Raw genomic sequence first — 70,523 nt, forward strand, 5'->3', positions numbered from 1 at the left:
CCTAATCACATAAATAAAAGCTTCAAATCCACCTATGTTAACTCCTACAGCATTAACGCCAGCAACACTATCCTACACGGATGTTAATCACTGCCAGTGGCGCAGACTCCGCGAGGTGCCCTGGTTCTGAGTCGGGCGGGCTCCGGAGGCGGCCGGTCAGTGTCCACGGCGCCTGTGATGGCGAGTTCCTGCCTTCGGATGGTGCGCTCGGAGTGAACCCCAGGGAGCAGCGAGCCTCTTTGCTGCCCACAGTCTCGGGGAACCACTGGAGTCGTGGTGTTTAAAACGTTTTTACTCCACAGACGTCTGAAAGCTGCTGGAGTTGATCTCAAAGGACCAGAGACATGGACGCTATACCAATTTTGGGAGTTTCTTGGGAAATGGGTTTCTTAGCAGTCTCTGCCGAGGGACCCTACTGTTGGAGACTTTCCCTGAGTATTTGTGTATCAGTTGCTTCATGTGATAGAAACTCTTCAAAATTAAGATTAATTGTGTTGTTTTGGATCAACTATGAGTGAACACAGACTGACCAATCTGGTACCTCTGCCTAGTGAACATAAAGATGTGAAGATGACCAATTTTGATAAAGTCATTGACAAATCCGCAGAAGCTAAGGCCTGACAGCAGAGTCTGATGCTGGCATACATCACCACGAGAAAACAACATGGAGGCATCAGTTTTTTTCTACCAAAAATGACATTAATGCTATTTTCTTTTTTCTTTTTTTTTTTTGGCCGCACCTCACAACATGCGGAACTTCCCTGAATAGGGATCAAACCCACGTCCCCTGAAGTGGAAGGTGGAGTCTTAACCACTGGACCACCAGGGAAGCCCACATTAATGCTGTTTAAAAGTGTTAATGGATGACTGTTTCCTTTATTTGTACTATAACATTCATTTTTAATTTTTTATTGGCATGATAATATATATGGAATTCAATAAAAGGGAATTCACTATCGGGGAATTCACTACTGGTGTTTGCTTTTTTTAAACATTTATTATTTGTTTCATTTCCCGATTAGTCCTGAAAATAATTTTGTTGTTTAGAAGAGGAGGGATGTTAAAAAAAAAGATCATCCACTCTAGGTACCAAATACAGAAGTGCAAAAAGCAGCAGCACAAGCCCTCCCTAAATAGCAGCTGACCCTGGGGTGTGATGTCAGAGGAGCGGCAGGGGGTGGTGGGGCCGGCGGCCAACCAGAGGAAAGAGGCGCATCCACAGGGGCAGCTGCCGCTTAGCTCCAGCAGGATGCCCCCAGGTGCGAACGCAGGACCAGCGCTGCCAGGTCCTCTGAGTTTGCAAAAGGTAAGAGACCCAGTCCCGTGAGAATTCTTCCTGTTTTTAAATGCTGGTACCTAGTTCGGATTTTAAAACACCATCTGGGCCAAAAGGACGCGTCTGAGAGCCACGAGGGCTGCCAGTCGTCAATGTCTTCCCTGCGTGACCTTAGCTTGCGCTCAGCCGTCTAAAGCTCCCTCTCTGGGATGGCTGACTCTGCTCTTCCAGGTCTCCTTCCCAGCCTGCTCCTTCCCAGTTTCCCCCTAGAGCCCAGCCCAGGCCTGGAGCACCTGCATGTGGGGTGAGCAGATGAAGACACCTCTCCTCCTCCTCCTGGTGCAGGGCAGGCCCCCGGGCGTGAGGAGGGGCCGCCCTTAAGAGAGACTCTGGGACTTGCAGCCTCCCAGCAACGCTCCCAGGCGCCTGGCTTCCGGGCCCAAACTCCCCTCCCTTGAACCAGGGCGTCTGCTTTCCGAAGGTCTTGTGAGGACCACCACTAAGCATCCTCCTGGGGGACCTCAGACGGTCGTGGAGACGGTGGGCGTCTCCCCAGGCCCCTTCCTTCTTCTCCTCCAGATTTTCTGTTTCCTGCCTCCTGTCTGAAGTGCCGGCGTGAAATCATCTGCCTCTCGGGGGACTGGGCCCCACGGCCTCTCCCCTGGACGCCCCGACTCCAAGGCCCAGGAGCCTTGCTCCTTCCTCCGACGCCTGAGAAGGGGCCCTCCCGCCCAGCCCCGCCCGAGCCCCAGCCCCGCACCTCACCTTCCCCTTCATGCTGAGACCCCCGGTGTCGTAGACGATGCCCTTGCCCACCCACGCGATGGTCTGGGTGGCTCCGTCTGGGGTGTGGCTGAGGACGGCTAGGGCTGGGGGGTGGAGGGCAGCCTTGCCCACACCGTAGATCCCTAGGGGAAAGCACAGGACACGTCAGTGAGGCGCGGGCTGGACCCAGCGGAGGACTCCCGGAAGCCCCCCAGCAACACTGCTCTCCCCCCGAAGTAGCCACTGGCCTGTGGACGTTCCTCCCGGAGAGCTCCCTGCCCCGTCCCACCCCCTCCCGCCCCCTCCCGCCCCCTGGCCGGTGTGGGATCAGGGAAGGCAAATGAGTTCACTGCCCTGGGACTGCAAATGAATTCTACACAAAGTATTGTGAGGCAAGAAAACCCACTGAGAAAACAAATGCTGTATCATTCCCAGAAAGACGTGAACAGGATTGCAGAATGAAACGATTTCTGGATAATTCTTCAAGGCCGCTCCAGCCCCTGCTCGCCCTCCCTTCCCTGACCTCTCTGTGCACTCAGGATGGACCTCCCTTTCCGACCTCGCTCCCACCACTGCCTCACTGTTGGTTTCTATGCCCCACCTTCTCAAGAAAACTGTGGCTTGCTGTGGGCACAGCCCATGCCTCAAGGTCCCCCAGTAATCGAACTGAACAATCGTAGCAACCAGGACAAGAGGCAGTAATAGCTGCCTGACAAACTCCTACTCATCCTGCAAGACCCGCTGCAGACGTCACCTCCTCTGTGAAGCTTTCTGACTGAACTGCCTCTCCCTCCACTAACACGTGCCCACAGATTCCGCCCCTGGGCATTCACGATCGTGTGGATCCCCTCCCCGAAGTGTGGGCAGGACTGCATGTCTCAGTTCCTCTGGGTGTGGCAGAGATGACAAGACCACTTCCAAGATTAGGTGACAAAAGAAGACCTTGCCTCTCTCTTGCTTGCTCTTTCTCGTCTCTTGCTCGGAGACCTTGCTCTGAAGAGAAGTAGTTGCCACGTTGTGAGCTGCTCAAGGACAGGCCCACAGGACAAGGAACAGCCAGTGGGGCCCAGAGGCCTGCTGGCAGGGCCGTGAGTGAGCCCTGCTGGGAGCACGTGGCCAGCCCCAGTGGGGCCTTCAGATGACCGCAGCCTCAAGAGACGCTGGGCCGGACCCAGCTAAGCCACGCCCGATTCCCCACCCACAGGACTGCAAGACAATGGACAAGTGTTGCTTTCAGCTGCTACCTTCTGGGGTAATTGGCTTTGCAGCCTCAGGTAACGACAGTGACCTTCCTAGCCAGACAGAAAGCTCCTGTCCTAGTCGTCACCTCATCTCAGTGCCTGGGAGTTGGGGAGGACGGGCCTGGCAATCAGGAAAGGCTCTCTGAGGAGGTGGCCAAGACGTGCAGGGTAAGACGGCCCTATCGTGAGACTACCTCAGGGGGGAAAGCATCCCAGACAGAAAGGGCCGCAAGTGCAGGCCTTGATGTGGACGTGAACTTGTGTATTCGAGGAACAGAAAGGCCCTGCTGGGTTAGCCAGGGAGCCAGGACGGCAGCATGTGGGAGGCTGCAGAGGGAGTGGGCGGGGGAGGCCTTGGATCCTGAGGCTTCCAGGATCTGAATCAGAATCTGAATCGCTGCCTCCTCTCTCCCCCACAGATGGTCTGCTTCCCAGGGTCTGGCCTCGGGGCTGGACGCGGGCTGGGTTCCTTCAGGGCGAAGCTTAGGGCGAAGCTTGGGACGACACACCGTGCAGCCTGGTGCCCCCCTGCCGCCCAGGTACCCCGGGCCGCTCCTGAGGCCAGGATCTGCGAGGACCAGCCCCGACCCACCTCCAAACCCTCTCGTCTTCAGCTCCTCGTCCCGGATAACAGTTGGGACGATCCCCAGTTCTTTTCCAACTTTCTTAATCTCCTGGATGTGTTCATGGAAAAAACAACAACACACAAACACGTGAAGACGGCTTAAATCAGGGCGAGGCCAGGGCCTGGGCCAGGGGTGAGCAGATGCCTTACGGTGGGAGAGGGAAGGGCCGGGATGCTGTGCCTTTGACTCTTGGCTCTGAGCATGATTAAACCCAGGAGAGGCGGCTCACCCTCCAAACTCTGCGATTTCCTGCAGCTCATGGCTGGAGTCCTGCTGAGGGGCCTTGGGGAGGAAGCTCTGTCCTCCCTCCACCCTCAGCTGAGGCCTGGGGGCCCCTCAGCTCTGGATGGACGGCAGGATTCTGTCCGCAGCAGCCCGCGGCTTCCCCAGACGAGGTGCAGAGACTGTGGACCATCCCCCTGCAGCCCTGCGTTTCCTGACTCTCTTTGGGGTCTACCGACACCGTCCCAGTCCCGGCAGGACCCCAGGGCTACGAACCTCGAGGAAGGTGTCTGTGTCCATCTCGTTGCAGGGCGTGTCCACGATGCGGGCTGCCAGCCGCACGCCTTCTGTGGCGCTTGTTAAACACTAGGAGAAACAAAAGGCCGTCACTTGGGCCCTGGGACCAGGTGGAAGGCATCCCTCCTCATCCAATGACCAGGGGCCCAGAGGTGTCAGAGGCACACGTCACCCGGGGGAGGTTGCAGGGCTGCTGCCAGGGGAGCGAGGGCAGGTGGAAGGGAAGCAGAAGTTTGACCGTGACCCCCCAGCCGTCTACAGAAAGTCCAACGCGGCTCCAGAATCACAGAGGAACCCTTCAAGTCTGGCATCCTGCCCGGCCTACATGGGGCCCACCTTGCTTTCTAAACCTCATCTCCTGCTATGTACGCCCCTCATCCAGGTGGCAGGTGGCCCTCCTGCCTGGCTCTGAACACACACTATGTCTGACCTCTGCCAACCCCCTACCCCCTCCTCAGGAGGAGGTATTGCCCTCTGTTATGGACTGAATGTCCTGAAGCCCTGACCCTCAATGGGATGGTATTAGGAGGTGATCAGGTTTCAATGAAGTCAGGAGGGTGGGGCCCCATGATGGGATGACTGCCCCTAAGAAGAGGACACAGCGGGCTTCCCTGGTGGCGCAGTGGTTACGAATCCGCCTGCCAATGCAGTGGACATGGGTTCAAGCCCTGGTTCGGGAAGATCCCACATGCCGCGGAGCAACTAAGCCCATGAGCCACAACTACTCAGCCTGTGCTCTAGAGCCCGCGCGCCACAACTACTGAAGCCTGCGCGCCACAACTACTGAAGCCCGTGCGCCTAGAGCCTGTGCTCCACAACAAGAGAAGCCACCGCAACGAGAAGCCTGCGCACCGCAACGAAGAGCGGCCCCCACTCGCCGCAACTAGAGAAAGCCCGCGCACAGCAATGAAGACCCAATGCAGCCAAAAATAAATAAATAAAATAAATAAATTTATAAGAAAAAAAAGAAGAGGACACAGCAAGAAGGTGGTGGTCTGAAAGCCGGGAAGAGAGCCCTCACAGGACCCACCGTGATCCTGGACGTCCTAAACATGTGCTGTTCAAGCCCCCTGTCTGTGGGCTGTTGTCATGGTGGCCTGAGCAGACCAAACGACTCCCCTTCTCTTGCCAAGATCCCAGCTACGCTTTGAGGTACTTCTCAAAGGCCATACCCTCCAGGAGCTTCTCTGGATCCTCCCAATGGAGAAAAGGTCCCTAGGCCCGCTGGGGAGGCGTTTTTCCACGTGGGCCCCCTGTGAGTGTCACAGACCCCCACCCTTTTTCCTGGTCGTCTGATGTGACACTGCTCTGGCCACAGGGCCAGGAGGGAAGGACACAGACAGACCGGCCTGTGCACCGACCCAGCGCCCAAAGGGGAGCAGGAGCCTGACACCGTCCACCACGGGAGGCACTGCAGACGGGGCACATACACACGCAGAGGTCACGCTCATCCCCAAACAGGCTGTCCCCTCTCCCCTCGCAGCTTCCGCCAAGCACTTCTGTCCACCCGCATCAGCCCTGACGCTCGGCTTTGCCTCCTGCCCCACCTGGCCCTCCAGCACCCACCTCCAGGGCCTGGCTGCCTTTCCCAGTGCAGGGAAGAGGCAACATCAAGAGAGAGGCGCAGCGTGGGTTTGGCGGGGGTGAGGATGGCATCCCATTTCTCGCCGCCTCTTCCAGCCCCGCGGGGGCGGGGAGGGCAGGCTCTGGGTCCACAATGCCAGCCCAGCCACCCTCCAGGCTGTCCCGAGGTAATTAAACCCCGGTGCGCCTCAGAGGCAGAGACTTGACAGCTCAGATGCGAGATGTGCCGTGTAGCCCCCGCTGCCTGTCAGCGGGCTCTCCCCCAGGAGGGTGAGGGTCTCTGTCTGTTGGGGGTTGCACAGACCTGTGGCCGCTGTCTGGGAGGCGCGTCAGTGCCGGCCTCACGGACCTTGTGAGCGCAGCGGAGGCTCAGGTGAGAGGGGGCACCTTTGGGGTAGGAGCCTGCACCTCACTGTGCCTCAGTTTCCTCATCACGAAAGCAGGATCATCCATTCACTCATTCATTCATTCCATCCATGTTCACGTGAGCACCTACTGCGCGCCAGGCTCCACACTAGACTCTGAATTCAGAGATGCCCAAGGGACTCAAGTCCAGCAGAGAATCACAACACATTGTTCCACCAGATGCCACAGAGGAGGGTAGGAGAGGCCACAGAGATGGGGTCTAGGCGGTCCCCGTGGTGAGGGAAAGGCCAGCCGGGGTGTCAGAGCCTCAAGTGCTCACGATCCAAGACAGAAGAGAAAGAGGGCTGACGGACGGCGGCCGCGGTTTAAGCCTGGCTCTGCCCCAGGCTGGCGTGGCCCCCGTAAGTCACTTAATATCCCTGAGGCTCAGTTTGCTCCACTCTCAAGTGGGGAGAGTAACAGAACCCATTTCACTGGGCAGTTGTGAGAATTAAGTGTGTGCGCACACGTGTGCTTGGAGCAGTGCCTGACACCTGACAAGCACTCGCAAAGCGCTGGCCCCTGCCTGGTTGTGAGGCAGTGGCAAGCGGAACCGGAGGGGGGCGTCTGGAGGCAGCGAGGCCAGTTAGGAGGCTGCCGCCATGGTCCCAGAGAACAGTGGGGTGCAGGTGGGCAAAGTAGGATGGGTGGGATGTAGGGGCCAGGGAGACCCTTCATCACATACAAGGCCGGTGCGGGGATTATTATGCACAGGACCAGGACCCTGCCCTCCGGGGGCTGGGAGATTCCGATTCCAGCGCAGGGCACAGAGGCTAAACTCAGATGCGTCATGTCCGGTGCGGATGGCTCTCGGCTGGCAGAGGGCCTGGCAGTGTGGGAGAGGCCGGGCTAGCCAGGATGGCCAGGCCTCCCCGAGGAAAGGATGTGGGCAGAAGCCGGACTGAGACCAGGCAGAACCAGAGCCGGAAGGGCCCTGGAGAGGGACCCTGAGCAGGATTGGGCTTGGTGAGGCCAAGGGACAGCAGGAAGCCAGTCCCTGTGGCTGAGGGCAGGAGGAGAGGGGCTTGGAGGGGGTAGAGGATGCTCAGGCCTCCAGCCCCAGCCCAGAACTCAGAAGGAACTCCCTGGAGCTGGAGGGAAGGAGTGATCATTGGCGTCCAACTGCAGGCTGGAGCCCAGGGACACTGAAACCACCCAGAGAGGAGGGAGTGAGGCTGGAATGCCCCCATGGTGGGGGGGGGGGGGCGGCGCACAAAGGGAATGTGGAGAGGGCGGTGCAGGCAGGAGGGGTACGGGGAGGAGAGAAGGCTCAGGCTCCTGGCTGGGCGGGTGCCCTTCAAGGAGGGATGACCAGTGCTCAGGTCAGGCAGATGTGGTCCTTGGAAAACAATGTCAGGAAGGGGGTGGGCGAACTCCATGCTGGTGGGCTGACGGGGGAAAGGGAGTTAAGACAGGCAAAGCAAGCGGACCACGGGAGGTGAAGGGAAGAAAAAAGAGGCGCCGTCTCAGGAGGGCAGAGATGAGGCACATTGTCTCCTCCTAGGGGACAGAATCCAGGTGGAGGGGGGGCAGTTACAGACCTGGGGGCACATAGCGGATGAGGGGGTGCTCAAGGGGCCTCAGACAGAGTGACGGATGAGGGAGGGGAGGGGAGGGGAAAGGACCACCTGAGTCTGGCGGTTGGAGCGGGGGCTGCAGGTGGGGAAGATGAGACCACAGCACGACTGGGCTGGGAGGGTCACCACGGGAGGGAAACCTGGCATTCGGCCCACACAAGGACTTCTAGGTTGGAAATCACTTCCAGCCTTGCCGTGCCTCAAAAGGATCAAACGAAGGAAGATCAAATGAAATAACACATGTAAAAGCGCACCATAAAGGGTAACATGATATATACACGGGCAGGATTATTAGTATCAAAACATGAGAGCGCCTGGCACGGGGCAGGTGCTCGGTAAACACTGGCTGAACAGAACCGAACCCTGAGAACAAGACCACCCTGGGGGGAGGGAGCCCGCTGCCCGGCTTTGGACAGGCCCCGGGGGCCCTTCTTGGGAATTCCAGCAGTCCTGTCCTGTTCTCCCAGGGAGTGGGAAAGAGAGCTCTGCCCAAGCTGGGGGGTGGCGGGGAGTGCGGCGCGGGGACCCGGTCTGAACTTCCAGACACCCACTTGCAAAGTGGACACTTCCACTGGCCCGTTGTCTTGTCCCACCAGGAAAAACTCCACTGTGACGGTCTTCTTCTCCGGGCGCCGTGATGCCCCCGAGCGTTGGGTGAAGAGTGGGAAAGCGCGGGCCAGGGCACAGGCCGAGGCGAAGGCGTCCGACCGCTCACAGACCATCTGCAGCACAGAGGGTGGAGCTGTGGTGAGGGGGAGCGAAGCGGGGTTGGGGTGGGGGGGGGATGGGACCCAGGGCCCAACCCATGGGAGCCGCCATCAGGAAGTGCTAGGGCCCCAGAGCTGGGTCAGAGGCCACTGTGGAAACAATCTGGACGGAGATGCCCCAGCAAAGCCATCATCCCAGGGGGCTTCCCCGGAATCACTGTCGCACGATGTGAGAAAAAAAATGTCAGCCACCAGATGGGGTCAACTGCCTCCCGAGACAGGAAGGCAGGACGTGCAGCGATGCACAGCGGACACAGGCTCAGGAAGCCTGGGTCTGAGTCTCAGATCTGCCACCCAAACTGATCTGGGGTAGACCGGTCCGTCTCGGGGCCCTCGGTATCCCCGGCGGCGGTAAGGCCGGGGTTGCACTGCGCGGTCGCGGCAGCATCGTCCGCCTCGGGGATACCGTGGGCCGGAGTGCTCTGCGGTCCGGAGGGCTGAGCCACAGGCCCCGGCCAGCAGCCAGCACGCAGCGACCCGAAGCTCAGGGGCCCGTGCGGGGCCAGCCCCTCAGAAGCACTCACCAGAATGCACCGATGGGTTCCCGGCGGCAGGCAGGTCCGCACGAGCCGGGTGACGAAATGCGCGGCCGAGGGGCTATTGTGCCGGCTCACCCTGGAGGGCAGGGCGGCCACGGTGGCATAGTTCAGGTAGAGGGGACAGCTGTCCGTGGGGCTGGGGTTGAGCGTGCTTAGGGCAGCCTGCCAGAGCTGCATCACAAGGGGAGACACAAGACAGACACCAGCCTTTACAGGGCCGCCGGCCAGGAGCCCTGCGCGCACACGCCTGCCTCACTTGCTAAAAGGGCACTTTTGCAGCCTCCCCGCGGCACCCAGGGTCCCTAATTAAGAAGTGTCACATCTCACTAGATAAGCGCTGTGTGCGTCGGCTGGCACGCGTCCACCCTCGTGGGATTAAACAGTGGGGACTTAAACGGCCAGGCTGGAGGCTGCTCTGCTACAAACGCTGGAAACCTGCACTGGGGTGGGACGCAGCCAGGTGCCCCTGGAGGGGGGCGGGCGACACCGCCACCAGGGTTCCGGAAGGCGGTGTCAGGGCCGCGCAGGCTGCCGGGGCCCGGCCCCTCAAGGGCAGTTCCTTCGCGCCTGGTCGAAGGGCAGGCCAGCTCTGCCCACGAGCCTGCGGCCCGGGTGGGTGCGGGGCGCGCGCGGCCTCCGGGCGGGGCTGCTGGACGGGAGCCCGCTCCTCTGGTTCCTGGGAGGCGGGCGGCCCCGGGCCTCGCCGGCCGGCCTGGCCTACTGGGCGCGCCCGGGCCGTTGGGCCGTTGGGCCGGCGGGCGGGCGGGCGGGCGGGCGGGCGGGCGGGCTGGGGGGCGCCGGGCGGTCGAGGCGGGGCCTCCGCGGCCTCCCCGCCGGCCCGGCCCCGCCCGGCCTCCGCTCGCCGGCAGGGCGGCGCATGGCGGCCGGCGCGGCCCGCTCACCTCCTCGGTGACCCGGGGCAGCAGCTTCCCGCGGACGTGGCTCCAGGGCACGCGGTGCAGGTGGTGCAGCTGCCCGAGCAGGAGCAGCGGCCGGCTCTGCGGGTCCGCGTCCCCGGCGCTCGCCTGGAACTGCAGCCCCACGTTCGCCATCTTCGCCGGCCCGCGCCCCTGGCCCCGGCCACCGCGCCCGCCGCGCCTGGGCTCCCGCTCCGGCCGGGCCTCGGCGCCGCCCCGGCCCTGCCCGGCCGCCGGCCCCGCCTCCCCCGCCGCTCCGGGCCGCTCGCGAGACGTGCAGGGCCCGCCCGGGGCGCGAGGGGGCGCCGGGCCCGGGTCGGGCGGCCCGGGGCGGCCCGGACCTGCAGGCCCCGGCCCAGGGCGGGCCCCGAACTCCGCCAGGCCCCGCACCGCAGGCAGTAGGCCCAGGCCCGGCCCCACCAGGCCCCATTCCCGGCAGGCCTCAAACCGCGGCAGGCCTCTAACCGCGGCAGGCCCTGACCCTGGGGCACGTCCCGAGGTGGGTCCTTGCGCGCAACTGAGGAAACACAGCTCTCCGGACGGCCGTTCCGGGAAGGGCCCCCCGCCCCCCCCCCCCCCAGCCCCAGCGGGCTGCCAGCGGACCCTAGTGGACCTGAGCTCCAGCAGGTCCTGAGCAGATGCAGGCCCGACCTCAAGGCCACCCCAGCCCGTCCACCAGACCACAGTCTAGGTGGGCCCTGAGCCAGCCCAGCCCCGAGGAGAGGCAGGCCACCCAGGGGTCTCTGAGCAGCAGTGGCGGTCCAGCTGGACCCCTCCCGGAGCCCTCGCCACACCCTGTCGCGTTTGGGCTGGCTGGGTGATTCTTGGATTCGGGCCAGCTCCCCGTGGCACAAGGCCCCTCTGGCATGCTGGGCAGTGTGCATAGTCCCCTCATCCTCACTTAGTGGGTTCCTGAACCTTTGTCAGACCCCCAGGATTTGCCAGGCCTGTCCTGGATGTGACGCGGGCACCGGGGACGGGGTGTCCATTCAGGCTGCTGCTTCTGGGATGGCCAGTTAGGAAGCCAGGCGTCACCTCGCCAGCCCAGCCCTTTGCGAGAAGCTGTCCCTGCAGCCTCCCACTCCGCTTAGGGAGAGAGGAGGGGCAGCCAGTGGCTTACAAGACCCCTGAGCCCACCCCTCTCTGAGGAGGGAAGGCTAGTGGAGGGGCCCCTAGAGGGTGGGGGGGCGCCCGGTGGATGGTGAAGGTGCCTGGCTCCCGCTGCGGCTCAGGTACGAGGGTCCGGGAGTGGGGACCCAGTTGAGGAAGCTCTACCAGGAGTCATTTAAAAATAAACACCTGTCACTCCATCCCGTGCACATCCTGATTGCTCAAGGGCCTTTGGTTGGCACCCCTCTCTGCTACCTCAGCTAGTTCCATGCACCAGTCCTCTTATATTTAGAGTTTTCTCTTCACCACCAACCTTAAAAAGCAGCAGAGCCAACTCTCTAGTGTGGCAGCCAAGCGCCACGGCTGCTGACCTCCCAGCGTGTCCCTGACTCCCTGACTTGTGACTTGCGCCACCCACGCACGAGCCACACTCCCGTCTTCCCTGTCTGCTCCCTCCACGTCTGGCCCTCGGCTGGCCGTGGTCCCTGGCACAGGGCAGACGGCCCCACGCATCCCACGGACTAGAGCCTTTTTCTTCAGGGCCTGGCACAGAGCAGCCCTCAGTTTCTGACTGAGTGAAAGGAATTCCTTCGAAACCCTCAGCTTTCCCGACACAAAAGTCGGCGCTAATTGGATCTTATTTTCCTCAAAAGATTTTACAGCAGCTGAATGTTTTCACACATTTGTAAAGGGTACGAAGAGCATGTATGAAGCTCTATCACTCTTTCTTCTGTTTGCAAATATGCTGCAGACAGGCGTGTGGGGCACTTGGGGGCGGCGGGGGGGGAGGGCTTCCTGGAAGGTGAGGGACGTTAAGCCCTGCCCCGATGGATGAAATAGGACTTGCGCAGGCTAACGGGACGGGACGGGATGGGGGAGGCACGGACCCCGTGTCCCCCGTGTCCATGGGGCTCTGAAACCAGAGTGTAAGAGCAGCGGGTTGCCAGAGACGAGGGAAGGAGCGGGGTCAGGGGGACCAGGGAGTCTTTGATTCAATCCACAGACTTTTGCAAACTGAGGGAGGATCCAAGCCGCATTTCAGAAAGCCAGATCTGGCAGTGTTTGTGTACAGGGAGTTGGGGGGCGGGAGGGGGGCAGAGAAACTGCTGGTAGACCATCTTTCCCTTTAGAATTCTTCCATATTTAAGAATAGACTGAATAACCCCGATGGCCCCAAGAAAGGGTGAACAAGATGATTCAATGCAACCAACATTTATTGAACACTTATGTACACAAAGCAAGAGAAAATGTTAGATGCTTGTTAGAAGCAGATATTTCTGATTCTGGTTTTAAGCCACCCCTGAATCGAAGAAATCCAAACTAAACAGAACACTAAGGAATTATTCCACTTCAAACGCCTGCCAATTTCCTCAAGATGCCGCTTGTGACAGATATAACTATATTCCAGGAAAGTACTTTGCCCTTTTCACTGCAGACTTTGCAGACTTCAACATAAATAAGACAGGCCCCACTTTGTTTAGATAAATTTTTATGAAGGTATTAATCCAGAGCTTAGTATATATTTCACTGTCAATGAAAAATTCACCTCAATTTAATTTCCCTAAAAAATGAAAATTTAAAACAACTCACCAGGCTCTTTAATGCAACCCAAGAAGTAACTCATGTTTTTGATGACTTCAAACTCGTTCCAAACTCAACTGGGTCTTCAGACTTTTAATTTAGGAGTTGAGGAAAAGACTAAAAACTTCTGGAAGAAATCAGAATAAAGTTCCCAGGACATATTAGGAAGTTCTTTGGTACAGGTCACATACTAGAACATATTTCTTAAGTCATATCATATAAGATGGCTCTCGGTGTATGAAATGTGCATTTATGTGTTAATTTCATGCCAGAGTTTACCTATATAAAATCAAAATATATGCGTACCAGTTCTGAAGAGCTTCAGGCCAGGTCAGGCTTTGGGGATGTGCAGCGGTGTGTGTGCACGTGTGTGTGTGTGCGTGTGTGTGCGTGCGCGTGCGGGGGTGAAGGAACAAACACAGCAGTAAAACCAAGAAATTCAGTCACTGGGAGAAGACTGAGTTTGGATGAGATATTTGAGCTGGGTCTTGAGGGCAGGTGTGCCAGGCAGTCTGATCCCTGACAAGGGAATCGTTCACACGAAGACCCAAAGTACTACTAACCAACGGGCACGGGCCATTCTGGAACCACCGTGGCTCCCGTGGCTGCACACATAAAGTGTGCGTGAGATGTATGCTGAGCCCTGGCCTTTGGACTTGACCTTGCGGGCCACTGAAAGCCAGTGGACGGGCCTCAGTCAGGACCAACGTGAAATCAAGGGAGGGCTTGTTCCTGGTTGAGAATGACCTGCTGCTTCTTGTGCCCAGAGGATGCAGAGGAAGGCTTGGCTCCAGCCACCTCCCTCCATGGGGCAGCTGGCCTGGAAGTGAGCCCCCATCCAAGAAAGGGGGCGGGTGACCCGTGCATGACCTCCCTGGAGGCTGCCTGTGTCCAGTGTGTGCCCTCCATCACCACGCCTGGACCTCAGGGAGCCTCCCAGTTACATTTTGTAAATAACTGCGTCAGACGTGCCAACTAGAAGATTTGTACGTTCCCTCAAGGATTGAAAATTAACTAATTGCCATAAAAATCACATTTCCCTAAACACTTTTTTGAAAAAAATGCATGAACTTATGGAAAAGTTGAAAAACCAGTACAACGAATGCTTGTATGCCCTTCACCTAGGTTCATATATATGTGTACGGATGTGTATGGGTGTGTATATATAGGTATTTTTCTCTGCATCATGTAAAGTTAGCTGCACACACTTAACCCTAAATGCCTCTGTGCATCTCTCTTAGGAACAGGGACACCAGCCCCCATGATGACAACAGCCATGGAAATTTAACATAGAAGCCATTCTATCATCTAATATGCAGTTCCCATTGAAACTTCTTTAACTGTCCCCAAAATGTCCTTCATGACCTTTTCTTTTTAAATCCAGAATCCAAGTAAGGATCAGGCGTTCTGCTTGGTTGTCAAGGCTCTTTTGTCTCCTTTAATCCAGAACAATCCCTGCCTTTGTCTTTTCTGACATTGACGTGTCTCACAGAAGGTGCCCACAGTCTGGATGCCTCTGATTGTTTCCTTATGATTAGATTCGGGTTAGACCTTTTTGGCAACAATGCACATTGTGTTTCCCACTGCGCCCCATCAGGAACCACATAACCTAGGTTGTCTCGCCTTACTGGCCAAGGTTGGTAACTTGGTTTAAGCGGGGTCGGCCAGATCTCTTCATGGTAAGGGTACACTTCCCCCTTTATACCGAATAGAATGGAAATCAGCTTCCTCTTTATAATGCTGGAGTGACACTCTGAGACTATGAGAACGTTCTGTTTCCTGACAACCTTTCCCCCATGGCTTTCAAACCCAATAATGATCTCTGCCTGCATCAAGGACTGGTTGCAGCATGGTTATTTTCCAGCTATCTCATCCCTTCTACACTTGCTGCCTGGTATTCTTGAGTAAAGAAGACCATCATCTGTGGAGGTCTAGGGCAAAAATGAAAATGCAGAGCCTCTTTTTCAAGATGGCGACAGAAGAGCATTGAACCCAAGACAGGGCCTGGGCGACTGCAGTGGCTGCAAGCCCAGGACGCCGGCCTTTCCCCCACTGAGGACGTACGTAAGTGGGTATCTTTCAGCATCTCTGCTCCAAGCGTCTCCACTTAGGCCGATGAGAGCCCAGCAGGCAGGCTCCTGTGTCTCTTTCCCATGTCCCTATCGGTTTTTGTGTACTTCTGTCCTTTCTGGAACAATAAGATGACCCCCGGGCTCACAGTGTCCCTTCCTTGCCCCACATCTACAGCCAGCCACTTCTCCAAGGAACCCTGTTTCCTTTTGGTTGGGGGAATGGCTGGTAAGAAAGTAAGAGCTTCCTATTGAGAAACCCAGAACTGCATTCCAGGCGTGCTCACAGCTCCTTGGGTGTCATTGCTCCCAATCCTTTTAGAGGACAGCAGTAGAATTTGTTTTATAGGGATACTCAGTTGTTCTTTCCTACAACTCTCACCAAATAGCCTCCACTCCTGACAACAAACCTACCGCATCAAGATTCCTTCCTTCCTTCCTTCCTCCCTTTCTCCTTCCTTTCTTCCTTCATGTTCTTAGAATGTATCCCACTGATATATTCAAATTTTACTTCGTGTTTGTGTGGTCTGTCTATCTGATGTCCATCTAGATTCCTATGTTTCTGTTTGTATTCAACATAAGGGTTTGCTGGGTCAACTGAAGTAAAAATGCACAATGTGAGAGCCGTGATTTCAGTTCTATTTGGGGACTCACTGAGGACTCTAGCCCAGGAGCTCTGAGGAACTGCTCCAAAGAGGTGGGGCGGGGGGAGGTGTCAGTATATACGTGATATTGGAGAAGGGGTAGGTGCAATCAAGCACACGTCTTGGTAGAAGGTTACTATTAGTCACAAGGAACAGATTATCTCAGTTCAAGATTTCAGCACTTTTCTAAGTATGGGAAGATACAAGAATCTAGGTTCATGAAATTTTCTCCTGAAAATATCTAACTATCTGAGGGCCTGTTCTCCTTGTTTTCCCAGAGCACAGAGGGCCTCATTCCTGCTCTCCACCCTGAATTCCTTTCAGGGTGTACGGTAGGTAGAACTGGATGATGGGCAACATTCTTTGTTTTACAGCTGTTTTGTAGTTTTTGTTTTTTTTTTTACATTTTCAGTTTTTGAACACATAAAACATTTGTATGGTTCAAGAGATGAAGCTGTAAAAAGGAATGCTCAAAGAAATCTCCTGTTCCTTCCACCCCTTTCCACATTCTCCCACAGTAACCATTTTTATTACATTTTAGTTTATCTTTCTTGTTCCCTTTTGAAAAAAAAAAAAAGCTTATATATATTCATGGATCTTACACAAAAGACAGCATATTGCACGTCATCTTTTGCGCTTTGCTTTAAAAGCACATTTTGTAGTCTCATCTCAAGTCCTGTGTTTGTTTTTGCCTTCCAGGATCAGTGGGGATGACAGAATGTGTTAATAAAAATGTTACTAGTGGAATCATTTATTAACAACAAAAAGCATTCCTTCTTAACATCAGTTTTCAGGGCTTCTCGATAAAATGAGGGCTGAATGAGTTGCTCTCGGAGCTCCCTGGCCGTGCTAGCAGCCTAAATTATTCTCCCAGGAAGGGGAGAGTGTCAGATAGTAATGACCCTCATGTCTCGGGAACTAAATTTCTATCTACTTCTCAACACCAACGAAATTATTTTTGTGGTTGTAAAAGTTTTCAAGGGCATATTGAAGACCTGGAGCCTGGGGATGGGGTGGCTGAAGGAAGTAAGAGAGAAATCATTAACAGACCAATCATGGTTCTACATTCCTTGAAGCAAACTCAGCATATAAAATGGAGATGTATAGGAAAGCGAAATGAGGGGTCCGTGTTTATTTTGATCAAGAAATTGTTTCTTTAGGAAAAGCTTCCCTTATAGGATCCTCTGAAGTAGTAGACTTCTCGAGTGCCTTGAAAATGACTCAGTCTTTAAAAACCTGAGTCACATTTTTTTCCCAGAAACACTCTTGTGTAAAGCAACACGTCTATCTTCGTATCTAAATGTGGATCTCTTAAAAAGCAAAAAAGAATCCCGAATCTGTTGCTGATGATTTTGGTATAGCTGAGCAGTGTGGAGGTAAGGCTGGGGGAGGGAAAAATTAACCAGAAATTGTTGGGGTTTTTTTTTAAGGCCCATGAGAAGGAAATTCAGTATTTTTTTCTCACTGATTCTGGCAGGCTCCATATTTTGGGCCGGTTCCTAGTCATGGATGGGAAGCACAAAGATGGAGCAACCTTGCGTGTATTACAATGCAGGTTAAAATGCTAGGTTTGAAATCAGATCACCTATCCCTTCTCGGTGATTTACGAAACTTGAGTGACATTATAACCCAAACAGAGTAAAAAGCATTCCAATCAGGTCTGTGGTTCTCCTAACATCTTCATAAGTTCAGTAACACTTAAACATCACCTATGAGAACCATAAAAAGACATTCTGAAGTCTTTTTCTTAAAACGTTGGGAACATGTAGTAAATACGCACTATAAAGTACTATTTTTAAAACATGATTGATTTGTTACATTATAAATTCAGCAGCACATGAAACCAAGTAGTGTATATACCAAGAGTTCCCCTCTTTCTTTTTCCTTTCCTTTAAATGAGAGGCTACTCTCCATCCTCCAGTACTCATGCGGCCATAGAACAGGGAGAGGAGAGGTGGGAGGGGTACAGTGTCAGGTGTGGGGGGCTGCGGCAGTCCGAGGGGAAGGAGTGACAGGGCTGGATGGCAGCCAGCTCTGGGACTTAGCAAGTCAGGGTGCACGATCTGCTGTGTGTCTGCACCTTCGCCGGGGACTTTCGCCTGCCGCTGTTGTGCAAAAACACACGACGGGTGCCTCCACGAGGCACGACGTAAGTGTTGAAGTCCTGTGTAAATTTAATTATTAGCATGAACTGAAGGTACTGTCATCGTTTAACTCAGCCGACCTTTTAAATGGATAACCAACCTTGAGGCTTAATTGGATTTAAAAAAATCAATTTCTAGCCACTGCCTAGCGTGGAAATGAAGCGCTACATTCTCGGGCAGTTGTAAAATCAGTTCTGCTCGAGACTATTTTTTATTATTTACAACGTCAACATGACACGATCCATCTTGGTCAGCGTTTTATGCAGACGTACACCTTTTATACAGACAACTGCAGATGGACACGTATGCACACCGAGGCATGTCACAAAAGCAGCATTATTGTCTGCTGGGCGGCAGCCTTAGTCATCGGCAGCCAGCTCTTCACACCAATTACACGAAAAACTGAGCTCGGGGTAATGACATACCGCTGTTTGCAAGTCTCTCTTAGCCTCAGTCTGCTCTAATCTTTGTAATAAGAAAAAAAAAAAAAAATCCTTGAGGAAGCTTTTACCAAATCACATCTTGACCATTAAATCTTTCTGGAAGAAGGTCATTTAATTTTATGGAAAGAAATGAACAATGAAAAGGGCATAAACAGAAACAGTACTGGTCTGGAAATTGGGAAGTCGAAGATTCTAGTTCCCGCCGTGGGTTCCACTAGTCTTGTGACCTTGGCAAGCCCTGTGTCGGCTCTCAGTTTCCCCATCTGGAAAAGGGGGAGGTTTGGCGGGGAGAAGGGGGGCTGCTCTACTTCCCCGACAGCTGATGAAAATGGAGGTCTATTATGGTGCCGAGTCAGAACACCAAGTTTAAGAACAAAACAAAAACAACCATTTGATTCCCTCAGCACTTCCTCTGAGAAAAAGAGACCAAATGATGCAAACCAGAGCCCTTCTGCTTCCATTACAACAACTACAAAATGAGAGAAATAGTGATTCCTAATGGCGGAATTTGGACAATTAGCTAAAAAGCAATTTTAGCATAACAGTTGACAAACAGAAATCGCTAAACCCAGTGGTCTATCTTAACTAAGCCCGATTTAAATGTGCATTGCGTTGAGTGGAGTCTCACTTAAATGATCCATTTTAGCCAGATTACAGAGCTGAAACGGGGGCCCACACAATTATCTTGAACATTCAGGACAGACCAGAGAGCTCATTTGGACAATTGGACAAATGGTTATTTTCTTTTGCCTCAACTGACCAGATAATCGTACACAAGTCCCTGCCATTTGATGCTGTGGAATGTCCCTTTGTGTTGGAAGAAGACCCAGCCACGGACCGGTAGACCGCCGTCGGGGTGGTGTGGAGTCGGGGACGGGATGCACACGGCACACGGCTGACGCCCACCGTCCAACTCCAAGTCCCGAATCGGAGGCACCTTCAGACGAGCAGAGGCTCTACACGCCCGCACCAGCACCCTCATTAGTTCTGACACCCATCATTTCGAAGGGGGTTGTTTGTCTCCCAATTTAAAAACAAAACAAAACAAAAGCATCAGGCAGCAAGGTTAGAGGTGGTGTCTGGGTGGGTCAAGGGAACTTGGAGAGAGGAAACTAGGAGTTTTTAAAGGGCTCACACACACAGGGATCTACACCTCGGGTCCCACCATGTCCACGTGTGCACAGCGCTGAGTTTCAAAGTGTAGCTAACATCATACAAACCGAGTCTGCCCCTCTAAGTCTTAGGAGGAGGGGACACTTAGGATAACTAGTCAATGAATTAGCGCCATCCCATTCTCCCTACACCCAACTAATGAATGTCCGATCTGCGGAGACAGCGAGCCAGTTTCTCCACACGGTTCCCACATTTTGACTAGAACCGGGGATCCTGATGATAGGAGTTAAGCCAGCAGCTAGAGAAACATGCTATCCAATAAATGCAGAAACAAATGGTGGCAGGCTAGCGGAGTCGTTCTGCTGCGGCTACACAAGTACGACAGACAAACCAGGAAGAATTCTAGGCTGCTCCAACTCCTGGTATGAACACAGTTCTGAGAAGACGTTCAGGACACTGACAGGGGCAACTACACGCAGCCTGTCCTCCTGCCGTCAACGTGTGTCCCCGAGAGGACCCACCCAACGGTCCACACGCGACACGGTCACGCCTGAGGGCCAGCACCCGAGGAGCTCTCTGCCCAGCAAGCAATGTTTCCAATCACTGTACCTGCACGTACCTGGAGCACCGCCTCAAGAGAAGGCCACCAAAACCTCAGTGGGAACACGAGCCACGAGGCTACCGCTCAAGGAGCACACGCGTCCGGCAGAGCCCACGCGTGCGGCCGCTCCTCCCGCGGCCCCGTCAGGATGGAGCGTTTCTTCGGTGTGTATCCTCGGAGAGTGGACTTGATCGTGGACACAGCCAATGGCCGATAAGCAAGCTGGGGGGCTGTGGTTCCAGTCCAAAGACAAGGTGAGCGCACGGGAAGAGGAGAGGCTGCTTCTTCCGTGCGGATCGGCGGGCTCCGGAGACACCGCGCTGCCTGGAGCAACAGCGACCTCCAAGGACTGAATGCCTGGCGCCCAAGGAGACCGCCCGCAGAGCCGGCGCCCGCTTCCACGTGTGTGCACTCCGGGGTGTAGCTAAGGAGACACACGCCCGGCGCGCCCCGATGGCATCTCTCACCAGGCAGACGCGGGTGAGAGTCAGCGAAGAGTTAACAGAGAACCCTCCCGGCCTTTGAGGAGCCCAGGACGTTCCAGAGGAAATAACAGTCCTGGCTTTGAGTTCGACTGGCAAACACCACCCCTGAAATTTTCGGATTAATAGGATGGGAAATATTCAAAGTCATTGAGAAGTTCAAGTCTCCCGGAGCCCGTGTGTAAGAATTACTTCTCAACGAGGCACACATAACTACGGTTTTATCTGAAGATCTCCAGTGTTTCTTGGTATGTATATAAAGCATACATTTTCATAAGGAAAGTGATGATCTGCCTTTTTGTATAGTGGATAGCAAATCGATGTGGTCCCCTTGAAAGCATCCATTAGACAGATAGATGGACTCTCAGACACTGAGACAAAGGCCTCGGCACAAAACAAATGGTCATCAGCCCAAACGATCACAGAACAGGCCAGGCTCTCCCGAAACACAGACGCACTTGAAGAAAACACGCACCCCGTCGTTAAAATTAATACTAGGATAGCAGGATGTTCTTTAATCTGCACGACTGCTTTATTGTACAAAAAGTTTCCAGTAACAGTAAATTAGTTTTAAAAAAAGGACAAAAAATGTCATTTTAGATAGAAGCGCTTCACTAATTGCTTTATTTAAGCACACAAGAAAAAAAGTCTTATCTGACCAATTAGGTTGGAAGGGTTTTATTACCTTTAAGAAGCCATTAGCCAGGATAAAACACTGAAAGCGCTTGTGTCAAAACAAATAAATAATGCTCTCTCAATTAGCAGAGAACGCAGTAAATTCGTTAAATTAAGAGACGTACGCGGCTTCGCACCCATGGCGGGCGAGCCAGCACCTCCCCCCAACCCCAAATTAATAAAACAAGAGACAGTAGCTTTCAGTTACGATCTCTCGGGAAAGATCAGGAGCTCTGGGGACCTGACAGTCAATGTCTACGTTTCCCCTCTCCAGCCCTGGTCAACAGAGCCACCCAGGGCACGTTACAGGGGGCAGGGGTCCAGGCTGAGCCCAGAGGCGCCCTCCCTGTGGGTCCTGTTCTCGGGGCGCACTCCAGGCGAGGGGAGAAACGGGACAGGCCATCACTGCCCCCAGAGCTGTGGGCAGGAAGAGGAGGGCGAGAGGGGCCCTCAGGTGCCAGGACGCTGGTTACTAACTTGCCCTGCTCCCGCAATGCTGCGGATCTTTCCGCAAGTGAAGCCTCAGCAGAACAGTACGGTGTTTTGCGGTGCATGGGCTCGGGGCCACTTCCCCGCCTTGGGACACAGTGGTGGCAGCGGACGGCCGGGCTTTAGCTGGCACTGCCCTGGATCCAGTCAGCGGGGGGCAGCTGCCCGGATCCCACACAGGATCCTTCAAGCCATTCCTAGTCAGATTCATTGTTTTACCCAATGAGTTGGGTAAAAAAACCCAACTCTAGTCACCCTATTCACTGAAAATAAATACAAATGAACAGTGATCCTTTCTCAAGGGGTCACTTTCCTTCAAAGGTCAGTGAGACGCAGCACTTGAGAAGCTTCAGCAGTAACCCATATCACCACCGCAGACTGTCTGGGAGGGAGGCCCCTCATCTCGACAGCCCCGCTGCTAGGAGCAGCTGGTGCACGGGAGCAGCTTGACTCCACGAGGTCAGAACCGTTGAGACGAAAGACGCCTACAGCTGCTCTCGAGGACCGCAGAAGCCCCCCATTTCAGGGGCGACCGAGGAGGGGCTGGACTCTTATCCCCTGACCTTCTTTCCCAATAAATAACTGTCAGGGAACGCCGTGCTATTTCCTGAAATGCCAGGGGCACCTTTAGATCCTCCTACGGCCACATCAGTAATAAGAAAACCAGTGACTGCCCGGCGTCGTAAACCACTTGGGAAGGGAAGGCTGGGGCAGGGGTCTGGGTTTTAAGCCCATGATCTGTTTGGACAACTTGAATCTCGGGACTTGAGTTTAAATTTCTGGAAATAACTTCAAAGTCAATTCTAGAGAAACATTCTATGTGACTGGTCCAAATAAACGGCAGCACATTTAATGAGATCATGCTCTTTTAAAACATTTTAAGAAAGGTAAAAATAATGGAAAGCCATTGAAAATGATGCAAAGACCATTAAAACAATACTGGTGTCTCAAGACCAATTAAAACATGAACAACTTCAGTTTTCAAAGTTATCATCACTTTCCACACTATTCCACAGGTCCAGGAATATATTCAAGCACCATATTGATAACAGGTAAGTAAACAACAAAGTCCTACTTTGGCGATCTGATTCACGCTCACACAAACGAGGGGCTTTTCTAGCCAAGATTTTCACAAATTGCAAGAATATGCCTACTTTCTGGGCATGGTAAGTGGCAAACGAAGGGCCAATAAATCAAACCACTGGTGGAATATTTTACTTTGAAATGGAGTGACGTTTGGTTAATAATTTGAGACCCACGAATCCTATATGGGGTGACCCATTTAGAATGGCCTCTGTGTAAATTCACAGTTCATTAAATGGTGTCTGGTTTGAACAGGTCATTAAGTAGTGAGTACATAAGCCATGGATTGAGCAAGGATGGCTGGGGACGAGCACAGGGGCACACCGGCTGCTTCTGGTGACTTTCACAACGCTACGAAGCTTCCTCTCAATGTGAGGTCATTTCAAATCAGCAACTTTTAAATTTAGGTGGTTTTGCTTAGTAACCCCTTTTGGTTACAGGAGAACGTGCAGTGCACAAATTTTAGATGAGGAATACTCCATTTACAATTAATTTAAACTTATAAAGCTGTTTTTAACTGGCCCATCTAAATGTGTTAATTAACATCAATGATGGTTTCTTATTTTTCACACTTTGTTACTCTGATCATTAACAGTGATGGAAAAGCTAAATTAAGTTAATGGGGAATGGATTACAAATTCTTAAAGGACTTCTCAGTTTGTTTTCAACTGGAAAATATATAGAGAAAAATGAAGAGGCATTTTTGCCTTTACTCATAAATTTTTGGTACCAAATTTCTTAAAAACCAGATGGTTTAAAAAAAATTTTTCCAAAAATTATTTTAACATGCTGCTCAGACATGACTGCTAAAAAAAATAGCATATACAGACATAATATATCGAACAGCTTGAGGAGGCCTGTAAACCTTCAACTCGTTTTCTCTTTCTAAAAAAAAATATATTATAACTGAAGAGAGACCTCATCTCTAATCTGCAGCAGTACCCAAGGTCCTTCAAGTCTTGACAGTGAAGGAAAAGCAGAAGCCCCTTCCCCTTGCGTGAGCACGACTGCGCGGAGGCGTCCACGGAAACGCTCGCTGCCCCGACTGGCCCGGGGCCGCACCTCCGCAGGAACCCACGGGCGCCGGGCCCGCGCACCCGGGTCCACGCGGGCCTCACGCACCGGCCCAGCGCTGCTCAGTGCGACTTCACGCCGACGAGGACAACAATGAGGACAATGATGATGACAAATAATATTAGAATCACAAGCATCTTCCGATTCTTCTTCTGATACTGCTCTGCCTACAGAAAGAGGAGGGAAAAAAGGCCGTCATTTTCGCCAAAATCCCAAATCACGTCTCGCTCATTTCCAGTCCTAGGCCTCTGGCTGCACCCACACACCCGACACCTCTGCCACCGGCTCCAGCATCACGATCCCTGCCAATAGCTCCCGCGAGTTCAATCCACACGAGTCCCATGACCCCGGAGCTCCCTATTTACCCGGCTTCGCTAACGCCCGCGCTGGGGACCCGCCATCACACGGAGGCCGCCGGAGAGGCCGAAGGCTCTGCTTTCAGATCCCTGTGGGCCGCTTCTCCTTACTTCTCCTTCCACTGACCGCAAGGACCCACTCTTTCAACAGAAGCCTCTCGCTTCCGGACACAGTTCTCTGGATGAACGCACAGCTCCTTCACTAAGACATCGAACACCTGGCTAAAGTTACCACAGCCAGCAGGGACGGAACCGAGGGTCCCAAAGAAGCTTGTTTTCTACCTCCTCTGAATTTGGGAACAAGAAGAAATTCAACCTTTGAAGTAGAAACAGGGAAGTTGGCCCTGCGGTGCCAAGCGCACAAAGAACCCACCGAGTCCAGTTCTGTGCGTCTGCTGACACACACGCCCGTGGTGCAGAACGTGACCCACAGAAAGAAGAGGGGAGAAGAGGGCCGTGAGGGTGTCCCTGCCCACGTCGGGAAGAGCACGTCCTGCCCTTCCGAGGACAGCGCTGCTTCACGGTGAAGGTGAAAGCAAGGAGACAGCCTGAGGGCCGTACCTGCTCAGAACGTCCAACCTCCGCTGCCCTACTTCCCCGTCCCCACCAACCTGCTGACCAGGACGTCTGTTTCCTAAGCGAGCCTGCCCGCCCACCGGGAGCCACTCAGCCACAGGAGGAAAGCTCAGGGCAGACAGGTTCACCCGTCTGGAGAGCCCGGCCCGTGTGAAGCAGCTCCCAAGGCTCCATCAGCCTCAGATGAGCTGACCGCCAAGGCAACGGCCAGCCGTGCCTGGAGAAAGAGGACGGCGTGTGCTTAGTTTTCTAATAAGTAACCTGCAACACCACGGAAGCTGACACCAAATGATATACTTTGAAACCTCTCAAAATGGTTTATAAAGTAGAACCTTAAACAAAATTTTTAGTTCCCATTAGATTTGTACACTCCCGCGGAGAAAGCTTTTTCCCTTTATCTGTGTTATATCAAAAAACGTGTTTCACTAGTTTTTATTTAAGAAACTTCAAAACCGATGCATAATTCAACAGCATATGAAAGCCCGGGCATTACAGAGTGACAAACTAAAGTTAGTTTTCACTCTTTTAATACACAAAGCTTGGCAACCGAATGAACCTAATGCTTAAAAAGCCCTCTGCATGCACAAGGCAAGCCTCTTCTTTCTCAGTATATGCTGGAGCGCCATCCCCACCCGGCATGTGGTGACAAAAGCACGTGGAAGAGGCAGTGAAGGGCATCTGGTCAGACCTATGCGAGGTCTTTCTGTAAACCTGACACTACTGTCAGATACGGCCATCTCTGCCACAGGAAGTGGCTGGTTTCAGAAAGGTGATAGAGAAGTACATTCGTGAATCGGAAAAATGACCATTATATACGGGTAGGAATACTGCTAGGTCTCAAAGACATGAGGAAACGGACACAATTTATTTTATTTGTGAAGTATTACATTCCTTTTAAAGAAAACATGCACCCAATTATATATGAGAGACACACAGCAGCGTTATGTGTATGTTTCTCATAACTCATTACAAGTTTTTAAAGATGTTTTCCATTTATTTTTAACAAATATCGTGAAAAACATTCCTGAAACAGCCACTTTATTATTAGCAAAGAATAAGAGAGCTAATACTCTCACTTCGACAAACTACTCTTTCCTCAAGGTAGTACACAGATATACTGCGGTAATTAAAAGGAAAAATTAGATTTTTATCTCCTCCAGAATGAATCCCCACCAGCAATTTATCAGAAAAGTATCACAACAAAGAGAGGCCTGAGTCAGCAGCAACAAGCAGACAGAATGCTCAACACGTATTTTAACAAATACCCACTCAACTCGATTTCCTAAAACAAGACGACCTAAACAAGGAATAAAATATTTTCTAAAAGGGAGAAAACCCCAACTCCTTCAGAATCCACTGTCACAGAAGGGGATTCTCGGCAATTTCAGACCTGCGTGTGAGGTGCACCCGGAATCGTGAACTGCAGTGAAACGGCAACAGCGCACGTGGTCGGCTCTGAATACAACGACACGGTGCATTTTTACAGTCCTATCTCGAGCCGACGGCAGACGAGAACGCCGAAGACAGTTAATGATGGAAGAGAAGCCTCTCATGAATTCTTGATATCTGATAATAGTTCTTCAAATTCTCAACCACTGAAAGATAGGGCATTACCTTGTGAAGCTGTTTCAAGCCATCTTCAGTTTTGATACAGGACTGTTCAACATTATAGTCGATTCTATCAAGGACGGTACCCTGAGTAATAAATGACAGTTACAGACGATCAACAACCACAACTGGGAAAACTGAACTTCAACAATAAGAGATGCAAATTGCAGACATCATTATCCACAGAGTTATCTGTTTCACTTAACTGTGATGTAAAGGTACACACTGCCAGGTCTGGAATCCATCACCGTGCAGTATTAGGCACTTAGTGGCAGACTGCTGCACTAGTCACAGTAAAGTCTAGCTCAGGAGAAAGAGATACTGACAAATTGAGGTTTCTTTTTTGGATTTAGCCACTGCAGGATATGCCATATTCAGACTTACTGGGGCTTTAAAAAATATACGGTTCAGTGGAAATAGGCTCTGAGTGGTGAAGGGCTTGCGTCTGTGCCCGTTTGTTGCTTAAATACTTGGATTCAAGTAAGCAGAGAGGGCCAGTTAAGCCAGGCCTGGTTTCGATGAGGTCTGGAAATTGACTATCATGTCTATAAACGTCAGTCACCACGTGGCTCCATGGGTCAGAGCAAACACGGTAAGCTCCAATCCACATGTAAAATTACACATTCGCCTCAGGGAGAATTTTGTTTTTAATTGTTTAATCTCTTGGTTCAAACAGGAAGAAGGGACACTGGGCTACACAGAAGGACAGGGCTGTGAAAGGAAACGTGCTGTGTTAGGAGAGACAACAGCAAGAGCAGTTCCGTGGGAGCCTCGGGAGCAATTAACGTAACTAAATCTTCCACAGCCTGGCCACTCCATTCTGAGGCTGGTTTCAGGGGGATCAGGACCCAAATCCCTGCTGGCAAGATAATAAAATACCCTAATCAGATTGCAACAGCGAACAAACAATTTAATTCTACTTGAGAGCTAGTGGTTCCAGTGGCCATTACACAATAACCTGCCAAAATTAGAAGGGAAACCTTATCTATTGGCAGAATCACTGCTGAGCAGTGGGCAGACCAACCAGGCCCCCGGCGCGGGGTGCTGCCATGAGCACCCCTGGGGTAGAGGCAGAGAAGAGGAGAACTGTCACGGACATTTGTTTTTCATCTAAAAAAAAGTTTATTAGTCTTTTTATGGGGAATGATAGCAGTATATGCATATAATTTGTACACACACATACATGCGTTCGGGGAGTAGGTTCAAATTGTGTTCCTGACGGAAGTGCAGAACCAAAAACGTCTGGAGAAGGACTAGACGCTATGGCAGGAAAACCCACTGAGGAGGCAGGTGAATTCACGTACCTGCTCTACAATCATCGCCCCGAGGTCCCTAAATATCTCGTTTAGGTCAGAAATAGACTGCACGATCCGGCCGATCTCCCGCTCCCGCTCTTCCACCATCAGTGTGCTCCGCCCCACCAGCACCACCTGGTCATCTGTAAAACCCTAGCAAAACAAAAAGGACGAAACGTGTGCGTTAGGTTTTATTCCCCTCAAGAAAGCTGCAGTGTACCATTTTAGATGTAACTTAAAGGAAATAAATTCTGAAACTATTTCTCTAAAGCACATAAACCACAGATAAGCACTTATTCTTCCCTAACAGGAAAGATCCAAATTCCCCAAACAAGCGGGCTCTAAAGCACTATCGGCCAAAGCAGGGGACACAGAGAACCCCGCGTCTGCAGCTACCCAAGGGCTAAGTAGCAAAACCACCGGGGAGAAGCCTGCGCACCTCTGGGTTCTTCCCAGGAGTGGGGTGGGCAGACTGCTTTCCGGAAGGTTCTGGAAGGCAGATGACAAGGTCTCCCTGCAGCCTTTGGAAAGGAAGAAACAGTATGGCCCCCATGACCGTTCTTCCGCCGGCTGCAAAAGCCACTCGATGGATGTGCACGTCACGCAGGGCTGATCCATTTGCATCGCATGGAAGTTAAAGGTCCACGAAGAGAAGGAAACAGACCGGAGCGCAAATGCACAGCAGTCAATTCTGCAGCCCCTCACGTACCCGATCATAAAGAGTATTATCGTCTCCATCGTCCATCAGTGGTACTGATGTATCAAAAAAATGCTGGGATCTTTCCTCTCGATTCTTCAGGCCTATCACGGATAGGAATTCACTTTACTTGAATACGTAAACCATCCTGGTACTGTCCCACCATTAAAAAGGGGAAATCTAGAGTAAAACTCAACAGTCAAAATGGAGACATTCTTAGCAGCTTTAAAAGGACCCTATCTCACCTCCAGCAGAGGTGGGGGGACAGTAGAGAACTACAAACATGCAACAGTATGCGAGCACCTGGGGTTATCTAAGACAAAAATCACACCGTAAATGTGTATAATTCACTGGATGCCAAGTGAATGACAAAATGACACAACCATGTGAGAATCTCTAAGAGAAGCAGAAATATTTAATCTAACTGCTGTTACAAAACATTAAAAAAAAAAAAATCACTATCTCTCCCTAAAGCCATCTCTAGTAGAATTCCAAATGGCCCCAGTCAAATTTTAGAAATAGTAAAATTAAAACACAAATATGCCAGTTGTCAGGAGGAGGGAGAACTCGTTTTTGGGGGAGCATGTGGGGATATTATTGATTACAATGGCAATAAAGAAAAAACCAGTTTATAGGGTAATTAGAACGAGGATGTAGCTGAAGCCTGACTTGGCACTATTTAGGAAGGAAGGGAGGCCGAGTAAATCACTGGGCCAAGGGAGAAAGCGTTTGTTTAAGCTACTCCCAGGAAAGGCGATGGGACCCTCTCTCAAATACCTGCTGTTGCGCAAATACGAAGCTTTAACAGGGTCACAACTGCTTTCTACCTACTTAGCAGCAGCTCCTCCACCCCTAACGTCTAGGAAGCTACACGTTTTTAGAATGTGCGAGACTCATTTTCAAATACTTTAAACTTGACACGGCCTATGTTTCTGTTTTGTTCTTTTTCAGACGTGAACGATTTGACACCCTGTCGCCGTGGCTTCAACCTGGGCATGGTTTCCCACTGCAGGCGGAAGGGAGCTCCTTTCTGTTCCGCAAGGTGGGAGTGTGCTCAAAAGCTAACAACGAAAGGCACAGGACAAAATGGAGACTAGTAGCGAAAGAGAAGGGTAAAACCACAAAGTCGCTCCAGGCTCTGACGCCGGAACTCCTGTGACTCCCAAGGGCCCGCACGGGCCGGACACTCACGCTTGAGGTAGCCCGACTGCGCGCGCCGGAAGCCGGTGGACAGCTCCTGCAGAGCCTGCGCCAGGGAGGCCACCACGTTGCGAAGGAGCCGCTCCTCCTGCTCCGAGCAGGCCCTGCGGGCCCGGCTGGGCAGCGCCTGCACCGCACGCTGGCACCTGTGGAAGAGCTGGGAGAACAGGTGGCGCTCACAGCAGGGCGGCGGGTCGGGGGGGTGGCCCAAGGTGCCCCTCGGCCTCTTCGCTCACCGGCCAGAGTGAGACACACAGCGCTCTGTCCAGACCGGCTGGCGCCGAGAACGGCCAAGAGATCAAAGCTGAACCGGACCTGAACAAATGGGGTGTGTGTGTGTGTGTGTGTGTGTGTGTGTGTGTGTGCGCGCACGCTGTGTGCATCACTCCTTACGGCCTTCTTCTCATTTAATCCCGACAACCACCCTAAGAGGCAGGTATTACTATTATCACTCCCATTTTACAGACGAGAACACTGGAGTCCAAGGGATTAAATGAGAATCATGCCACTGTTACGTCGCTAAAAGCCAGGATCCAAACACCCCAACACCCCAGGGCTTTTCCCACCCACCACACTGCTTCTCTGTGCATCAGCAACCCAGGAGATTTAAATAAATGAAAAATGTAAGTGCTCGTTTACACACTAGTCACATTATTTTAAAATTATTCAAATTTAACATTTTACAAGAAACATTTCTAGGATGCTGAGTTTCTCTAGGATACTAATATACTCAGTCTGGGGCAATAGCTCTCCATCCTTTCGGTTACAACCACCATTTTTTTTTTAACATGAAAACATTCTGCACACCAGTACACAACAGAACTCACACATCTTAAAACCAAATGACTGAATTCAATAATGTTCTGAATTTAATTTTCAAATCAATCCACAGTAGTATCTACGAACAAATGAAAAACAGTCCCCACTCCTCCAAGGCATGGAGCAGATGCTGACACCTGGAGCAGCTCAGGGCCTCCTAGAGTCCCTCTGTGAACCTCCGCTTGGGAAGTGAAGCTCTGGGACTAACATGCGATCTGATTTAGAGCCGGAGCGCGTTCCGGCTTTTGCGAGGGGGAGAAGGCTGGGAAGCGCAGGTCCCCACCTGCGGTCCCTTCCACCCTCACCTGCGTGACCTCTTGGGTGGTGATCTCGATGGCATGTTCCTGCTCGCTGCTGTCATCCAGGGTGGGTCTGTTTAAGTGCTGGTCATGAAGGCTGGCTAACTCCTTCATCTTCTGTTTAATCCGGCCAACATCGTACTGTATCTAAACAAATGAAATCACAGAACATCACTGTTGCCTGCCAGCTATCTGTCTGCCTCTGAGACAACTGGCTACACTCACAGTATGGAGCTCAGTCTTCAGCCAACTTGTAGCTGCCCGAGCAACTTTTAATTCAAACGACCAGACATTCAAATAGCACTCCTCCTGGTGACACAGTTCTTCAGTTTATTTCTGTAATTCCGGTAGTTAGTACTAAAACCAAAATCACAAGCGTGCACACACACACACACACACACACACCCCTTTCTTGTGGTATGTGAACAGAATAATCCTAAATCTAACGTACTTCCAGGGACACTCATTCGAGTCTTTATGGCAGGTATCTTAAAATACGTTAATGTCATAATTACCTCAATAAATAAGAGAGTGTGAAACTAACATTCAACTTACTTCATCCACTCCATCCACCCATTTAGGAGGTAACCGCTTTGTCACGCCAATTGCTGCTTCTGGGTCTAAGCTAATGCCTGACACCAGAGCCATGCGATCATCAGCAAGCTACAGGGAGATAAAGGGACATTAAAAAAATTACTCAAATTCAATTCAGATAAGCACAGTCTTACTACCTTTTACTGCCGCTCCCTAAGAAGATTCAGAAATGGAGGAGTAAGTGCACTTCCCTGTGTTACACACTTGCTTCTGATACTGCTAGGGTATGCAATGGTTTTCCTGTCTCTTCATGCACCACTTCTTAATTTCCTTGGACATACTTGTGAACATGCATTTGACTTGCTCTGGCTATGGAAATGTAATGAAAAAGTCAACAGAAGATCCTTACAAGAAAAACCTTAGTACTATACTATGATGGGATGGCATGAACCTCAGCAATTAATTTGATCAGACAGATGCAAGTTAAAAAAAAATTCTAGGCTGTAAATGGAACTAACACAAAAATGTCACGGTTTACTTACATACATTTAGCTTATTTTGTAAATAGGGCTGATCTAGTTACCTTAGTCACAAGATCATTAACCATGTGTTAAAATGTGTGAAAGAAGTGCCTAAAACAGTCAGCAAATTATCCACCATTTGGCAAAAGCAATCCTTAAAATTTCAAGGCACTTACACTGTCCTTTCCTTTCTTTGGTTAAATGTCCACAGGCAACATTTTCACTTATTTTGAAACGATCTCAACAGCTCTTGTTTACTTTACCTATATAATACACTGCCGTAGGAAGCTTTTAAGAATGGGAGGGAAATCATGGGCTCGGCACGCTGAAGCTGCCCTCTGGCCTGGAGGCAGTGAATGCTGAAAGGGTCCCGAGGTACCCTCCGGAGCCCAGCACTTACAAATGCCAGTTTCAAAAGATGCAAATGATGATCAAAAAAGAATGGAAAACAGCACATGAAAGTCCTTTACAGGTAATACTTTGTAAATTTTCTAAATCACACTGCAGAATTGGGTGAAGAATTTATATTGCTTTTCTCCCCACCCCTGCATTTATCTACATTTATTGTTTTTCATTCATTCGGCAAATACTTGTTTGCTTTTCTAACAATAAAGGAACAAGGCAAAATGTTTAACATCCTCAGACGAAGGGGGAAGATAAATCACATAAGGAAAAGCCTAAATTAAAAGAATTCTTCAAGTAAGAAGCCCTAAATCCCGAGCAGAGAGACTGTAGCAAAATCCCTAAAAGCAAATGAGAGTCTTGCGTCTGCCACCCGTCATGCCTGGTGTGGCGCTGCCCCCACTGGCTCAGGGGACCAGCAGCCCCAGAAGTGCTCCCAGAGCGTCTGAGTCGTGATCAGGGCCAGCGCATTCCGCCGCCACGTGGACCCTGCAGGGCCGGTGTCATTTCAGGTCTTAAACAAATGGTGCGTCATCCCGCCTGCACTATCCGGGGCTCTGCGTCTGTGACGTGGTAATTCTCAACCAGAGCCACCTTGTTTGTTTTTAAGAGTTCACTAACAGGAATTTTACATTCTCTTTATTATTTTAATCCTCACAAAAGCTAGGTGAGCTAGGAACTATTATTCCAATCTATAAATGAGGAAATTGAAACTCAGGAAAGTTAACTAGCTTGCCCAAGGTCACAGCGTATTATGTGACAGATTAAAACCTGGATCGGCTACTCCAGAAGCACCGTCCACCCGCACGCTGCCAATCACTTTGGCAGGCGCGTGAAATATAACTGTAACTTGCTAAATGCACCAGGACAAGCAGCCCTCAGACTTAAACAAGAACACCAGACACACGGTCCTCGGATCCATTCCCTACCAACTACACCAGGGACTACAGGACAGGCTCTGGCTGAGCACAGAGGCATCCACAAAGCAGCCTCTCTCGAGGACCATCTGCAGATGCAGCCCCGAGGTGCAGACCTCACTCCACACAGACCTGTGTATTCCTCAAAAGTCCTGCCCCAAAGTCACCAAGAGCTATGCAACTTTGTGGAGGGCACGGTGACCAAAACAGAAGGGACAAATCACACAATCAGCACCCAGCATCTGCCAGCTATACAGCAGGCACTGCAGAGTTGCCTAACTGAGAGCTAAATCTCCAGCTGTTCATACAAAGCAACACCTATGGGTCACAGGGTTCCTACTACGCCAGTTTATCATCTAACCCACTACAGTTTACTATTACACCGTATCTCAATAAAGTAATAATAGTAATTTGTTTTATTTAGAGTTTTTAAACTCACGATTTTGAACCGTTGTTACGGTTTACTAATATACATTAAACTAAAAAGGATACAGAGGTGGTATTTACCTAAATTTATCTGCACAATAATTAGTATCAACTTCTCTGAAACAAATCAGAAATTATAAATCACATATGAAAAGTCAGTTGAAGTGGATTCAACTCTTTTTTAAGCAGTACTTGATTTTACACCATAGACGTGTTCCCCCAAAAAACGCACGTAAAAGAGTGTGCGGACACACCCTCTTCAAGTGTCCTAAGGAAGCTTGCTAATCGAGAGATCCCCACGTGAGGGGGACAGATGCTAGCCCATCTAGCTGGCCCTAGCTTTCCCACATGCTGTATCAGGATGTTGCCAATAAGACAGAATAGCTGATTCTTTGAGACTGAAAGCTTTAAACAGGGAAGAATTTGTCCCCTTTATGGTATAATCTGTAGCAATAGCTCATCATGATAAAGAAATGCAGCCTTACTCAGAAGAAATGTGGCATTTATTTTATCAGTATGGATTTGTAATATATTTCACAGTATGTACTATTTTTTTTTTTAAGACTGTTTTGGGAAGGGAAAACCTAATTGAATATAAATGTCACTTAAAAATGGGAACAAATATGAACATTAAAAAAATACATCTTAAATGCAAAACAATCACCCTTTCAACTTCAGAAACCTCACTGCCCATCTCAACACGTTTTCTCATTTTTAAGATCCAGAATACATAGTTTTCAAGTTGCCATCCAGGTCAGTTCAGACCTTAAAAAGCTGCCAGGTTTCTCATTCTCTTTACTTGTGCCTACTCCATTCGGTGTCCCCCTACCAAACAGATGATGTTGGTCATTAAAGCTTTTCTTAGTGAACTTGTGCTTCTGAAGTAAAAAAAAAAAATCTTTCTCACTTTTTAAATAAGAAAACAATTTTTTAATAAAATTGTATTTATGAGGATTAAGAATTTAAGAATTCTTGTCTCTTTGATTCGTAACTCTTGTCCTCCAAGAACTATAGGGCGCACGACCACAACCCAGAGTCATCCAGCTCAACTGCATCAACGCAGGAAAATGCCAGCGGGTGCTCACAATGGCACACCCACAGGCTTCTGGTTCAGCTCATCAAAATTATCTTCTGCTCTTGGTCCAATGTAGACATTGACAACTGCCCCTTTAAAGAGTACCAGACAGTATGGACGAGTGCTTGATCTATGGACGGAACACACACACACACACACACACACGCACACACACACACGAGCACAGTCTTATAAATCTTGCTGTCCCAAATACACAGCCTTCCTCCTCTTAGCGAACCCTGCCTTTACGAGAAGGCTGATTTGGTGTACCGTAAGATTAAGGAAATGGCAGGGCCCCTGCAGGGACTAGAGAAGTCAAATACAGCCCCTCCCACCCCCCCTCCCCCCCCGCCACACACCCATGTAAAAAAACACACCAAGTTCAGCCATAATGCCCTGGTAATAAGAACCAGTACTGACAATTCTGGACTTTTTAAATGTTCTGTGGCAACGAACATTTAAAAAGTCCAGAAGGGACGTTGACAATTACAGCCTGGCAGCTCTGGTTTCCACCTGAGACAGTGTGGGAGTGTGTATGATGCAGTCAGACCACAAGCGTAACTCACTGGGCTCGGAAGGCTAATAGACAATTAGGCTGAAGAAATCTCAGTTCTTTGAGGGAGTGAATAAGCATGTTGTAGAAAAGAGAATCAGGGGCTGTCAGCGCTACAGTTTTGTTTTTTTTTAATCTGTGATAGTTTTAAAAGTGTTTACTTTCTCTGATTATGAAACAATAAATGTTCAAAATTGACACTTCTTTAAATGTGCAAAAAATATAGAAATTAAAAAAATCTGACAATCACACCACCCAGATACAATGTTACTAGTTTTGTTGATTTTCCTTTTTTTCTCAACTCTTATATACATCCTAAAAAAAAAAAAAAAAAAAAGTAGGGAGCAACAATTACCTGCGCTCTGTTGGTACTGGACCCCCATTGACTTGGTCATTTTAGTCCCAACAACAAAAGTGCAGAGGGAACTTCTCCCTGTTCTACAAATACAGACACCGAGGGGCTCACAGACTTTCCTTCTCAATGCTGCCCTCAGCAGGGGGACCAGTGAGCCAGCCTGTGGCCCCCCACGCCCCTGCTACTTCACCCTGCCCTTCCCAGGCTGTATGGTTTGGGAGCCTGATTTTACATCTTGTAATTTTTTAATAGTTCCTCCTATGAACTTTAAAACCCAACAACTTGGGAGATGACTTTGTCCTAGGCAGGGAGTAGATGAGAGCAGAGAGCAGAGAACAGGGCCGTACACTGGGCAAAAGGGTGAACGGTGGGTGGGCTCTCTCCCTGGGCACACCTTACTTAGTGTTCCTGGGGAGGAACACAGCCTGCTATCCCCAGGGTGCAGCAGATTTTCGAGTTGGCTTGAGTGGGAGAAACGACAAACCAATGCGGACACACTGCAGGAGGCCACCCGTGACGCAGTCAGGCCAGCGTGCTCAGGCCTCACCCACCCAGGGGGGGGCTTCCATCTCACCCACGCCAGGATCGATTCGAAGCCCTACTGCAGCCTTGGCAAGGTGAGGCTCTGGACACCGTTCCCAACACAGCCCCAGCTCCTCGGTCAGCACCTGGCACTTCGTGGTAATAAGTACGCAATTATAATTAGCTGCATGAGTCAACAATAAATGGAATGAATGAATGAAGTAAATAAAAGACAGGTCATGTACAATTCACTTCACTGATACAGTGGTTCTGGACAAAGGACAAGAAAGGGAAGTGAGTGGCTCGGGTGGCCGAAGGGCCACGTGGCCCCGGAATGGAAAGGCTTGGAGCTCGGAGGGCCTCTTGGCACGTGAGGTGCGTGTGGCTGGGAAGGGGCTCTCCACTCGGGGTCTCTGCTAGAGATCGTGGCAGAGAGAATTTCTGGGGGGGGAGCCAGTGTCTGGAACTTGCTGCCTGAAGAGGAAGTAGGAGAGACTGGAAATAGGTTCAGACGGCGGAGCCCTCAGGAAAGACGACCCTTGACAGGCCCGGTGGGAGAAGTGTTCAAACTGAAGCTGTTCTGCTGTTTGTTTTTTCCCCACGGCCCACTTCCTTTTTGGGGCCACAAGTCCCACATTTCCAAACCGTTCAGTAAGCGGTAGCATCCATTCTTAGATGGATGGGCTTGGTTTTAAATACTAATTGTTTTTTAACGACTCAAGTAATAGATACACATGGCTTAAAAATATATATCCAACCTACGGAAAGGGTTTGCAACAGAAAGGCAGTTTCCCTTCCATCCCAGACTTTTCCTGGAAGGTATCCACTGTTAATAGTTTCTTCTGCCTCTTTTCAGAAATCTAAGTACACACAAGCCTGAATGTTAGTTATTTTTCTTAAAAAAATAAGACAAAACATAATTTTTTTTTTTTAAAGAGTAGGAATCGCGGTGTCCAGTGTTTTGCATCAGGCTTCTCCCCACTTGGCCATGTGTCTGGGAGCTCATTCCCTGCAGCCCTCAGAGACAGACTGCACTCTTTTTAACAGGTACAGTACAGGGAATTAGAGTTGCTATATAATTTATTTAACCAGTTCTCCACGAAGGATCTTTAGGTTGTTTCCCATCTGCTGTTATTATCAACTAGTAAGGGACCCCATTGGTTTTGAAGACAGTGGCCCTAACCCCACCTCACTGTTCATACTTCTAAATTAAAACAAAAACCAATGACACCCTCCCACCCCCAATTTTAAAAGGACTCTTTTAAAAAGGTCTACCTTTAGGAAAAATATTTTCAACCCCTTCATGGCTGAAACAGATACTAGAAACACAAAACCAACAATCACAGTTCAATCCCCTTTTTCCTCAACGCTTTTTCCTCAGCGCTAGAATAAAGTGCTGTGAACACATACCCTCTCCATCTTCTGGGAGAATTGCTAATAAGTGATGAAAAGGCCAAAATCGTGCTACTAGGAAGGGGGCCACGTAACGATTAGTCAGTCAGCACAACCGGAGGGTCACTCGCTTGGGGCCAGTGACACCTCAGCAGACATCTCAACAGGTCTGGTGGCTCCGGGTCCTGCTTCCTTAGGGCTTTTGCCAGACATCACGTCCTTCTGCACCTCTGAGCAACCTCACTGCACAGTCTCAGGAATCAAGGGAGCTGCACGCATAATCCTAAAAACAATCTGGCTTATTTTAAGTGCAAGAAATTTTACTGCTTCCAAAGTTGAGACACTTTCCCTACAGTAGTAAATAATGTTCCTAAGCCCTTCTCTAAATCATCAATTCACCTGGTGTGAAAATACATTAAATAAATCCTAAGTATTAAATTGTAAAACACGACAATTAGAAGTAATCAAAACAAATGCTAAAATACGTGTACACTCTTAGCATTTTACATATGACCAAAGATTTCAGAAAAACACGCATCATTTTATAAACTAACATACAAAAATAGTCAAAACACAATACCTCATCCAGCTCCTGAAGAGATATGTTGTTCCCATCAGCCCATCCAGTTAGGGATAGCAAAAAAAAAAAGAAGGATGGGGACAGACAGACAGATAAGGGATGGTCAGTTGAGAAAACACTGAGATTTTAAGCAACTGTAAAGTTGACTAAAAATAAAGATCCACTAACCAAAGCATTTAAAAAAATCTCCCCCTTCTCATTCTTCCTTTAAAAAAAAAAAAAAAAAAAAAGCTACAACAATATTTATCTTATTGTGTTTTTTATTGTTATTTACCATGATTGTTGTTTCGGTAAATGAGATAGGATACAAACAATAAATAGTTGTAAAAATTAAAATACAATAGAAACAAATAAAACACACTTGCTTTAGTTTCAATAAAATATAATGGTATCGTTTCATAAATATCAAATATCATACACAAGATTCTAAATTTCCCTGAGGAAGATAAAATCAAGAGAGCAAAGCTAAAATGTAATTTTACCATGTCAAATAAATGTAAATTTTAACATGTAAATCAGCCCTGCAAATGCAGCAAAATTAGAAAATGAAAAACCCCAAAAATTGTCTATGGCCGAATTCAGATAATATTTGAGTGACCACATATGTAAGGGCTCTACAAATTAAATCCCGCAGACACGGCTTTCTCCGTGGTAATAGGCAAGCCGAGAAACCACTCTTCCCCGGAGAGAGACACAGGTGGTAAAAGAAAAGAAAAACTCTTCCCATTTGCTTGGCATGCATTATTATTAGTCTAGAAGGCACACAGTTATTTATTAAGCTATTATAAAGGAAAGTAAAACAAAACAAAAGGTAAGGAGAGGGTTTTTTTTGTTGTTGTTGTTGTTTTGTTTTTTAAAGGGGGAGTAGAAAGGAAGCAGCACCGGCAGGCAGAAGATTAAGTTTCAATTTAAAACCAAAGGTTCTTTTTTCGATCAAAGTGGAACTCTATCTTCTGAACAGACATTTACTAATGACAGATAATCTGAACAACTAGGTCGTTTTTTTTGTTTTTTTTTTTTTACAGTATTGATCACTGAAATAATTAGTGGTGAATTTCAATAATCAACTGTGTTGATTTTTTTTTGTGCTGAGCAGTCAATTTAGAAAATAAAAAACCATAACTTCCGTCTTTAAAAATTAATAGTGCAAATGAAACTGGTCTATCAGGGCCAAAATATTATTAAACAATGACAGCAATAACAGTGTAACCACACAACATTCCTCCATGTAAAAATTCAATCAGCTGACATTATAGAAAGCTGAAAGCCCTCTTCATTCCTTCTACACTTTGCCATGAGAGCAAGAGAACTATATTTCTATACACACCCTGCCATAACAGTAGTACTACAAGATATTAATAGAGAAGATAGTGTCAAATGGAAATCTGATTTAATTACCTTTTACTTTAAAAAGAAAACCTCTTTATTTTTTAAAAGCTTAACATTTTCAGCAAGAAAGCACTGAAGTGGTTTTATTAATAAAACAAGACACAAGGCAAAACCCCTAATTCAGTATCTCAGTCTGCACATCTGCCTGTTCTGCAGTGGCTCCTTGGCATCCAATCTTTGGATAAAGCATTCCTGCAAACCCTGGTTAAGATCTCTGCTGCACATGAGCCTGGCCTCTTGGATTATCAACCAAGCACACACCCTGATCTTTTGGTTTCTACAATTATTAGTTGACAAGAGGTGAAATCAGAATCATGGGCTAGATACGACTCTTTTTTTTTTTTTTTTTTTAACAAATAGGAAAATCAAGCTTCAGAATATATAAATCCATTTCCCCAAAGTCACAGGGCTGAGATGGGGACAGAACCAGGTCTTCAGGCCTCTTTCCACCCCACCTTCCAGTCTCTCTAATTTTATTAACAATTCAGGGAGTTACTAGTGATAGGCAGCTACTACCATACCACATTGGGAATTAAATTCAGGAGGTCATCTTTTTGAAGAGCATCATCCCCTCCCATTTTGCTACCTAAAAACAGAAGGCCTTTCAAAACTCCCCCTGCCACCAATTTACCAGAAAATTTTGTCAAGATCTGAATTAAAACATTTAGAATTACCATCAGGAAAAACCAAAATACAGCCAAATGAAAACACGGTACTACACATCATCACTTTCTAAATCTTTATAACGTCTACATCTAGGTTTTTGACCTGCCAATGGCATACAATCAAGCAAATATTGAAAACTCCAAGTAGCATGTGGAATTTATCGTCTAAAGAACTTTCTACATAAAGCTGAAAAATAAGTGGAAACCCATCTGTGTTTACTCAGGAAGTCTGGAAAAGTTGAGCAAAATGAGTTGGAAATACTGGTCTATGCTATAGTGATATTTACTTTATTTCCGTTACTACCAAAGTAAAAGTTTGCTTCACTTTTATCCAACAAAGTACCCTTATTCTCAAGTAAGCCTCTCTGCTCAAATGGAATCTTTAGAAGCAGAAAAGCAAATAGATCTAAAGAGAAATATACAATGATTTCATACTTGGATTCTAAAGACAGAGAACTAACTTTCCAACAGACTCAGCATGGACTAAAACATAGAACTTTCAATATGCAAGTCAAAATGGACTTGCATGGTTGTAAAATGAGATAAAGATGCAATCCCACCGTTAAGAAAAAAAAGATTTTTTTTAATGGGTTCTTCCATTCTCCGGGACCTGCAGCCCAAGTCCGGGAAAAGCAGCCAGCACTCCTGTGGCCCAGCAGGTAACACAGGGCTCCGGGCCAGGTCTGCCTGAGTTCCCAATCCAGTTCCCTGGCTCACTAGGTGGGCAATACTGAGCAAGTTTCCTAACTCCTCGAAGCCTCAGTTTCCAGATCTGTATCATGAGAAAACAACACCACCTATTTGATGGAGCTCTGTGAGGATGAAGTACGGTTACACATGGAGAGGGCTAAGCCCAGTGCCAGGCACACAGTAAGCTCTCAATAAATCTTGGCTAATATTATAGTCAAGACTGAAGAAGGACCTCAGTTTTCTTACAACCACAGTTAATCCTCAATTGTTTTTCTTCCCCCAAAGCACACCATGTTTTATTAAAAATAATGTGCTACTTTCAAACTAATCTAAGACCAATTAACTCTAGCTTCCATTTATAGATTGTGCATTATTCTGAAACAGAATAGATTAAGCGGTAAACACTAACAAAGTAGCTCAAATCCCTCTATAAGATCTGTTTCAGGAGATCAAAGGAAATCACACAAGTCACACAGCACCTCACCAGATGAGAACAGCACATCTACTTGTCATTCATTCAAGACTTTACACGTTTTTTTGAATGATTATTTAATGCTGTAAATTCATTCCAGCTCCTTAAAGCTAAGCTGCCTGTAACTGCCTGAATGAGGTGCTGCCTTAAAACCTGCACTTGGCAGACAGAATGTTAAAGCTACTTCTCCACAGTATTGGAGCTACTTTTGAGGATTTTTGAGGTAACATCGGGCTGATGGGCAGGGCAATGCTGTTGACTGTGATTTCCTCCTTTTCAAGTTAAAGCTAAGGCTGCAAGCCTTGGTCAGGAGAAACAATGTATTAAAACAGAATCTGAGAAAGCACTGCTGAATCCACAGGGCCACTAGAAATCACCTAACTCAAACCCTCCATCTACAATTAAGGCAAAAGATGTCAGAAGAGATTAAAAGCTTGCAGGAAGACCTACATTCGGAGTCAGCCACAGAGTGAGACTTGGCCCTAAATTCCCAGGTTTAAACTCCAGGGCTCTTCCCTGTATTTCACGCTGCCCTGAGGCCTAACCGTGATGGGGCATCCAAAACTGAGGCCAAAACAGAATGAATGGGAAATGCCAACAGCTACATTTTGCTGACAGTCTAAAAATCAAACCCCTGGTCTATTTTTAACAATTAGTTTTACTAATATCAACACAACCGAGAACACAATTATGTAGAATTTTGTTCAGTTCTGGGTGCTGAACTTTAAAAAGCACACAGAAAAACTAGACTTCATTCATAGGCAAGAAAACTTAACCTCCCTGCCTGAGCCGGGACTGCTGAGCTAGAGAAAGCTCCGGGGCACCAGCAAGCTGCAGGGTTATCTATCCTGCAGGAGAAGGAAAAGGCTTCCTGTGTCAGAGACCCCGGGGGCCCGAAGCAGAGCTAGGACCACAGGATGCAAGACACAGACAGAGACGGGGTTAATAGAGGCAAGGACTTTTTTCGCAGTGAAAGAGGTAGGGGTGACGGCTGCTGGAATTTCCTATCCCCATCACATAATGCGGTCAAGGAAGGCAGGCAGAGGGGTTATCACAGAGGGGATGTTGGGTCAAACGACCTTTAGGTCCCTTCTGGCCCTTGGGACGTTTTGTTTGTTTTGTCACCGCACATCCTCCTTAAATTCCTGCTTAGCTGTGACATATTTGCCTGAATGCGGCACAAACCTGTTTTATATGCGTGTATAGGTACACACACTAACCCCACCACCACCAACCACCAACTTCTACTTTTTTCCTCCAACTAGGATGCAAAAAAATGCCTGTTTAAATTTTTTGAATGATATGGCTTTATGTGCCCTTTGTTTTGAGGTGTGTAATACACACAGGCACGCACAAACACCACTTTACAATCAATTTCCACAGCTTTCACCTAAAATAAGGATGTGCAAATTCAGATTTAAAACTAAAAAAAAAAAAAAAATTTCAGATGTGATTTATTTCTAATTGAGATAATTTGCACACCCCAAAATCAAGGTCTACAGCTTTTTCTTCTAACTAGGAAGTAGAAATTTCAGTTTATGATTTTTTAATTAAGTTACACTCTAGAATTTAGTTACTTCCTTTTTTAATTACCCGAGTTTTAGATAAATATATACAAATTGCCTTTTAATTGTTTTACTTGTGTTTTTAACATGCTAGGTATTTGTTAAGTTTTTATTTATGATTTTTCAAACATACAGAAAACTATGTAAAATGGCATAGCCTCCCCCCACACATTCATCAGTAGACTTAACAATTAGTAACACTCTGCCTTAACAATTAATAACACTCTGCCTTATTTGTTTCCTTTATGGGGGGCGGGGGGGGGGGGGTTAAGTATATAAACTAGGTGATCTTTTGACATTTCAATACTAAACATTTCAGTAGACCCCTCTAATAAAGCTAACAAATTTATTTAATTAGTTTAATTAACTAATAATTTCTTAATACCACCTAAAACCCAGTCCATATTCAAATTTGATAGCATTAATTTTGTTTGATTTGCTACATGATTTTGAAACTTACAACTCAGAAATGAGGTTTAAAAATTTTTATGAGCTAGATATGCAGTGAAAAATATTACATCAGTTATTTAATAGTTTTAAAAATTGTGTTAGACATAGTTTTCCCCAAAATGTTTATAACATTTTTCCAACTTCCAGAAAAATTGAAAATATTGTACCTTCTATGTAGTCATGCTAACATCTTGACATATTTAATTTTGTGTGTCTGTGTGTGTGTAGAAATGGTTTCTGTAGAATCAACTGTAAGCAAGCTGAAAATATAATAATTCACCCCTAAACGCTTTGGAAATTTATGACATGCCATATGTTTTTTAATGCACACAATTAAAATATATAAACGTGTGACTTCTATTTAATTCTAACTTAGGCAAACCATCTTTGTTTAATTGCAAAATCTATTTTTTAGATAGTCTTAATTGACTACAAGGATATTTTAAATGATCTGATTGCTCATAATGATCTGAGAAAGATTTTAAATAGTCAAACCAATATATGTAACATTTTAAATGGTATAATATGTGAAAAATACTTTTTAGTGCTCTGACTTAGGCATGTATTTTTAGTCTGACTTAGAAATCTATTTTCAAGAAAATGTCTGAGTTAGCTAAATATACCTGTACATTTTCTGACATATCTATTTTTCCAAATTGTACAGTTTAGCTATATATTTTAAAATATTTGACTTAGTTTATATATATATTTAAAATTGCCTAACTTCGAAAACCATTTTAAAAATAGATTTGACTTAGAGATGCACTTTTAAAAAGCTGCCTATCTCAGACACCGGGTTTTTAAACCATCTGACCAAATGATTAAAAAAAAAAAAAAAAAAAAAGTCTCATGTTATCCTATGGTTCAGTGTATTCCAAACCTTACATGATTAAAAATTTTAAAGCAAACATTATGTTTTAAAATCAGTTAAAGACTGATACCTTAGAAACATTAACGGGAGTTTTAGTTCTGTTTTTTTCTCCCCACGAGGTAGCATAAAATCAAGTCATTTAAGGAACATGCAATTTTTACATCTTATTTAGCAGAACTAAAGTTCCATGGAGGAATTTTTTTTTTTCTCACTCACTTCTACTCTCTATTTCTTGGCTTATTTCAGAACATTCTTTTCAAAATTAGCGCTGGAATTAGCCCGTTCCCATTTTGCACTTACTTCAGTATAATACGACTTCTTTCAGTTTACAAACGTAAAAAACCTTCAAATTCTTAAGTAAATGAAAAGCTAAACACACTCTGTCCCTCTGTTTTCTATGCTTTTTGACCTAAGTTTACCGTGATTTTATTCCTAAAACTGCTCACACAGTTTACAATATTTTTTCTATATAAGCAAGCTGGCCAAATACATTCTCCTCTTGTGATTTACAAAAAGGAACTCTTTGTAGACTCTCTGTCAATAATCAAGACAGAAGGCCTGATTTTTGTGAAGCATTTAGATCAAGTCATAAAGAAAAAATGTAAAGGGAATACAGGCCCTAACAGGTGAAATAAATGTGATTCCCCAAACTGTATATGTCAAGTATAACCCCCAAGAACTTGGTCTTGGGGTGACTTTATTCTCTCCTCCTCCAATGCTGCTTCTATTCAAACCCAGCCAGTCTACAGCAAGGACCCCCCCCACACACACTACAAACTAGTTTCATAACTTCACTTTTCCATTTAGGCTGCCACAGAGCTCATCTTCATCCTCCTGTTTAGATCATGCACACACACCCCCTTATTCAACAGAGCAGGAAACTGAGGCTCAGGAAGAGAAAGGAGCCCCTTAAACAAACAGAAAAGCAACCGCAATCCTCCCAGGCCCTTCCAGTAAAAGATTCTACGGCTGGGCTAAAGAAAGTTTCAGGTTAATTAAATAAAAAACCGTGGGCTATTTGGGGGGTTGATTTTCACATACACACCATGTTCTTTTTAAAAAGTTCGAATGGAGGGAAAAGCTTAATTTCCTGTCTGGGAAATGGAAAACGAAGAAGCTAGCACCTTACAGCCTCACAAACGAGAGCCCCCAGGAAAAACAGCGAAGCAATTATTCACAGGGAACACGAAACACAGAGGGCTGCGAGGCCATTAAAAGAAAACGGACGACAAAAAACCAAAACAACAACTCTCTTCCTCTTTGGGGGCAGGGCATCGTGCATTTGCAAGGATTTGGGTCTGCGAGCCTGCAACCCGACCAGCAGAACCGAAGTGAGGCTCAGTCTGCGGGGGCGGAGGGGGGGAGGGGAGCTTAAAACAAAACGGAACAAAAAGGCTTCAGAAAGGCCCAAAGCTTCCAAACCTTAGTGCTAAAACATATGTAAATTGGAGGCTGCGGGTCGCGCAGGGACGGCCGGGGGGAGGCGGGGGAGGGGGGGGGACGGGGAGGGATGCGGAAGTGAGGAGAGAGTGCAAGGCAGAGGTGGAGCAGGGAGGGGCCTAGCACTGGTTCTTCCCCAGCCAGGGTGATCGATGCTCTCGGACCCCAGCCGAGAGACCTTGCATTTCCGTACTAGTCTTAATCTTCTTTTTTAAACAGAGAGACAGACAGAGACAGACAAACAGGCAGAGCCGCAGTGCACACGGTGCGTGTGTCGGAGAGGCCGCCGGGAGACTCACCGCAGCAATACTACGTGAATGCAGAGGGCTGCAGGTGGTGTGACTACTCACTTGCTCGGCTAACAGCTGCCGGTTTTGGATGGAATTATTCCGCAACAACAAGAAAGCGTCCGTTAAACGCCTGGTGGCCATGTCTCACCCTTTGTGACCCCCCGCTCAGGGGCCCCCCGCCCACTTCGAGTCCAGGTTTATTCACTTTCTTTCTCTTGGCCTGGCCTAGTCTATCCCACCCTTCACAGGAGCTTCTCTTGACAAGGCCTCGGGCCTTCAGCCGAGCAGGCGCTGCTCTGCGCTTCGTCTAAGCGCGAAGACCCCTCCCCAAATAACCACCTAGGCTTTCCGATTGTCTGACTCCCCCTACCCAAGACCTGCCTTCGATCTCTAAGCACTTAAATCCCCCCAATCCTTGCGTTGCTAGCCAACTTCCCAGAGACCCCCTCCCCAATCCAACCTTGGATCTACAAGCGTCTAACTCGCCAATCCGGCTCCGGGCTGGGAGGCCCTGAAGCCCCCTACCACATTAGTCTCTGACACCCCCTAGGGCCTTAGCCGGCTCTGCCTAACTTGGCTCGCAGGCGTCTGGGCCGGGCCCTCAGGCCTGTCTCCGGCTCAGTGTCCCCACCAGAGGCTCTGGGAGGCCTGCCTGAGGTCCCCTTTGGACAACCCGAGCCAGGCCTGGGCCCTCAACTGCTGCTGTTCCCTTCTGGGGCCTGGTCTGAGCCTGCTAAGGCCGAGGCCCGACCTCCTGACCCCTTCCCTTTGTGGGCGGCCTGGTCCTCCACTGCCACCGCAGGCTGCCGGCCTCCAGGAGGGCAGCAAGGCCTGCCTCCCCGGCCTCCTCACTCCTCTTCTCCGGCTCCCTCCATCCCGGGATCTGACTGCTGCTCAGCCCCGGGCCGTTTCCGTGCTATGGTCCCGGGTTCTGGCGTCCCCCCTGGCCCTCTTCCTGTCCGTCTCTCGCGAGTGCCCCCCTGCGACGTTCATAAGCCTAGCTCGCAACGTTCCGGGCGCGGGAGATCCCTATTTCCCCCCCCCCAACCCCCGCCCGCCTCCCTGCCCCGGGGCACGGGAGCGCTCCGCCCTCTCCCGGGGTGCTCCCGCGACGCTCGGTTTCCCCTTCCCAACTGGGCCCAGGCACCGGGAGCGGGCCTGAGCCTCGAGAGCGTGGCCCCCACGTTGCAAACAACCGCCAGGGGCCTTGGCGCGCTTATTAGAGTGGAGTCGAGCGGCAGGCAAATTTGGGCTCCGGCAGAGCCGTAGTTTGAGGCGCGCGGAGTTGGGGCGGGAGAGGAAAAGTTGGAGACGACTGCCTCTGGAGGCCGAGCACGCTCCACTGCAGGCGGCGGCTCACGCTCGCTTTTTTTCTTTTTCTTTCTTTCTTTTTTTTTTTTTCCAATTCTGAAAAAAAAGATGTATCAGAAAAACAACCAGGAGGGGGAAAAAAAAAAAAAAGCAAAAGCTGCAGCTAGAGCTCCAGGCCGCTTGGGCCGCGCCGCCGCTTGCGGTCGGGGGTCGTGGGGGGCGCCCGCTCTCCCCGGCTGCCGCTTTCTGTAGGGGGCACTGCAGGGTTGTAGAATCTCAAGTGGAAAAGTTCCCCGAAACTTTGACAGTCCCCCCCGCCCCCAGCAACTTTTCCCTGCCTAGTGGGCCCGCGCGCCGGCGTGCCAAGCCTGGCCCCGCGCCCCCCGCGCCCCCGGCCCGCTTTCCGGCGCTGCAGTCGGGTCGGGGAGCTCCTCGCGACCGCGGCTGGAGTTTGGGGACCCGGGTGGCCGGGATTCGGGCAGGGGCTCCGCCGGGGCGCGTTGGGATCGAGCCGCCCGAGCCCGAGCGCGCGAGCAGGGACTAGGCGGTCGCCCCGCGAGGTGTCCGGCCCGGGGTCACACCACGGGCCGCACGAGGCCACCCCACCGGCGGCACGAGGTCACCCCCCGGGCGCCCCGAGGCCGAAGCCCGAGCCAGAAACGGCCTGGGCCGGGCGCGCGGGCCCGAGCGGGTCGGGGTCGCGGAGCCAGGCGGCCGCGCCTCCCCCGGGCCCGGGGCCGGGGCCGGGGCCGGGGCTATGCGGGCTTCCCCTCCCCGGGCGAGCCGGGGCCGCCGTGCCGCACTCGCGACTGAGGTCTTAACAAAGGAAAATCGCCCCGGCACTCGGGAACGGCCCCCATCCCCGCAATTGGTCCTGCATTAAACAAACTTTACACACACGTGTGTATTTTCCGAGCGTTTCCCGCGTGCTAAGCTCCGGGTTTGCAAAAAAGAAGGAAAGCAAAACGGGAAACACAAAGCCAGTGTCGGCGCTCACAAAGGGCGGCCGCCCGGGCGGCGCGGTGACCCGCGCGCGGCTCTCAGCTGCACCCGCGGGGCGCCCGGCGGGGTCCCGCCGGGGATCCGCCGGGCAGCTGGCGACCCGCTAGATAGAAATATATCATTTTTCTTTCCTAAAGGAGAATGTTTCTGTGCATCGGTTGTGTAACAAAATTGTTGTGAAACGTATCTTTGGGAGGGATATATCAAAATGCATAAAAGAAAAAGAACCGGGAGAGCCAGCGAGCAGGGCTGGCGCGTTCGTTTCGAGGAAGGGGCTGTGGTTTCCGGAGCCGGGCGGCGGGAGAGGGAGATGCGCGGGGAAGCGGCGCTCGTTCGCGGGCTTTCGCGGGCGGTGGACGATGCTCGGGCGAGACAAAACCTCGCAGCCGTCTCGCCGCCGCGTGTCTCCGCGGACAGCGAGCTGCCTGCCTCTCCGAGCGGGAGGCTACGGCGGGAGAAAGCCGCTGCTCCAAAGACAGGGACCCCGGTTATCTCGTGGAGGGAAATTCGGGGAGCCTGTGTGCGGACCCCCGGCAAGCTCGGCACCCCGGGAGATATGTGCCTGTTTGCCGAAAGAGGGAGAGAACTGTCCCCACACCGCGTGCCATCCCCGCAGTGAGACCTGACCCGGGGCGCACGGCTAAGCCCCTTATTCCCCCCTTCGGGGGACAGATATTGTAAATAACAACCGAGCCGGTGTTCGGCAAGACATCAGATTAGAAACGTGGTCCGCACCCTGTTCCTTTCTCTTGAGCACTCATCACCTTGCAAAGCGGGGACATGTTTATCTCTGGCTTTCTCCCCCAGGCTAGAACGTGATCTTCCTGTGCAGGCACCGTGTTTTATTCATCTTTGTACCCTCTGCCATTTCATCTATTTGGGACTAGGCTCCAGATAAATGTTTTGTTTTGTTTTGTTTATATGTGCATGAATGAATTAGAGACCCGCGATACCCTCCACAAACTCTCTGACCTCCCTCAAGTGACTTTAAGCCTTTAGAGCCCTTATCGGTTAGGAAGGGGAAAATGTGGGGTTTTAATAATCCATGTAATCCGTGCCCTGTCTACCGCTCGGGGCTATTGTGAAGATCCAATGAGATAAGTGAAAACCTTTGTCAACTATCAGGTGCTGAGCAAATATTGCATAGGATGGTTATTCATTCCCTTCACTGGGAAAGCTTAACAAAGTAATTCCTGGGCTTGTGTTTCAGCAGATGGTGGTCGCCCTTCCTGGTCAGTCTTAAATATTTATTGCGGGACAATCTCGTTCTTACATTTAGGAAATCAATCAAGCTTCCATTTCTTTGAGAGAAATGAACGGGCGCTTGCCCACATAAATAATGGAAGAAAAATCCCTGTATTCCCCAAACAGCCACCTCAAGCAACCCAAGAGCCCGAGAGCAGGGAAATCATGAAGAATCCATGAGACTGGCATAGCAACCCAAAGGCGGCAGCGTGCAGTTATAACCTGGCTGCGTCCAGGCACAAGATCATGTGCGTGAAATAGTGTTAAGTGAAATGGAAGCCCTGGCCAGGACATGCACACTGGTGGAGACCGTGTCCAGTCCGTGTACGCCCTGACCCATACTGGAAGGGAGGTGGGTTGGGGGGAGAGGGAGGATGTAAATCATTACATTTGAATGTTCCTTGGCTGTTTTATTTTCCTGTCAAGTGGCTTAAGACTGATTCTTTTTTTTTTTTCCAAGCATTCCCTCATGGCCAAGTATGTGTTTCCTTGGAATTGAAATCTAGGTTGATGGTTTTATATTTTAAAAGCTTTCATTGTGACTCATTCTTGGCCTGGGATAGGATTCTGTAATACTCCCCAAGCTCAAAGAGCCTGGGTGTCCTGTTTCTTGGGCTTTGTACCCACTTTCTAACATTTTGCCAGTGGATCCAAGAAGTCACTTTGGGAGACAAGTGTTTCATTGTCTTCTTGTCATCTTAATCAGTGCGGAAGGGAACCATAAACATGGACTTGCCTGGCTGAAGCCAGACAATGGCAGGGGCAGGAGAAGGTTTTCAAGTGCAGATAGGTCAGTGGTTAGACAAAATGGGTCAGCAGCGCGAGACCCACACCCTTCAGGGAAGAAGTTTAGATGAGATAGGGCTCACGGAGCCCTCATTTGGGGCCAGCGTGTACTAAGTGTTCTGAACGTGGCCACGTGTTTTATTTCAGGAGCCGTCTTGCTGACACAAAGCTCACGTAGGCTGGACTCTCCCTGGAAGGCTTCACAGCAAACTCCAAATAGTAGGTCATGGTGGTGGGAACTGGGTACTCCCTGAATACATTTCAAAATTCTGATTCTGTGGCTTAGGAATCCAGATGTGTCTAAACAGGTGGAAAAGGGGTTTAAACAGTCTCAAATGGACACCTTTTACCTTGGGCCTTCCTAGCGCCTTTTGGAAGACAGATGGTCATTCTTTTATCAGGATGAGCAGCAGAGCCCCCGAGCCTAATGAATGTATCATTTGCACAGATTTGACATAACAGGCAGAATCTGACCAGATTTAGGAAACAGGAGCTTTGTGTTCTGTCTCCCCAAATAGCTCCTCAAAACCTTGAGTGTTTCCAACCTCTGGAAACTCCCTAGCTCTGTCTGCCTTCAGCCACGATGCCTCTCGTGAGCAGAGAGATGCCAGAGAGAGGCAAGTTTTGTTTTGTCCAGACTCCATTAGGTTTTTATAGCAGACAATTCAATTCAGGAAGCATTTCTAAAAAATCTAGCAGTGGCTCTGCCTAGCTCTTGCCAGGCACTGCTAAAACGGCTGAACCAGAGCAAAACTCTGGCCTTCAAGGAATGCAGCCTCCACTATTCTGCCCAAATGCTGGTTCTCATCATGTGTGTTTCTCCAACAGCCTAACACACACTCTCTCTTTCCCTCCATCCATCCTCTACCCTGCAGCCGTGGTGACCTTTCCAAAGCGCGACTCTCATCATGTCACTGCCTGATTGAGGCTCTGAAACAGCTCCCTCTGGCCCACACCAGCGACACTCAGCAGAAAACAGGTGTTCTCCAAGCCAGGCCATCACTAATAGTAACTAATGATGGTCTTTTCTTGGTTGGCAGAAAAAAATTAAGCTAATTGATGGAATAGTCTCCATTTTAAGTGTTTCTCCCCTCACTGTTTCTTAAGCCTTTGTTCACTGCTACCCCTTGGCTGAATATAGCGTAAGATTATATCTGATTTATCCCAGAATCGTGAATTTCACTGACAAATTTTTTTCACATATCAACATTTCCTGGAGTTCCGCACGTGGGTGTTCTGTATGGTGGGGGGTCCACTGGGAGGGAGGCCAGGCATTCAAGACCCTTCCCAACAGCCCTCCACCCCAAACAGTGAGCTCTTCCCTTTCCAGGCCTTGGCTCATGTGGTTTTCTTTGCCTGGATTGTGGGTCTTTCCCCTTTTGCTTTGTGAACTCTTCCTTCAATTCTTAGTGCCACCCATTGTCTACATGTCATAAATGTTTATGGAATAGATGAATGGTTGGACTGATAGATGGAAAGATGAGAGGAAATATATTAAGGACCAGCATGTACCAGAAGGTCAAGACCTCTGGTCCTCTTTCCCCACTTCCTCCTCACTGTGCTCCAGCTACACTGGCCATCTTACTAGTTCTCAGACCGCCTTAGAACTTGCTGCTCCCGCCAACTTAGTCTATTCACACGACTGGCTCCTTCTCACGACTCAGGTCTCAGATCACCCCATGTAAAATAGTCCCCCGACCTTGTCTGTGCCGTTGGGAAAGGAACGTCCTCTGCTGGGGCCCTGGGCCATCATACCATGTGGCTGTGTTTGATCAACTTCAAGACTGAAACAACATCTAACCTCATGGCTTTTGATCTTCAAGGTCCCCAAAGAAACCTCTTAAGTAACAGCTGATGCCAGCAAAGCATACATTCTGTTTTCTTCTGTGCTCTGTTTTCTTCTGTGGGATGATGTTGACACATGTGTCCTCAAATAAATCAACCTTCCCATCTTAACCATCCTCCCTGGCAAGATCAATTAGTCGAAGTGCCAAGCCGGGGCTGACCTGGATGACTCAACCCTTGAAAAATATAGAGGAAATCATTGTGTTTTCACGTTAACAGGTACTGAGACACAGCCAGCACATCCATTTCTATATATATATTTTTCCCATGGTGGTAACCACTGGCCTGTCCATGGTATTCTGAGTGTTGTCAAGTACAGACCTGGACCCAGTCTTCTCCAGATGCCACTCTGGTGACCAGCAGCCTCTCATTAGCCACGTGGCCTTGTAAGAGTCAAGACTCCTTGGGCTGCAAGGGACAGAACCCAAATCAAATTGGTTTCAGCTTAAAAGCAAATGTATTGGCCCAAATAACTAAAAAAAAAAAAAAAAAAAAAAGAAAGGAAAGAAAAATCTAAGCAGAGCTGGATCCAGAGGGGAAATGCTATCCACAAGAGTCTATCTCTCAGCTCTTCCTTCCTCTGCATGGGTTTCATGCTCGGGCTAGCTCTCCCCAGGAGGTGGCAAATTGATATCTGGAAGCCCAGCCCTGGTGTCTCATGGCATAGCAACCGCAGTAGAAAGGACGCTTCTCTTTCTCAATAACTTCAACGAAAGTCTAGAACCGACTCTCACTGGCCTGTCTTAGTCCCATCCTCATCCCTGGACCCTAAACACCAAACTGTGGCCAGAAAGTAGTGATCATCTGATTGGTCGGGCTTAGGTCATGTGACCACTTCTGGACTCAGGAAGGTGAGGGCGGCCGGGTCTGAGCCACCCAAACAAAATGCACTGCAAGTCCGCCCTTTGTGAAGTCAGTGTGTTGGACCCAAGAAAAGGGACATTGGGTACTCCAATGCAGCAGGTTTCTGCCTCAAGCCAGTTTTCAATCCTTACTCTGTGCCCTTCACACATGGCCATCTGCCTCTCCTTGAAACTCACTCCTTCGTAGTCTGTCTGTGGCCCAGTCCCCAGATGTTTGGTTCTTGCTTTTCTTATCTTACCCTTTACCTACCCGTGGTTTCAGGGACCACCTAGCGAGAGGTTCTCTCCACAGACTCCACCGTGTCCAACCGCACAGAGCCTCCTGGAGGTCCTCCCCGTCCCACAGTGAACCCCTGGCTTCCCTCCTAGGTATACTCCTCCTCCTGGATTCCTGATCTTCATCAGTGGCACCACCAGTCAGCCGAGCCCCTAAGCAGAGCCTTTGGCATCATCTGCCATCCTAGATCCTCCTTGACTGAGTCAACATACCATCCACAACCAGAATGCAAAAGATTCCTCCTCCTACGTATGGGCGGTCCTTCCGCCCCTCCGTGCCTACGGCCACTCCACTGGTCTTGTCCCTTTTGCCTGGAAAATCACAACAGCGGCCTCTCAGCCTTGTCTCCACGCCTCTGATGCTGGTCCCTGATGCAGGATGTTCTCTAAACCATCACCTTCCCAAAAAGATCAATCTGGTCGTGCTTCTCTCCTGATTAGATGCCGGCTCTGTCATCCTACTGCATATGGAGAAAAAATGAACTCCTTAACTTTGCCTCTAAATGCCTGTACTGCCCATGCCTCTTGAGCCACACCCACGGGGAATCCTATGCCTTGTGGAACATTCTCCGCACCCTCCGTGTTTACCATTTCTGTGCCTTTTGACATCTGATAGCTTCTGCCTTGAATTTTTTCCTCCACTCTCACCCCCTCCTCCTGGAAAACTCACTCACCTCTCAAGATCAGGTTCCAATGTCACCAGTGAGCCCGTCCCCAGCCCCACAGGCAACATCAGTCACTTCCCCTTCTTGGAGCACAAAGCACCACGTCCATTCATGGCCTGGAGGACACGCCATGCTGTCTTGTGTTGGTCTGTTTCCACATCTGCCTTCGCCACTCGTCGGGGGCCATGGGGAGGGCAGGCACTGCCGGGGAAAACACTTGCTCATTGAGTGTGACTGGATGAATGACATTTGAGCACTGCTGATGGGGGATGTGTAAGGAGGCAGGTTACAGCGCATCACAGTGGGAAGATGGATCCTTGTTTTACAACCAAAGCCCAGGGTTTGGGATGTGAGGTTTGTGAGGCCAGGCCGGACCAAGCGAAGTCCAGGTAGATGTCTTTAGGGCCAGCTACCTGTGATCAGGAGGCATCCATAAGCCCAAATGGCTCGAGGTGTATTGGGGCTAACAAGAAGTTCGTATAAACTGAGGACAGAGGGAGAAAAATCCAGCTGAATTCTGCATCTCCAATTGGCAGATCTCCTTTGAAAGGCCGGCTCATCCTTAGCCACAGTCTAAACCAATTTGAGCCTCAAGGTTGGATTGTCGGGGGTAAACACATGTCCCTGGTACCCACCCTCTTTCTCTTTTTTTGCTTCCAAAGTTCAGTTACAAACTTAGTTAAGTGTTTCCTTTGGCTCTATTAGATGTGACTCAACTATTCTCCCCTGATGGGATCGACGGTGTGCTTCATGTCTTTTTGGTGGAAATAGAGGCTGAGTGAGTCAGACTGGAGTCAAATTATCTATGGAAATATGACTGGGCATGAGTCTGGGTGAAACTCATTCAATTCTCTCTAGGTGCCCTGTTTCCCCCAAGGAGCCGGGGAAGCAGGGCGTGTGCCACTTGCAACCTTCAGTGGAGAGTTGTGTGCAGGCCCATGGGGACCACAGAGTGACATGACTTGATGTAACTGGGACTCACTCTTGCCGAAGACCCAGTCTAAGCAGGGTGGGGTAGAGGTCTAGGGAGGAGCCAAGCTCCCACAGATTTTTCTACATGGGTCACATCTCCTACTTCAAAGGTTACCAGGACTGAGATGTTTAGCACCTCCTTGGTGCTCCGAGCACCATTTCCAGCCATCAGCATTAAGATCCCACTCAGTCAATGAAGGCACCAATTGCTTTACCAATACAGAAGTATTGAACAGCTACCATGAACACGGCATCATGGAGCCGCTGGAGTCATGTAAGACGCTCTGCTCTCAAAGAACTCACAGTCTAGCTGGGGAAACAAAACCAACAGACGGGAAACAATTAGTGAGCATTGGAGCTTGAAAAAATATGCCAAAGTGACTATAAAGGCAGCAGCGGTTCAGAAAAGGGAGAGATTGATATTTCAGCGAAAGCTTCCTCATGAAGGAAGCAGAGGAGGACCCGTTCCTTGAAGGATGGGAAAGGGCTTCAGAAAGGGGAGGGCATTCCAGAGAGGGGGAAGCAGCACGGGCGAAGCTGAAGAAGCAGGGCTCAGAAGAAGGTAGGCGAGGGACCAGGAGAGAGCCCCGCTGAGCCCCGTAAACACTGGGGAGGTGACGATGCAGAAGGAGCGAGATTTGGAGTCCCCTGAAGGTCAGGGGTTTAAATGTGACATTCATTCAATTCATAAGCACTTATCTCATGCCTACTCTGTGTCAGGCACTGTGGATTGTGCTGGAGGTTCAGAGATGAACCAGACACAATGAAAGTCAGACACTTCAATAAATATCTTCCAGTAAGTGTTACAGGGGACATACCCACCAGCTGCCTGGAAGCCAGAGAGGGGCAGCTGGCCTCACTTAATGAAGATTAATGGGGGCTTCTCAGAGGGAATCTCATAGAGCATCAGAAGTTGTCCAGGTGGGGAAGGGGCAGAAGCATGATATGGTCATGTACAAAGATGTTCACTGCAATGTTGTTTATCAGAGCGAAAACGGGCAGACAATCTGAATTCCCAGCAAAAAGCCACTGATGCAATAGGTTATGGTTCATCCATATGGAATCCTGTAGAGCAGTTAAAAAGGATAAAGCAGTTCAGTATATATTGGTTTGGAAAGGTCTCCAAGATACAGTGTTAAGAGAAAAAAAAAAAAAAGCAAGATCCAGAAAAAAAATACTGTATGCTCTCTTTCACATGAGGAAAAATTATATATGTGTTTTGCTGGCAAATGACTAGACATCTCTAGAAAGAGACGCAAGAAACATGGAATAATGGTGGCTTCCAGGGAGGAGAGCCAGCAGGGGAGCACAGAGGAAGGCTGTGACTCAGCCTTGGTGTAAAATGACTCCAAAAGGAGCCATCGCTTGAAGCTTGAATCTTAAAAGGTGCTGAGGGCCAGCCAATGGATGGGTGAAGAGCTGTATTCTGGGGGATGGGACGCTCAAACGGGCCTGGGTATTCCTAGACCCTTAAAGATGGTTGGGAAGAAGATGGGCAGGTAGAAGATGCACCATAATGAGAATGATGTTCCAGCCTAAGGAGTTCACACCTTAATCCAAAACCACTCACTCACTCCCATCAGTCAATACTGATTCAGGGTGGCTCTCCAGTAAGCTAACTTGGTGTCTCGGTTGCTCGGTTCAGTCCAGACAGGCTGCTAGAACAAAATGCCACAGACTGGGTGGCTTATAAACAACAGAAATTTACTTCTCACAGTCCTGGAGGCTGGGAAGATCCAAGATCAAGGTGCCAGCAGGGTCGACCACTGGTGAGGGCCCTCTTCCTGGTGAATAACTGGTGTCTCCTCACCCGGTGGAAGGGGGCGAGGGAGCTCGGCGGGTCCTCGTTTATAAGAGCACTAATCCCATTCATGAGGGCTCCACCCTCGTGACCCAGTCATCTCCCAAAGGCCCCACCTCCTAATACCATCACCCTGGGGGTTAGGATTTCAACACAGGAGTTTCGCGGGGCAGTGGGGGGATACAAGCATTCAGACCATAGCACTTGGCCAGGTTGAACGACATTTCCTAGAATCCCCTTTCTTCCATGTTTGTAGTTGGGATGGGCCACAAGGAGATTCTTGCAAGTTTCTGGAGGCATCGTTCCTGACTGGGACACAGGATGGACAAACCAGTGTGCCGCCTGTCCTCCGACAGTTCCCTTGCCAGGAGGAAGAATCAGAAAATAAACAACAAATAAATAATGCGATCTCAGAAAGTAAGGATTTGCCAGCAGAAAACTAAAAACAAGTGGCCTGCTTTAGACCAGGGATGTTTCAGGGAAGGCCACTCAGAACAAGCGACCTTGATCTGAAGGACAGCGGGGAAGGCCAGTCGTAGAGGCTCAGACTGAAGGTCGAGGTCAAGGGCTCCGAGGTGGGCCAAGCCAGAGCCTTTGAGGAACAGGAAGGAGCCGACAGGCTGGCGGGTCGTGAAGGAGGGGAGAGCGTGAGGGATGAGGTCGGAGCCGAGGGCCTCGTTGGCCTTGGAAGTCGGGTGTTTGGATTTTATTCTAGAAGCATCCTGGAGTCAAGGTATCTTTCAAAGTTGGCCACGTGAGAGGCCACACACAGCTTTTCCTTTGAAAAGTGGGGATAAACCATGGTCTTGCTGTGTGTGTGCATGCGTGTGTGTCAGAGAGGGAGGGAGAGAAATTTCATGTCTTGGTCTTTGCCTCGGGCTGACTTGCAGATCTTTCCACCCTGCGTCTGTGCTGGGAGGGCCCGGCTCCCTGCTGGTCTCACCAGAATTCCATCTTTCCAAGGAAATCAGACTTCCTCCTGCTAAGGAGTTCTTTCCAGGCCCCTGATAAAAGCATTATGTGAAGCTGAATAACTCACACGGTTTTACGTTTCATTTCCCCGGGATGCCATTAGCAACGCAGAGCCCTTCTGCCTTTTTTCGACAGAATTTCCTACCCTGTTCTTCCTGGAACAGAAGAAAAACGAAAGGGGGGAAATGGTCTCGGGGAGTTGGGCCCCCTTTCAGCAGAGGGAGGACCTGTCAGAACACGACAGATGGCAGCCATCTTCCCAAGGGGTCATGGGTCAGCTCCACATACTCTGGCTCCTGTTCCAAGCCTCCTGGCCTCAGCATTTCTATCTAATTGATTTAGAAATAACGAATTTATTAGATAGATACTTAGAGACCACGGAGGCCGGAGGAGGGAAGCCATTTGGCCAAGGTCACATGCTGCCCAGCGACAGGATTTGGCCTTGACCCCAGCTCGACTCCCAGCGTGGCCCTTCAGCACACTAGAGTCCCTCTGAGAAGAATTAGTACCTTCCCCGGGTCCCCGACGAAGACCAGCACCTCCTCTGTGTGGGTCTCTGGGAGAGTGGGTCTCACTTCTCACTAAATCACTTAGATCATGGCCTGTTCACGAGCAGGAAGTGGGCTGGGTGTGCAGGTCAGAGGGGACGGAAGCAGGGAACCACTCACATGCTGGGGAAAGGACTCGGACCCTTCAGCCAAGCCATACACAGGCTTAGAACACAGCCAGCTTCTCTTGGGTCGGAAGATGACTGGTCACCTCGTGGGAGGGCTGGCTGCACTCACTTCTGTCCCATCATTTAAGACCCGAAGCTCTACCTTCAAAAAGCCTTCCTGGATTGATGGAAGATGAACGGATTCTTTGGCCTCGACCAGCGTTTCTGGACTCATTGGTCATTCCAGTAAAGGTCCCAGAACTGAGCCTCATTGGCCAGATCTAGGTCACCTGCCTCTTCATCCCAGAACCAATCGATCTTTATCCCTGGGGGAGGGAGGATCTGTCTGGCCTGGCCTGGCTCACCCACAAGGGCTGAGGCAGGCGTGGGGAGACCTTCCCAAGGAAAATCAGGGTGTTGTTAGTGGAAGAAGGGAAAGTCGATGCTGGGCCGGCAGAAAGAACAGCAAGCCCCAAAGACCGAAAACAAGGACTTCCTTATGTCCATTTCAGAACCACAGAGAGCTGCGGGACCACGTATTCATTTCTATATTATGCTCGGGCAGAGTGAGGGCTTTGTAAACATTTGTGGAGTGAATGAAAGAATAAACGAATAGTAAGTGAATGATGGACCTCCTGGGAGTGAGAGGCAGTCCCCACGGTGGGAAGAGAGCCGCGGACGGCCCCGGACCCCATGTTTGGCTCATGGAGAGTGCACGAGGCCCCAGCAGGCTGACTGCACCCCTGCCAAAGGCGCTTGGGCTTGAAGCTAAGCTGGAGGCTGCGTGAGCTGGCATGCTGGTGGCAGGGCTACGGGCTCAGAGTGCAGCTCCGTGTGAAATGAGGGCTGTTCTTCCCCCTGTGTCAGCCTTGGCCAATGGCCCTGGTCCTGGAGGAACTTTCCAGGCAACAGATGGATCCAGAGTGATAGGAGGGAGCCCCCAGGCGTGATGATTTCCTCGCACCTGGGAAGCCGAGCCGTCACCAGCCCAGAATGAAGAATCGTTGATAGGCTTGTCTCCTGAGTTGGGGGGTGGATTGCTGGGGGGGGGGCGCTGGACAACATCCAGGAGAGATGCCGGGGCAGCATCCCTTCCCCAGAGGCTGGCCTGGCTGGAGCAGGGCTCCCTGGGCCCCTGACAGCAATACTGGGCATGGGCAATGGTGACTGAACAGACAACTCCTTTGTTTCCAGTGCAGGAGGCTGTGATGGGCCATCTTTAACACCTGGAAAGGGTAGTGGGAAGGGGCCATGCACATCTGAATGCTAAACAAGGCTGCTTTGGGATGCTTTTCATGCAAATCCCATGATTGAGTTTCCCATGTGTGGGAGCAGTTTTTTCACAGCTCCTTGGTCTTAAAATGAGAGGCACACGGAGGCTGGAAAGATTTGGTAGCCCCCAAAGGACCTACTGGGAAAGAAACATCCCCAGGCTCTCGGCTCACGAAGAAAAAGCATCCCATTTTTCAAGAAACTCTGCCTAACCATGCTTCTCCTTGCGGGGAGGAGGTGCTGTGCTACATCTGTGCTCAGCACCTGATACGAGTCATCTCAAATAACCCTCCAAACAGTCCTAGGGGCCAGCGTTCCTGAGGTCATGGAGAGGCAGAGCCAAGATGGAACTCAGGTCCGGCTGGCTCCACGGCCCACACCCAACCCCTCAATCATGTTGTAAATTTTGAGGGCATCTACTAATGCCACCCACGATGATCTTGGTTAAGCCCACTCAGCCAAGAGCACCTTGTAAGCAAGTCCTCCGAGGACAAATGTAGCAGAGCCCCCAGGAACAGGGGTGGGACAGATACTGAGAGTGTGCCAGGCACAGAGCCGGCTGCTGTGGATGCCGTGGCCAGCAAGACGCAAGGTCCCTGCCTCATGGCAGACAGTAGAATCACATGAAGGATGATCCGGGAAGGCCTCTAGGAGGAGGTGACACTGGAGCAGAGAAACGGTCTGGGGAAGAGTGTCTCAGGGAGATGGAATGGCAGCATCTGTGATGTTGCCCGAAGGACTTGGGGTTTGGCTGAATCGAATCAGGCTGTTGCCCATTCCTAGAGTCTTTACTTGTGGGCCACCTCCGCGTCTCCCTCTCCAGTTCTGAAACGCTTTGTGCCCCTAAGGGCTGTGGTCTGAGAGCAGCAGTTCCTCTGGCCTGGAAGCCTCCATCCAGTCCCTGCAAGCTACAGCCACAGAGGGGGTTCTGAGTCGGCCTTTCCTTACAACGTTGGGTCTGGCAGTCTTCCACCGGCTGGGTGGTCTCATTCCCCCATCCCTGTGGTCGCCTGCCCTGGCCGTCACCTGAAATGGAAGGATTCCGAGGCCCTTCTCCCAAAACTTCTCCAGAACGTCTCCATGTGACACAAGGGCTGGCCAGCACTTTCTTCTCTGCTCCAGGGGGATTCACCATTAAGAACATTTTCTTTCTTTCTGATTTGTTTTTGTCTTTTAACAACCACGGATCTTCAGCTGGCTTCACGTTCTTTCCTCTGGTGGAAAAGGTTGTGGGAATGTTTCTGGCGCTCTCTCTCTCACTTGATTTTAAAGGTGCAACAGGCCACCATCAAAGAACTGAGTAGGACAGAGTGAAGGAGGTGGGGAGGGGCGGGAACAGCTGTCCAATGACTGTCCCTGGCCTTCAAGGAGGTCACTTCCCCACCGGACTCCTCAGTTTGTCCGCTCCTCAAGTGGGCACATATATTCTTGACCCACAGGAGAGTCCTGAGAGACAGAAGGAGGAGTTTCCACGTGGCCGCGAGCGTTCGAAAGAAGGGAAGCAGGCGAGAAATCTCTCTAGATCAGGTCCCCAACCTGGGGGCTGGATGGTTCTCCGCTGGGAGGCTGTCCTGTGCGTTTTAGGGTGTGTAACAGCTTTCCTGGTCCACACCCATGAGAGGCCAGTGGAAAACCTGAACTGTAACAACCAAAAATGTCTCCAGACACTGGCAGACGTCCCCACTTGAGATCCACAGCTCTTTATGTCCCAAGGCCCTGGATGGTGTCCCCAAGGCTGCTAACTGTCAGGACTTGGTGGCCTTCAAGGGGAGGGCTCTTGGTGCCTCAAGGGCTGGGACACATTGACACTGTGGGAACCGGGAAAGACTTGGGTCCCAAGCTGGTGCGAGGCAACCCCTCACCTGGACTGGGACACGTCATCGCCTAGGAGGCCCCTCTCTTGGGAGAAGATGTTGCCTCCTCTGAGCGCTCAGAAGAGCCCACAGGATGCAGAGAATCCTCCCAAAGCCCCCGTGGTCCTGCTGTTCTGCGACCTACAGCAACGTCAGCCCCTTTTGGTGGGAGACGTGTTCCCGAGTTGCAGGGAGAGAGGGGTCTGCGGACCTCCAGCACATCAGATCCCAACAAGGAAGGCTAGGTGGGGCCTGGCGGTTCTTTGAGAACCTACACGGCTCCCCAAACTGGGGTGGGTATGGCCTAAGCTTTACTTTTCTTATACTTTCATTTTTAATTTTTTTCCCTTGGTTCTTGGCTCTGGAAAAAGTGGAAAAACGTATACAGTGACCATACTGTTGATGTCTTGTTTAGAGAGGAGGAAAGATTTCACAGTTACTCAGAGAAAACACTGGCTGACGTGTGGGTTAATAAATCACGCCCACATTTATGCATTTGCGGGTGTGGGTCTCGATGGCATTTTTCCTTTCTCGAGAAGAAAATTTAAGCTCCAGATTCTGACACGGCCCCATTAAATAGGGCCTTTCTCCCGCCTGCCTGCTGAGGGCTGCTTTCATAAGAGTGTTTGTCAAACAGCCCAGATCCCCACACCCCACTCCGTAGGGAGTGCGGAGACTCCCACATCGGCCCAGCATCTCAGCCCTGAGGACCCGGCCTTGGGAGAGGCAAGCAGGGTTCCCAGGCATCGAATTCATGAAACTAGAGACAGGAAGGTGCCTTCCTGAGCGGGGACCACGGCACTTCCAGCATCCAGGACAGCGCCAGGCACGTCGTCTGTACTTAGTAGGTGTAGCAAAATGACTTCTTTACACCCAGATTGGCGAGATCTTGGTCTTTGGCACATCCCCCCCACCCCGCCCAGTCTCCTCTCCAGCAGACAGATCCTCCCACCCCCTCACGCTCTTCTCCCCCTCGCTTAATCTAGCCTGTAGTCACTAGGCTATAAAATGACTGTTGAATAAACTATCGATCAAATAACAAATATTTTTTAACATCTATCATGTATATGCCACTGGGTTAAGACCTAGAAAATATATGGGGCTTTGGGGAGGGGGAACAAGGCTCTTGGTGATGAAGGATGGCAAATACGTGGTATGCTTGCCCCCACCCTTCCCTCCCGTGCTCCTAGCAGACATTGCTGATCATTCACTGCACATGTAGCTCCAGAATTCTGTTCGACGTAGAGCTCTGGGCTGCTCCTCCTTGGGAAGGTCTCTCGGTACATAGCTCTGGGAGATAAGGGGTCACCCACTTGGCCAGCCAGATGTGTCACATCTCTCCTGGTGATCAGTGGAGTAACAGACGTCACCCTATTCTGTGTATCTTGGGAGGATTAGACACCCACTCGTCATAAAACAAAGACCCTTAGGAGGCAGAGCCATGAGTGATGATGGCCAGATGAGGCCATGGCAGAAGGCCTAGGCTTTCTGAGGGGCTACTGCTCACCTCCACCATGGCCAGCCTGAAAGACTTCCTAGAGGAGGTGGCATGCCAGTGTGTTGGCTGTCTCGCTAGGGCATTTGTCTTTGATCACATGACAATCCTGCATCCCTGCTCCTCAGTGGGACCCACTGCTATCCAGCCATGGGAGCTTTGGATACATTCTTAGAACTGGCCAAACCTTCCCCTCCCCAGGGCCTTTGCATCTGCTGTTCTCTCTGCCTAAAATGCTCTTGTCCTAGCTCCTCCCATGGCTGGCTCCTTCCTCACCTCCAAGTCCCAGCTCAAATGACTCCCCCTCAGAGAAGTCCTCTGGCTGTACCCTCCTGCTGGGTCTTCCCATAAGTCTCTATCTCAGCACCTTGTGTTGTCCACTAGATGTGAGCTGGCCTTCAGGATATAGAAGCAACCCAAGTGTCCATCAACAGATGAATGGATAAAGAAGATGTGGTATATATATATATATATATAGATAGATAGATAGATAGATAGATAGATAGATATAGATATATAGAGATATACACAATGGAATACTACTCAGCCATCATAAAGAAGGAAATTTTGCCATTTGCAATAACATGGATAGACTCAGAGGGTATACGCTAAGTGAAATAAGTCAGACAGAGAAAGCCAAATACTGTATGATGTCACTTATATGTGGAATCTAAAAAATACAACAAACTACTGAACATAACAAAAAAGAAGCAGACTCACAGATACAGAGAACAAACTAGTGGTTACCAGTGGGAAGAGGGAAGGGGGGAGGGTCAGTATAGGGGTAGGGGATTGAGAGGTAAAAATTATTATGTATAAAATAAGCTACAAGAATATATTGTACAACACAGGGACTATAGCCAATATTCTATAATAGCTATAAATGGAGTATAACATTTAAAAATTGTGAGTCACTATTGTACACTTGTAACTTATATAATATTGTACATCAACTGTACTTCAGTAAAACAAGAATAAATGAATGACTACATTGAATGCCTGCATGAATGAATAAAAAATTTTTAATGGTTAAAAAAATAAATAAAAATAAACGCTAGGAAAATGGTAAAAAAAAAAAAAAAAATGGATCTGAGTTGGCCTGGGCAGCTCATGACTCTGGCCCTAACACAGATGGTCAGGCATACTATAGGTGCTCAATAAATATTTGTCCAAAGAAGGAAGAAGGAATGAAGCTCAAAAGGTTTCATGGAAGGTGCAGGGGACAAGGAGGCCTTTGCAAAGCCTGTCCAGAAAGCAACAAACCACATTGCACGTTTCATGGGACCCTGGTCACTACCCTGAAGTTGCCGTTAACTCTTCTGCTGCGGAAACCCGTACAGCAACCCTGTCTCCTGAAGTGAGCTCACTGGTCCTCTGTGAAGCTGGCTTCTGCACATCCTTCCCACATGAATTGTGGGTGGGGTGAGCATTGGGGGCAAGCAATGGTGCGGCCAACCCATTGGCTGATGGAAAACAATGGAGAAGTTTTCCCCTTAGCAGGGGATAAGATGAACAACAGCCCTAATGCCCATGCACCTGGCCCAGGCCCTGTGCTAAGAGTCCCCCAGCCAAGTTCCTTTTAGTCCTTCTAACAACCTAGTACCTCCATTTTACAGATGGGGAAACTGAGGCTCAGAGAGGCTTAGCCAACATTTTAAAGAGAGGGAGAGAGGAATTCAGAGAAGTGAAGTTGCTTGTTCAAGGTTGCACAGCTAGTAAGCAAGAGAGCCAGGGCTCAAACCTGGATGGCATGACACTCTCAGGCCCAGGTACTCTTTATTCAGAGACCCTACAGCAAAGGGTCTCAGAAGGGAAGGCAGGTGGGGCCTGGCCAGAGTCAAGGCATTGGCCCCCCCGCATGAGCTCAGGGCTGAGGGGCTCTCCCTTGGTTGGGAGGACCCCCGAGAAGGTCTGCCGCTGCTCCTGGCCACAGCCATCCCAGGGCCTCTGGTCTGAAGTGGGAAGCCATGTAGGACACAGCCCTGGAGCCCAGCCAATGTCTGGAGAAGGCCCGAGGGCCCTGGCCCACCATCTTGGATGGTCTCTAGGCTACCCATTTCTTCCGCACCTTTCTGGCTATCAGAGCCCCATGCAGCCTGGAACAGCCCTCCACAGCCCAGTCCCCCGTCTTTTGTGCAGCTTCCCATCCAGGTGTCTTTGATTTCTGCAACTGTCTTCCCACCCAGGCTCCAGTTCAACCTCCTTTGGGTTGTATCAGTGTCTTGGGGCTGCTGATACAAAGTGTCACAGACTGGGGGACTTAAAACAACAGGAATCTAATCTCTCCCAGTTCTGGAGGCCAGACATCTGAAATCAAGGTGTGGGCAAGGCCTCACTCCCTCTGCAGGCTCTAGGGGAGGATCCTTTCCTGGCCTCTTCCAGCTTCTGGTGGTTGACTTGTGGCTGCATCCCTCCAATCTCTGCCTCCGTCTTCACATCATCCTCTTCCCTCTGTCTCTGTCTTCTCCTCTTTTCTTTTTTTTTGGCTGCATTGGGTCTCTGTTGCTGCGCGCAGGCTTTCTCTAGTTGCGGCGTGCAGGCTTTCTCTAGTTGCGGCGAGCGGGGGCTACTCTTCGTTGCGGTGCGCGGGCTTCTCATTGCGGTGGCTTCTGTTGTTGCAGAGCACGGGCTCTAGGCAAGCGGGCTTCAGTAGTTGTGGCGCGTGGGCTCAGTAGTTGAGGCTCGCGGGCTCTGGAGCACAGGCTCAGTAGTTGTGGCGCATGGGCTTAGTTGCTCCACGGCATGTGGCATCTTCCCGGACCAGGGATCGAACCTGTCTCCCCTGCGTTGGTAGGCGGATTCTTAACCACTGTGCCACCAGGGAAGTCCCCTCTCCTCTTCTTATAAGGACACCAGTCATTGGATTTAGGGCCCACCTGAATAATAATTTAGGGCCCACCAATAACTTCATCTCAAGATCCTTAACTAGGTACATCTGTGAAGAACTTACTTCCAAGTAAGGCCACTGAGGTTCTGGATAGATGTGAAATCTGGGGGAGACACAATTCAGTCCACTCCAGGGGTGATCAGGACAGTGGCTGGATGTGGACAGCAGCCCCTGGGCATCCAGAGCTGTCCTCAGATCCAGACGCCCCAGAGCTGAAGGCAACATTAACAGCCAGAGCTGCCTGACTGGCTTGTTGCCCTGGTGGGTACCACCTCCCACCTCCCACCCCTCCTCAGCGCCAAGCTCCCTCAGTGGGGTCTACGCAGCCCCGTTTGCCAGGATGACTTCAGGAAGGGCCTGCATTGCCTTCTTTCTTTAGGGGCAGGATGGAGGTCAGGTCATCCTGCCCCTTGGATTCCATCATCATTGATTTTTACTTTGTTTTCTGGAGTGTGTATGTTTTTAACTTGTTTTGTTTCTTAAAAAGCAAGCCAGGGCCACAGAAGAGTCTTTAAGTCCTTGTAACATCATCACAGGCTAACAGAGGGCCCATTGTCCCCAGGGCCAGGTGCCCTCTGGGGAGATGTAGGTCTCTCTCCTCCTGGGCCTGAGGCTGGTCTCAGCTGTCCCTGAATCCCGCTTTTGCTGGAAAGTGGGCGGTAGAATGGACCCCGTGAGAGTCATAAACCCCAGGCAGGAATGAAGCATGGCTGAAAAGGCTAGGCTTTGAATGGAATAATATACAGCCTGGGAGCTAAGCCTCCTCTTATTCCAGGGCCCGGGTGCTGTAACAAAGCCCACAGATGGATTCCTGGGAAGATCTGAACCAGGAAAAGAGACCTAAGGACTGGCCTGCCTGCCTTCCAGTGTTCAGAGGCAGTCAAGCCGGAGTGACTGCCCTCAGGGAGCCCCCTATTCATGGGGGAGACCAACACACAGGCAGGGTGCTGGGGGAAGGGGGAGGAAACCCAGGTGTGGGGTTCAGGAAGGCAGGCTTTGGAACACACTGGCTTCTCTCCATCTGGTCCCGCCTGGTTCCCCCGCTGCCTCCCTGCTCCATGACATCATGACAGGCCCCCTCGCTGGGCTCCCAGGTTTCCCCCTGCACCCCCAAACACTCTCCACACGGGAACCAGAGGGACTTTTAAAAATCAGATGAGGGAGTTGGCGTAGGTAGAGGTAGGTAGAGCGCTACTGGATGGTCCAACGATAACCATTTTATTGAAAATGACAAGGAAGTAGTTTCTATATATACCAGGGGTCCCCAGCCCCCGGGCCACGGCCTGTTAGGAACCGGGCCGCACAGCAGGAGGTGAGCGAGCGAAGCTTCATCTGCCGCTGCCCATCGCTCCCCATCACTCACATTACCGCCTGAGCCATCCCCGCCACCCAGCCCCCCGTCCGTGCAAAAAATTGTCTTCCACGAAACCGGTCCCTGGTGCCAAAAAGGTTGGGGACCGCTGCTCTATACACACACATCCCCCCAGCCTCCTGTGCTTTTTTGCCCTCTCCCTTGGCCGGGAAGGGTTGCTGCTGGGACACAGATGAGTATCTCCGGCCACAGTGAGCACGAGCCTCTCTGAGCCCCTGCCACACCAGCGATGCCCCCTATGCAGCACTTCCCCCCTTCTGGCCGTTTCCTGACTTCTCTGGGGAAGAAGTTGATGAGCATCTGCCTACAAACCTTCTATTCTTTGAAAATCACACACAACACAGCTCTTGAGACCAAAACAACCAACTTTGCCCAGACTTGAAGGGTCCTTGACACCAACCGAGGGCCTTGGAGGAAAGACAAGTTCTCACCCAGGGGATAAATGCATCCTCTCAGTAGGGAATAGTGCCTAGAGTTTCCAACTGGATTCCAGAAGGCCTCAGGGAAATCCATGGGCACCGTTTTCAGGTGGTTTCAGAAGCACCTGGCATATGGTAGGTGCTGGATGCATATCTGAGTAAACCAAATAGCAATAATACTAATAATAATGTTAATCCAAAGGCTCTTGGGCACTTACGAGTAACCATTCTCTGTGCTAAGCGCTTGACTCTTAATGGGAGACACAGCCCGTCCCCTGATGGTGACAAACCAGGCACATTCTGGCTACGGGCAGGGGAGAGAGAGGTGGACGCCGGCCCAGCCCTCTGGAAGCCCACGTCTGGTTAGAAAGACAAGATATCGAAAACTTCACCACTGATAAGGGTTAAACAGCCGTTCAATACAACAACAGAAGACATATTCAAGGCAGCACACGATTAATTGCCCTGTGAATCGTAGGGATGATAAATGTTTTAGGAACTCAGGGGAGGGAGCCATTTGTCCAAGGCTGGCAGAAGAGACAGACACCATGGGGGTGGGGGGAGGATAGTACCCTTTCAAAGGGGGCCTGTGGGGCTACTGTCTGAGGGGGTCATTGTCTGAGGGATCCACAGTGGTGGGATTTGGGGGGATAGTCTTTTTTTTTTTTTTTAAGGAGTAGGTCTGATATTTAGCTGTCCACTTGCTCTAGTCTCCCCACGCTGGAGTCTTTAGAAAACCAGCTAGTTCAAGAAAACTGAGAGCTAATGAAAGCTTGATATTTATCTCCCTTCTATCTGTTTAAACTTCTCGAGGACAAGCCACCCATCTAAACTCTTTCCTCTAGAAACTGGTATTGGAATTTTGTGTGTGCATTATGTGAAACAAGGGTGAAGATGCTGGCTTTAAGCCCCGAAAGCAGCTGGGGCATCTCTCCCTTGGCAAATGGGTTCCACATAATATTAGAAAAACATATCATTTTCACGGTAGTGATAAGACTGACAAATGTTTGGATTTTGCCTGAAATTTCAATAGGCAAGAGCTGAGGAGTTTCTCTGAAGCTCTCGGAGCTCTGCATGACGTTCAGTTTGGGTATCTCTTAAGAAAACAGCCATTTCATCACGACTAGTACCATACATTGGTTCATGGATGCCCAAGGCTTTATCTCATTAAATCGTGTCACTCTCTGTAAATGGCATTCAGGCTGTTTCTCTGGGAGCGAGGTTATCTGACTGTTTAGAAACTCCAACCCAGGATGGTGAGATGCTGCTATCTGCAGACTTGGGTGAGACCAAGCCTCTCCCAGCGTCTCCCAAAATGCAAACCATTCAGGAGCTGTGTCGGGTCAACCTGCAGCTGCCACCCAGCCCAGTGGGTCCCGCTCTGGGCCCCCGCAGTGAGAAAGCAGATGGCTGACGATGAATCACAGGCTGTCACCTGCAGGGGTGGCTGGTGACGTGACAGCTGGGGAGGGGGCTTCTGGAGCCAGGAGAGGCCCAGAGGGAGGTGTGCTAGGCACTGAATTAGCCACAATGACCCTACCCTTCCCTGTCTCTCTCCTTCTCTCTCCCCCCACCCCAAACCTAACTGACTTAAATCCTTCATGACAAAAGGAATCTCAGCAAAAACCCATCTTTGTCACTGATGTTAAGTAATCGGAGCGGCCCCTCCCCCAGCTAGGTCTTAAAAGGCGGCCGTGATGGACTCGACACGGGGGCCGGTCCACAGAGGAGGTAGGAGGCCCTGGCTTTGGGGTCAGAGTCCGGGTCAAGTCCCCACTGGACCACTGTCTTTTGGGCAGGCCACTCAGCTTCCCTGAGACTGGGCTTTCTCGCCTACAAAATGGGCTTTCAATGAGGACGATACCAAATAATGCATCTCGGCGGTTAGAAAGTGGCCGGCGTGGGGCAGGAGCCCAGGCAGGCGTGCCGGCTGTGGGTGGCGGGTAGCGTTGGCAGCACTGGGGCTTGCTATGGAGCGCCCAGCTCCACGAGGCTAAGTCCCCTCGGACTTTTCATCCAGACCCTCCCAAGGCTCTGTTATCCTTCTCAGACACTCTCTCAAGGGTAGGGAGGGGAGATGCTCAGGGAGAGAGCAACACAGTTTGCTAGCCCAGAAGTCAGGGGGTGATGGGGAGGTGGGAAGGGTCAAGGGTGTCTGTGGGGCTTTCCTGGTCCTTCCAGGGCCTTGGCGTGGCCCCCAAAGCCTGGGAAAGTTTGGCCAAGCCAAGGGGGGGTTGGGTGGAGAAGATTTTCCAGGCTGGACACAGTAGCAAAACCCCAGAGGTAGCAACAACCCCGTGTTTCCAGGACAGCCAGGGGCAGTGGCAGGAGGCGGGGGAGGGAGGGAAGGGAGGAGTCTTGTTGTTCTCTTAAATTAAAAATAAGTTCTGTATGTTGATGGTCCCTGGAAAGGTGACCCTGGCATGGAAGGCCCTGGCAGTCACTGGAAGACAGGGTCTCTGGGGACAGGTCTTAGAGAGGGCATGTCACCAAATATCTCATCAGTTGTGTGAGCTACTCGAGGGAAACAATTTTCTGAGAGCCACCTCCGACCCCCACCCCGGCACACAATGCTGTCAGGACATCAGTCTGGAAGGAAATACGAGGAGGCGAGCCTTCCAGAGACCCTAGACAGGATGCTCCCCAGCAACGAGGTTGCTGAGAGGGACATTCCCAGAAACCAGAACAATAGCGGCTACTCCAGAGCCCCCGAGGTCCTTCGCCCCACAGGCCATGAGGGCTGAGACTGTGCCTTGCCCAGCACAGACTTCCGGGGCTGGTCCCTCCCCCCAATCCCGCCGGGGGAGTCCAAACCCGTAGCTTGGCCTCCGAAGCCCTCAAGAGAGAGGCGGGAAACATGCAGAAAGAACGTGTGTGTTTCTTCTTCTGCCCAGTGGGAATCACGGTGGAGGGCACCTCCATCTAGCCCTCGCATGAGGACAGAACCCTCTCATGTGCCAGGCACTCAATAAATGTCTCATGTCATCCCCGTGCAAGGGAATGGGTCTCCCTTTAATTGGTCAGGAAACAGGATCCAAGAGGGGAAGGGGCTTGACCAAGACCACACGGAGCCGCACCCAGGGCCAACCCATTGCCACTTCCACCCAGTGCCATATTGGTTCCCTGCCTGGTCCTGGGCTCCTCTCCTC

At 50.1% G+C, this 70,523-nt stretch overlaps 2 protein-coding genes across 7 annotated transcripts in view; both read right to left on the reverse strand.

The window, feature by feature from the left end:
• Positions 1-10,427, reverse strand: part of NPEPL1 (aminopeptidase like 1) — a 21,217-nt gene extending 10,790 nt beyond the window's left edge. For all 4 annotated transcript variants that reach the window (XR_009703598.1, XM_061210354.1, XM_061210355.1 and 1 more), the window contains exons 1-6: positions 10,202-10,427; positions 9,285-9,470; positions 8,545-8,715; positions 4,407-4,496; positions 3,875-3,956; positions 2,042-2,184 (exon numbers count right to left, since the gene is read on the reverse strand). Coding sequence is in view for 3 of the 4 variants with exons in the window: in XM_061210354.1 (XP_061066337.1) it covers positions 2,042-2,184; positions 3,875-3,956; positions 4,407-4,496; positions 8,545-8,715; positions 9,285-9,470; positions 10,202-10,351 (822 nt within the window). In the remaining variant the exon portion in view is untranslated. The remainder of the gene's footprint in view (positions 1-2,041; positions 2,185-3,874; positions 3,957-4,406; positions 4,497-8,544; positions 8,716-9,284; positions 9,471-10,201) is intronic.
• Positions 10,428-21,016: 10,589 nt separating this feature from the next.
• Positions 21,017-46,634, reverse strand: STX16 (syntaxin 16). 3 transcript variants are annotated; one of them, XM_061208031.1, is made up of 8 exons: positions 45,744-46,634; positions 31,130-31,237; positions 30,581-30,721; positions 29,448-29,613; positions 28,269-28,360; positions 27,569-27,712; positions 26,271-26,351; positions 21,017-23,891 (listed from the first exon to the last, which is right to left on the reverse strand). In XM_061208031.1, the coding sequence occupies exons 1-8, from the start codon at positions 45,822-45,824 to the stop codon at positions 23,787-23,789; spliced, it is 918 nt and encodes a 305-aa protein (XP_061064014.1). In that variant the 5' UTR covers positions 45,825-46,634; the 3' UTR covers positions 21,017-23,786. The 3 variants fall into 3 exon arrangements, with proteins under 3 accessions (XP_061064014.1, XP_061064013.1, XP_061064015.1); XM_061208030.1 differs by having other exon boundaries at positions 45,693-46,634; XM_061208032.1 differs by lacking the exons at positions 21,017-23,891; positions 26,271-26,351 and adding an exon at positions 27,999-28,080 and having other exon boundaries at positions 27,619-27,712; positions 45,693-46,634.
• Positions 46,635-70,523: the final 23,889 nt, after the last annotated feature.

This window comes from Eubalaena glacialis, chromosome 13 (genome assembly GCF_028564815.1).
Source record: "Eubalaena glacialis isolate mEubGla1 chromosome 13, mEubGla1.1.hap2.+ XY, whole genome shotgun sequence".
Classification (NCBI taxonomy): Eukaryota; Metazoa; Chordata; class Mammalia; order Artiodactyla; family Balaenidae; genus Eubalaena; species Eubalaena glacialis.

Bases quoted from the DNA above. Each gene is read 5' to 3' on its own strand.
- STX16 (XM_061208030.1), bottom strand. From the start codon at position 45,824: ATGGCCACCAGGCGTTTAACGGACGCTTTCTTGTTGTTGCGGAATAAT. The intron at 27,713-28,268 runs GTACGTGAGGGG...TTGTTTTGCTAG, and splicing joins ATAATACTCTTTATGATCGG to GGTTTTACAGATGACCAGGT. The intron at 23,892-26,270 runs GTAATGCCCTAT...CTCTTTCTGTAG, and splicing joins GCTTGAAACAGCTTCACAAG to GCAGAGCAGTATCAGAAGAA.